Source organism: Peromyscus eremicus, chromosome 1 (assembly GCF_949786415.1).
Source record: "Peromyscus eremicus chromosome 1, PerEre_H2_v1, whole genome shotgun sequence".
NCBI lineage: Eukaryota > Metazoa > Chordata > Mammalia > Rodentia > Cricetidae > Peromyscus > Peromyscus eremicus.
In genome coordinates, this window is record NC_081416.1 from 199,799,532 (window position 1) to 199,871,620 (window position 72,089).

The 72,089-nt window shown below is 44.2% G+C and overlaps 1 long non-coding RNA gene across 2 annotated transcripts; it reads right to left on the reverse strand.

The window, feature by feature from the left end:
- Window positions 1–8,631: 8,631 nt before the first annotated feature.
- On the reverse strand, window positions 8,632–55,087 carry LOC131902767 (uncharacterized). 2 transcript variants are annotated; one of them, XR_009377104.1, is made up of 5 exons: window positions 55,034–55,069; window positions 45,601–45,721; window positions 45,305–45,384; window positions 42,122–42,174; window positions 8,632–8,790 (listed from the first exon to the last, which is right to left on the reverse strand). It is a non-coding gene; the product is annotated as an uncharacterized LOC131902767 (long non-coding RNA). The 2 variants fall into 2 exon arrangements; XR_009377105.1 differs by lacking the exon at window positions 45,601–45,721 and having other exon boundaries at window positions 55,034–55,087.
- Between the last annotated feature and the right edge of the window lie 17,002 nt (window positions 55,088–72,089).

Consider the following 72,089-nt stretch of genomic DNA (forward strand, 5'->3'; position numbering starts at 1 on the left):
AAAAAAATGATGGGGCCCCAGAACAATGATTCCATTAGGATGATGATAATACCACTAAGCTGACAAACACCACCCAAAGACCAGCTTTGGACTATAAACTGCTCAGAACAATTTTCAGATGGCTAGCTGAGATGATTCAGCCTCACAGACTACTCAAGCAAGGACTTGAGACAAGCCCTGAATTTTCCCATTATGCAGAGACTGGACAACAAATAATACAGCTAACTCTCCCAGAACTTGACAATTAACCCCAAAATTTTCTTTTCAGGATCCCCTAAAGATGCCTTTGCCCCCAGACAACAGGAAATAATTTTAAGAACATGACACCCACATTCTCAAGAGGTGGGGTAGGTGGTTTTTGGTCTTTCAATGGGTTTATGAATAATTGTGATTGTTTAGGATGGTTGGGTACAATTGTTATTTTAATGTTATTACTAGTGGTTAGGAAAAAGACTAAACAAAAGAGATTAGATTTGGGGTTCTTGTTTAAAAAAAGAAGATATAGATATAAGATAAAAGGTAGATTATTGAATCTACTCTGAAAAAAAGACATAGAAATGATGGATAAAGGCTAGATTATTGAATCTACTCTGAAAAGAAAAAAAGCAAGAATATGGATATGATAAGATAAAAAGGTAGATTATTGAATGTACTTTTAAAAGACAACTACTAATTTTAAATATTTTACATTGGATTGGATTTTTCTATTATGTATATTGATACAAATTTGAGATTGATTTTGTTAGAAAATACTATACATATATTTCTAATCTTGTTCAAGGTATTGTACCTATACAGTTTATTTAACAATGTAATGTAATTTTCTAGTCCTTGAGAGTTATTACCAACTATTTAGGATAATAAAGAAATGCAGGTTAGTAGTTAGTCATTACAATCGAACTTGTAGTAATATTAGGTGTATTTTCAAGGTCAAACAGATATATTTCAGATAGACAGGTCATCTTCAAAACACTTCAGAGATCTACAGAATATGGCATTTAAGATGTTTCAATAACATAATTTTTTTCTTTTTTTATGACAATGAGGCATGTCTGCTCCTGGCAGCACCAATCTACTTCAGAGAAGATGATGAGCACTGAAGAAACTCCTTATGGAGTTTACTTTCTTTGTGGCAAAAGTTAGCCATTGGGCAAGAAAGTGCCCTTACATTGACTGCTGACAGTATGCTGTCCAAAATGGACAAGCAGGACACAAAAGAAAGGACTGCTGATCCTTGCCAAGACAAGGCAGGAAAGCTCTTTAGAAAATCCTGCTTCACAGATGAATCTGTCAGATATGCTAAGCCTGTAAGCCAAAGATGGATGCCCCAATGTTGCAGAGAAACCTCAGGTGATTCTCCAGGCAGGCAGCTGTTTCTGTCATTCCTTACATTTTTTGGAAGTCACTTGTTTGCACTTCCTGTTTAACTAGTTAATATTATTTCCTTCTCAGGTCTCTGAGGGCGTTGAAGTTTATATAGTTATAGTTTTCCTTGTTAATAAATTCAGAAAAGAAACTTACTAAAGAGGTGTAAAGTGTATAAGTTTGAAAGACATCAAAAGGTAGTTTTTGGTTTGTAATATAAGTTAGGATAGAAAGTGAATTAGGTACATTTTGGACTCACCAAAATAGGATAGATAATGGAATATTTTTGCTGAACTTGTCAAATGCAAATGGACTAGACATTGTTGATGTATTTATTGCCTGTATATGTTGTATATAGTTATTATATTTATTGTATATTGTTTTTCTTATATTAGTTATATTTTCTTTTTTATTTTAGACAAAAAAAGGGGAAATGTGATATTTTATTTGTGCTCTAACAAACAAAATCTTGCCTGGGGATCAGGGGATCAGAGGAAAAAGCCAGCCACTACATTAAATATAGAGGTCAGGCAGTAGTAGCACACTTCTTTAATCCTATTACTTGGGAGGCAGAGATCGGTCTGGATCTCTGTGAGTTCAAGGCCACACTGGGCACAGAGCCAGGTGTGGTAGCACACACTTTTAATCAGCACTTGAGATCTCATGTCTTTACTTGGGAAGAACACAGACCTTTAATCCCAGGAAGTGATGGCAGGAAGCACAAAGGTATATAAGGCATGAGGACCAAGAACTAGAGGCCTTTTACGCAGTTCAGCTGAGATCCCTTCTGGGTGAGGACTCAGAGGCTTTCAGTCTGAGGAAACAGGATCAGCTGAGAAGTTGGGGAGGTAAGGTTGGCTGTGGCTTGTTCTGTCTCTCTGATCTCTCAGTTTTCACCCCAATATCTAGCACCAGTTTTTTTTTAATTATTAAGACCTTTTGAGATTCATATTACACCCAGCCACCTACTGCTTGCTGCCATGCTGGACTCTAACTCTCTGAACTGGTATGCCCAAACAACCCTTTCTTCTCTAAGTTGTCTTGCTCATGGTGTTTTATCACAACAATAAGAAAAGTAGTAACTAATACTATATATATATATATATATATATATATATATATATATATATATATGCATGTATGTATGTATATGTGTGTGTATATTTTTATTTTTCTTTTCTTTCAAATCTCCAAATTGAGGAGAATGTGGAACATCCTCTCTTGCTGTCAGGTCCAGGTGAATAATGCTCTCTGCAGAAAATGAGAGCACTAGGGATATCAACTTTTCTTCTAAACACATGGTAGGATTTCAAGAACCTTTATCTATGCATCTTATTTAGAGAAATCAGATATGAAGGTGTCACTCCAGAGCAGAAAGCTGAGACTCAGTGTGTGATTTAACATATTGCCATTTAATGGTCCCTGCACTGTAGTAGCCATAGTTGCTTCAGATGTTGGTGGGAGAATTGTCATTCTGGGTCTACGAGGACATACAGAGCAGGGTCCACAGAATCCACAATTACAGGAAGCATTAACAGAAAATAACCCTTTGTTATTTTAAAGCAGGAAGATTCACAGTTCCCCTAGCATCTAGCTTATCCTGATTGACAGAAAATCTATTTGGAAACATCTATTTGGAATTTAAAACAGGAATACCTGCAGCTCTATGATTTTCTTTCTCTGAAATTTTTGCAATTTCTTTCACACATCTTCACTTTTGTATATGCAAGTGGAAAGCATGTGAGAAAGCACAGATTATATAAGAGCAATGAAATCAGCATGAGAACACACCAACACAAGAACACATCAAAGGTGTCTTCATGTGTTTCTACTTTAATGATTGACAACTCATGGAAGGTCCACACTGTAGAAGAACAGAATGCCTAAAAAGAGAATAAAGCATATTTTATTGGCTAAAGAGAATAATCCCTCAAATACATTATAAAAAAGAGAAAGGCAACATGAAGAATAAAAACTATACCCCAACTTATTTGTGACATGTTCAGTTTCTTTAATCAATGTTTTGTGGCTTTAGTATTATAGATCTCTGGTCTCCTTGGCTAAATTTATTTTATTTTATTGTAATTTTAAACAATATGGGATTTTTAAAAATTGTGTGTGCGTATATGTGTGTGTGTGTGTGTGTGTGTGTGTGTGTGTACATGCCACAGCACACGTGCACAAGTCAGACAACAACCTGTGGGAGTCTGTTCTCTCCTCCTATTACCTGAGTGTTCAGGGAACTAAACTATCATCAGACTTGACAGCAAGGTCCTCTACCTACTGAGCCATCTCACCAACATAAACTCATCGTACTTTTAACAGTGATGATGCATAAGTTTATTTTCTTGTGGTATTGTGTGGACGCTTCATTCTTAGTGTGAGAAAACACTACTGATTTCAGTATGTTGATTTTGTATTATGTCACTTTACTGAATTTGTTACCTGTTCTAACAGTGTTTTTCTGGAGTCTTTAGGATTGTTATCAGCAAGCACACACTTTCACATCTCACAGGTTGCATTACTAGTTCTTGCTAGTTGCTCTAGCGAGGATTTCTAACATCGGAAAGGGTGAGAGAGGCCAGGCTTCCTTGTTCCTCATCACAGAGAATACATTTTCTACTAGCCACTGTGGAACATGATGTTGGCTGTGGGTTTATCAATATTTGGTCTCCATTGTATCTAAAGATACCCCTTCCATTCCAAACTGGTTAAGTTTGCTGTTGTTGGGGGAGGGGTATGCATTTATATTATAGAAAATTTCACAGATTTAATAATATTTTATATTGATTTTTTGAGAATTTTATACAATATACAATGTATTTTTATTATATTCACCTACACTCTCCCCTCCTCCTATCCCAGAAAAGCATTCCCACATGTGTTCTCCCCAATGTTGTGCTTATTTACTTTCAATTTATAGTTAGTGCTATCTGTGTATGTACGAGTGTAGGACTACCCACTGGAGCACAGGTAACCTACCAGTGACCGTAACACCAAAGAAAAAATGACTCTTCTCCCTCCTCAGCAGCCATAAATTGCCCATAGCTTTTCAGATGGGGGTGGGTCCTCATGTTCTCCTCCTCTAACCATGCTAGAGTGTTGAGTGTCTTGAGCCTATGCAATGCAACAGCCATGTCATGTCCAGAAAATAGCATTCCACAGTACTCCTCTCCAGCCTCTGGCTCTTTGCTGGGGACTGCTGTAGATGTTCTGTTTAGGACTGAGCACTCACAGTCACTTATTCTCAGTACTTTGACCAGGCATGAGTTTCTGCATTAACCACTGCCTGCTAAAAAAATAAACTTCTCTGCTCAAGGTTGAAAGCGGACCAGATTTATAACTATAAACATTTCAGTGGCAGTGAATGGCCCCTGTGATAGGTATAATTGTTTGTCCACTTAATTACAGTTAGAATTAACCAAAACCCAAGCTGCTGGGTATAATCGTGAGGTATTTTTTTTGATTGGATCAGTTGAAGTGGGCCACACCTTCTGGTGGCAGCCTATATAAAAGACATGGAAGAAGGAAGTGTTTGCTCCTTGCCTGCTTGCATTTGCTCTCACCAGCAAGTCCATTCCTTCACTGTATTAGAACCCACTCTTCAGGATTCTGATGTATACTGAAGACCAGTCGAGATATTCAACCTCCTGGACTGAACAACTATTGAATACACTGACATCCCATTAGCAGATAGCATTGTTGGAATAGTTGGCCATAGCCTATAAGCCACTGTAATAAATCCCATTTATCTGTAGAGAGATCATTCTATAAGTTCTGTGTCTCTAGAGGACCCTCACACATAGAAAGGCTGGATTCAGTGGTTTATAAAAACATTCTTTGCATTTGAAAACAAGAAGAAGACATGAAGTTGAGGAGGGGACATGACCACGTAGAAACAGGATTATGGCCTATGACCTCCCCACTAACTCCTAAAACTTCTAAGAGTAGATTTTAACATAAGACCCTTTCTCAAAAAACAAAACACCGAAAAATGTATAAAATGTATAAAAAGGATACATTTTAAATGTTCTGAACATACAAGAAACTGAGTAGATGATGGAAGGATATGTGACCTATCTTGTTTTAATCTTTACAATGTGGCCATATATCAATACATTGCATTGCACCCTGTAAATATAATTATTTAACAAAGATAAAACAAAATAACAATTTTAAGAGGAAACAAAGGAAAATTAGAAGTCAAGCTTCCTTCTCTGCTTAAGAATCCACTTGCCCATCCATCTGTTCTTTCATTTATTCCTCCCTATTTCCAGTTATCCATGCCTCCATCTCTTCATTCATCCACCATAGTGAGATAAAAGTTAGACTAGAAAACAAATGAATCCTTTGCTTGGAAGGTTAGCTGAGAGATTTCACCCAGAGGCCAAGAAACTGACAGTATATGATGTAAAGGGGGATTGCACCTGGGATACAGCCATGGTTCATTTACAAAAAAATTATGGTACATCTCATCTTTAACAAGGCTTAATAGGGCTCCTGCTGAGGGCCATATCTGGGTCCTACCACAGCCAGGGACTGTGTTGATGTCTGTGGCTCCTGATACCATGTCAGGGGTCTGGGCCACCACCTGGGGACACTCTGCAATGGGGACCATGCTGATCTCAGTGGCTTGCACTATCACCATGGGCCATGTCTGGGTCTGTGGCCCAGCAGCATCTAGGGTCTGAGTTGATGACCATGGCTCCTGTTGTCACAGGGGGCTGTGCAGATGCCCAGGGTCTGGACAGCCACCTAAGACTATGTTGGTGCCTGAGGGAGGGCCTTGCTACCACTGGAGCCATACTGATCTGGGTGGCCTGTGCTGCCACAGGGGCCATAGTGATGTCCAGTCCCAAGCTGATGCCGAGAGTCATGTCTGGGTCCATGTTCCTGCTGTAACTGGGGTCTGTGATAACATCCATGGCTCGTGTTACCACAAGAGGGTCATAGGAACCATGCCTGTTGAAAATCCAAGGGCCATGCTGAACCCACCCTGCCCCTCAATGGCCTTGGAATAGCTGGACCTGGCCCTCAATAGACACTGCAGCAGGAAAGCTGGTGCTACCCCCATGGGAGGACTGGCCCCGACAGACCAGCTCAGCTATTATCCAGACCCACATCCTGGGCCTTGGGTTGGCCCACTCTAAGATCTGCCCCATCTATGACCTGCTGGAGTGCATGAAAGGACTGGTCCTGCTGCATGATAGCCACAGAATCTCCATGACTCAGGGCAACTTGGAGAGGAGTTTCAGTGAGGGTCTAGAGCCAGAAGCCTTGAATGAGACCATTGCAAATGAATATTTTGGGGGTGGGGCTGATTGGACAAAAGGGTGTACTTCGTGACACACAGCAGCTCCTGATGCCACTAGGGTAAATGAAGAGGTGTTGCAAAGACAGAGGACTGAGGTGTTTGTTTGTTTTGTTTTAAATTAATTTGGGGGGCATGCCTTGAGGGTGTATATGGAGAGGCTGGGAGGTGGGCAGAATTGGGGTGCATGATGTGCAATTCCCAAAGAATCAATAAAGAATTACGTTAAAAAAATTTTTAAAAGGGGAGCAACTACATAGCCCAAGATGGAAGCCAATTCTCACTTTGAAGAAGTGCAATCCCAGTGGAAATGGGAAACTTTGTCTCCACTCTTACCAAGCATTGCAAGGGATAAGTCCACACAACAGGAGACTGAAGATGTGAAGGCAATACAGACTCCATCTTATGGAAGGGCCACCATCTTAGACCACCTGCTTTGCTCAGTTCCAGGAAGGACCTCAGGAATGTGCCACGACAACTCAAACAGATACAGGGCAGTATGCTCCTGCAGACATTCTGTCTGTGGTTTATGACCCTTGAAGGTATCCAGATAATCCTGCTGAGCAGCCCAGATAATCCTGCTCAGCAAGTTGTTGTTCCCCACCAAAAGTACAATCCAATAGTTTCAAATGTGGTTTCATGCCAAAATTCTATACCAATAGTTTCAAAAATTATCTTGCCCCATATCCCTTCTACCCAATCCCAAGTTGCCAAAGCATGTAATTTCCCAGCTTGTGGTTTTTCCCTATAGAAACTCTCTACACCTGGGCCCGCCACCACTGCAGCAGTTTCCTCCATCTGCAGTATGGTGTCTCAGGTTTGAAACTGACAATAAAAGGATCCTTATGTGTGTGCATCAGAAACCGGCTCCTTGGTGGTCTCTGGGGGTTTCTCAAAATGGGTACAACAAGGGAGCCCACCATAGTGTTAGAGCAGCTGTGATGAAAGGACCAGGATCAGCACAAAATATACCAAGACCAGGTTCTCAGCACAAAAGAGATTTATTTGCCCCAGAGGGACAAAGGACAACTTCTGGATAGAGAGGAGACAGATGTGACCCACAGACAAATGGCAGTTTATAAAGGGAAAGGGGGAAACCCTGTGTTAGGATGAGTTGATTAACTTTGATTGGGCATGTTAATTAGGTGAGCCAAAACAGGGTTTTTGATTGCTAGACTTCAATACTTTGATAGCTGGACCTTGGTAGTGAGCCTCAGGCAGAGGAAGTGGCCAAATAAGGGGATAGAACTTGGGGGCTAGCTTTAGGAATGCAATCTAACGGTTTAGGTAGAGGGTCAAAGGCAAACCCTGTTGGTGACATATTTGTCATGCTCAGGCCTGTGTTTGCCATATTTGAGTCTGCTAGAACACTTCAGATGAGTCTCAGCTCTTCCGAGATTCCCTCCCAAACTCTAGCCTCCCTGCTTCTTCTCTAGCCATGGAGGCAGGGACCATGGAGCCCCTGCTCCTGCAGTTTCTCTGGATCCTGCCTATGTCATGTGGGTAGACCCCACACAAACCTCTTCAGATCTGCTGATGGGTCACTGCAGTGTCTTCAGCTGAGTCTTCATCAACAGGACTCTCACATACCTGGCCGACAGCTGGGACCTGGGGCTGAGAAGGTGAGCAATAAACAGACTCCCATTTCTCCCTGTTCCAAGTTCCCTGTCTGATGGGGAAATGGAAATGAGGCAGAAGTCTCCTGCACAGGCTCCCAGGTCACATCTGCAAACACACAGAGCTTCAGCCACAGGGAAGGAAGAGGCTCTGCTGTGAACTAAGCTGCCGGGTCAGAGGATCGTTGTCTCAGGGGAGAGGCTTCTCTGTCTTAGAAAGCTGAAACAAATGTCCTCTGAGGACAAAGGAGGGTCAGGAGGAAGCCTCCGAGAGACACAATGCATCAAAGCAGCAAAGGCAGCTGCTCACAGCCGGGGGACTCACACTGGACACCATGACAAGTTACTCACTTTTTTACTCTGCTGATTACAAACAGTGCTTCACGTTGCCCTTGATCATACTGGATTTTCATTGCCATTGCAAACACACGAGAAACTTCTGGTTTGAGTGTCACCATCCAAGGTAATTGGGGTCCATGGTGCAAAGCTGCTCATCTCCTAGTGGCCGGGAAGCAGAGAGATAGAGAGGGGCTATGATGAGCCCATAGGACAACCTGCCCCCATCAGTCTTTCTCCTCCAACCAACACCTACTCTGAAAGTTTCCATCATTTCCCAGTAACACCATCAAATTACGAATCCATCAGTAGATTCTGCCCTCCTGAATTATCCCTGGGAATACCACAGACACTCTTTTAATCCAAGTAAGTTGATAGTTGAGATTAATCATGGCATACCTAGCAAACAGTCTTCAATTAACATTACAGCTACTTTAGGTGTGCACATGTGTGCATGTGTAAACTATTATGACAAGCAGCAAATTGGTAATTGCAGCCATCTAAGAACATACACAGGGCAGATTTACAAGATTAAGGACCGAAAAAGTTAAATTTAGGTAATGCCTAAATTTTTGTTTTGTTTTCTTCATTTGCAAATCACTACCTTACCCAGCCCTCAATATTAGGGCTCTCCAGCTTGAGGCCCTATTCCAAACTCTGCCCTCAGCATGCCAAGCAGAGGTCCCTCCCCCTAGAGCGGCTCTCTCTAGACCTCGCTGCTCATAAAGCCCAACAAGAGTTTGTCTGCCCCAGGGCTGCTCAAGACTATGCCAACAGGGTTTTTAAGACCTGGTCACCAGACCTGCTGTGTGATTTTCTCTCCTGTCTTTCTGAGAGTCACCTGGGAGTTGCTTTGCTCTGTTTATTAAACCTGAACTTATTAATTCAGCTTGATTGGCTTATTATATCAGTGGAGGATACCCAATAATCAGAGATCCAATACTTATCACTCATATCCTACCCACAGGGTATGTGTGTTGGTGCCTGTGGACACCATAAGAGGGTGTTGCATTCTCTGGGTCTGGCATTGCAGATGGTTGTGAGCTGCCATGTGGGTGCTGGGACTTGAACTTGGGTCCTCTGTAAAAGCAGCCAGTGCTCTTAACCACTGAGCCATTTTTCCAGGTCCCAACCTTGGTATTCTTTAGACTATGTCTCAGATTTAAAAATTAAAAGCACCAACAAAGAATTCAGTTCTGATAGGCAGTTAACTGAACTCAGCCCCTGAGCAGCCCCAGGCTGGGGAAGTGCTTGTGCTCCATGTACACTTGGTCCTAATGCCCTGAGAGAAAGCATTACAGTTTCCAGATTATTTTTCCCATAAGTCATTTAATAATATTTTCTGCTCCTAATGACTATTATGACAAGCAGCAAATTGGTAATTGCAGCCATCTAAGAACATGCACAGGGCAGATTTGCAGGATTAATGACCGAAAAAGTTAAATTTAGGTAATGCCTCCCAGTTGGCAGTCAGTCCTGCACTTAGGTCTAGTTGAATATGCCTCCAGGGAGAGAAAAAAGGCAAGTAAAGCTACTAATGTGGAGGGTCTGAGTAAATTTCTCTGTAGCTCTCTGACTCATTCTCTTTCCTCTCTCTCTCTCTCTCTCTCTCTCTCTCTCTCTCTCTCTCTCTCTCTCTCTCAATTCTCTCCTTCCTTTCTTCCTCCTCTCTCCATCTCTTATTTCTCCCTCTTCCCATTCTCTTCCTCTCCCTCTCTTCCTCTCCTCTCTCCATCTCTCTTCTTCTCCTCTCCTCCTCTCCCTCTCTCCATCCCTCTCCCTCCTTCTCTTCTCCCTCTTCCACTATTCCATGTATGGTGACTATTCTTATACAGTCTGCATAGATAAAAAGAGACAGTTGTTGAGGTCAAGGCTGAGTCAAGCAGCTTACACAGAGCAGTATCTTCCATGGCAGCCAGATGCTAAAAATCCTCATGGGAGGTGGTAGTTGCTATGAAAATGGCCTTTGAAAATGTCCAGCGGATGCTGGAATAGCTTCTGGTTCTCCAGCAAAGCACCAGCATTTTAGTTTGTATTTAGAAGCAACTTTGCAAGTTAAACAAAAAGATTCCAATGCAAAGTCACCCTCTGCTCAGCCAAGGGCTGGCACACAGCAAGGGGGCTGTTGCAGATTATCCTAGAAGAAGGAATTTGAGGGTTTCTTTCCAGACCCCTGGGTCTTCCCAAACTGACAGGAGTCACTGGTGGAACAGCTCACTGTGTTTACACTTCTTTCCTTCTTCCTCTCTCTCCCTCCTCCCCTCCAGCCCCCAGTCTGCTCCAACTCTAAGTTAACAATATATAGAAAAGCATCATCAGTCAGTTCAGTGTCAAAGACCAGGGAGTTATCTCCTTGGCAGCATCTTCTGCTGAGAGGGTGGCTTTGAATGGAGAAGCAGTTATCTGATACAGTTCCAGAAAGAAGGACTATACTGCTTCAACAAAGATAAGAAGAAAAAGAAGAAGGAGAGGAGAGGACTTGCTGCCTACATCTGGACACCTAGCTGTTGGGTGTACAGGGCAACATCGCTGCCTTCCCACCTATCCAGACTGCAACTGCAAAGCCCTGGGTAAGTTGAATCTGTCACCCTTGAGAACTGAATCCTGTGACATGGCTGTATGTTAGAAAGTTACCACAAACACTGGACTGCTTACAGCTTTGGCTTTAACTTTTCTTGAAACAAAATGGTTTTTAAAGACTATTCTAATAGGACAAAAAGGGAGAGCCCACATGGTTTTGACTGTCAACAATTAGACTGAGAGACAATTAAGGCAGTCAGGCTCAGCTCTTGTGAGTCTGCAGGGATGCTTCACAGAGATGACTGAGGTGTGGAACAGCACCTGAGTGGGAAAGACCCACCCCAGTGTGAGCAGCACCATCCAGCAGGCAGGGTCCAGCAGAAGCAGGAAGGTAATATGCATAGGCGTGCCCTCTCTCTCATTCTTTCTGTGTCTAGTTTACCATGAGCTGAGCCACCTAGCTCCACCACACTCCTTACTACCCTGCCTTGCCTCTCCATAGGTCCAACGGCAAAGGAGCCAAGCAGCCACAGATGAAAATTCCTGAAACTGTGGCTAAAATAGATTCCCTCTTCTAAAGTTGTTTTTCTCAGGAATTTTGTCATTGCAAAGAAAAACTGACTCATGAAGGGCACATCTCTGAGCCACAGACTTAAACTTAAGTCCAAATTTTATCTTGATCTACTACATGTGCTTTTTCCAAGCCAGTCTTGTTGAGCCACAGTGCTGTGCTGCTGTATATTATGGACATTTTTCGAGTTCTACCCAGCTCTGACCATTGTGAACTCTTTCAGAGGCTTAGTATTAACTAAGCATAATGCCAAAATATGCAAAGAATATACACAAATTTAAGTAGAAAAGTAGTTTACACATTTCACTACTAAAAGTCTAGTAACCAATGAAGAGGACGGTAAGGAGTGAGGACAAAGCTAGAAGGCACTTAGGACAACAGCAAAATGACAGAAGTCATTTGAACTGTCATCAGTGTAAGTATTAAACTCTCCTGTCAAAACGTACAGCTGGAACTGCACACAAGTTACAGTGGCCGAGAGATATGCCACTATACTGGCTAGTTTTATGTCCACAAGCTAGAGTCACTGGAAAGGAGCAAGTCTCAACTGCGAAAATGCCTCAATAACACCAAGCTACAACCAGACTTGTAGGGTATTTTCTTAATTAGTGATTGATAGGGGAGGACCCAGCCCATTGTGGGTGGGGCCACCCCTGGGCTGGTTGTCCTGGGTTCTAAAATAAAATAGACTGAGCAAGCCATGGAGAGAAAGCCAGTAAGAAGTATCTCCTTAGGGCTTCTGCATCAGCTCCTGCCTCCAGGTCTCTGACCTGCATGAGTTCCTGCCCTCACTGTTTTAATGATGAACTGTCATATGAAGCAGTGAGCAGAATAAATCCTTGCTTCCCCAAGTTGCTTTTGGTCACAGTATTTCATCACAGCAGTAGTAACCCCAACTAAGACAGATACCTACAAAGGCTCCTGCTAGATCCAAAGACACAAGAGGGCTGATGGTGAAACGAAGTGAAAAGATGTTTCTTAGGAACCAAAGGGAGCAGAGCCATACTTCAAACAAAGCCAATCCTAAGTCAAAAAGTTTATGAGACAGAGAAGAACACAGCATACTAATAAAAGGTTACATGTACCAAGAAACATTGCAATTAAAATGTACATACACTAATATTACCAGGAAAACATAGGAAGCCAAGGTTGACAGGACTGAAGGAATGTAAAAGAAATGTAACACAATAGCTGGAGTTTTCAATATTTTATTCTTCTTTTAACATTAATTTTTTTAATTTAAAGTTTTTAAAACTGTTTTGATAATTTCTTACAGGCAGGACTACTATATTTACATCATGTCTACCTACCCTTCCCTCTCCCACTTTCAACTCTTCCCACTTCCCTCCTCAAATTCATTACTTCTTATCTGATTATTATTGTGACAGATGTATGCACATATGATTTTTATATGCGTTGTCTTAGTCATTGTTCTGCTGCTGTAAAAGGATACCATGATCAAAGCAACTTTTATAAAATAAAGCATTTAATTAGGGGTTTGTTTACAGTTTCAGAGGGTTCATTATTACATTATCATACAGGAAGCAGACAGATATGGCAGTAGAGCAGTAGCTGAGAGCTACAACCTGATCCACAGGCAGAGAAAAAAGACACTGATCCTGATGTGGGCTTTTGAAACCTTAAAGCCCTCCCCTGAGTGACACTCCTCCTCCAACAAGGCCACACCTCCTAACCCTTCCCCAAACAGTTCCAATTTGGGATTAAACATGCAAATATATGAGCCTATGGGGCCCTTTTCATTCAACTCCTCATATGTATTTAGTGTTGCTCTTAAGTATATATGTCCCAGGAGACCACTTGGTATTGGATAACCTGTCAGAAGGATGGTTCCTAGAGAAAACTGATTCTCTCAGCAGCCAATGATTGCCTTTTCTTCACATAGGAGTAGGCCTTGTGAGATTTCCTCATTCACATTGACATGTCAATTGGCGTTGTCATTATGCAGATCTTAAGATTTCATAGGCACAGCTTCCCTATCATATCTAGAAGATAACATCATGCGGCAGATATCCTAGTCCTCTGGATCTTACAATCTTTCTGCCCCTTCTTCTACATTTTCCCCTGAACCTTGGGTATGTGGGTTGCACTGCAGATTTAACACCTAACTCTTCATAGTGGGCAGAACAAACATAAGATAGGTGAGGAAATTTAGGTCTCAAGCCACAGTGACCAATAGAACATTTCTCCAGCAGCCCAGTATACATTTTTCTCAAGTGTATATAGAAGATTTTTAAGGAAGCACCATAAGTTTGGCCACAAATTCTCAATAAATTTTGAGAGATAGAATTCACAGAAAATATTGTCTCTAACCACAGCAGTAAGAAGCCAGAAATCAATAATAGGAGGGAAAGCAGTAGCTTTATGGCTATAAACATTCCCACAAAAACCAAGGAGGACATCAAATCATCAGCCTAATTTTACCACTTTAAGGAACAAGAAAAAGGGAAGAAAAATCCAAACCCAGAGCTGGCAAAAAGAAGGGAATGATAAATATCAGGGCAGAATTAATGCACACACTAAAAGATCACACACTGTGTCTAATTAGGGCTTATTCCTAGATATAGGAATGATACAGGAGATGAATGTCTGTCAGTGTAATATGCCACATTACAAGAGTGAAGGGAATGCTTCATGGCAATCTAAATGATATGTGAAGGTACTTAGAAATTCCTATAGTTTGCATGATTAAGACATTAATAAAGGGCTGGAGAAGTGGTTCAATGGTTAAATGTACATCATGTTCTGTAGAGAGGACCCTCATTTGTTTCCTAGAATCCATGATGAGCAGCTCACAACTACCTGTAACTCCTGCATTAGGGGGCTCCACAGGCACCTGAACTCATGTGCATATACCCGTAAATAGATACACATAAATAAAAATAAATCTTTTAAAAAGACACTAACAAAGTAAGATTGAAAGGACATAATGAAATCTACATATGGAAAAAACTCATAAAATATCATGTGAAATGCTAAGAGCTCTGCCTCTCACGACAAACACTATTTGACAGAAGCAAAAATGAGGTAGACAAAGCTAAAGAAATTTGTTCACCAAGAGACATTATCAAGGCCTGGGGCATAACTCTGTGGTCGAGTGCTTGGTTAATGTATAAAAGACACTGGGTTCCATCTCCAGCACCACAAGGAAGAGAGAGAGGAGGGGAGGAAGAAGAAAGAAAGAAAACAAGGAGGAAGAGATTATCAAGAAGTAAAAAGTCAATTCACAAAATCACAAAATGCAAAAATATTTTATGAGTAACATGTCTGAGAAGAGATAAATATTAAGGAAATATAGAGAACTTAAAAAGTCCACAATATTTTTAAGACTGGTTCAAAAATGTGCTAAGGACTTGAATGGACATTTTTTATCAGAAAATTATACTAAAGTAGACCAATAAACAATGAAAAGATGCTGAATATGGCTAACCATTAGGAATGTAAGTCACAGGATGTAGAGAAATCTGGACCTTTCTGCGACAGGAGAGACAACAACCATTCTGCTGACAGATGGTGGGTGCCATATCTGATCCAGCAACTGCAGTTCCATGGAAAAGAAAATAGCCTTAGTCACCAAAGTTAAAACAGGGCCAGGTGTGTTGAGATACACCTGGTATTCCAGCACTCCAGATCAGAAGTTCAAGGCTCAACTGTGGTGACATTGAGAGCTAAAAATGCCACTTTGGCTAAACAAGGCAGAGAGAGAGAGGCAAAATGTGCAGCCTATGTATGCTGACAGTGGGTAGATGAACATGCTACATATAGATGTTTGTCAGCTTTCTGTTACTATGCCAAATGCCAAAGTTAACTAGTTCATAGGAAGAGAGTGGGTTTTTTAACTTTCAGTCCTTGACTGCTTGGTTCCATCACTTTTGGGTCTGTGGTAAGGTGGCCTTTGTGACAGTGGTACATGGCAAAACCATTCATTCGCCTACAGTTATGTACAAAAGAGATGAAGAGGAAGAGGGTGGAGTCCCAGTATGCTCTTCAAGGGCCTGCTCTCAGTAGACAGAAAATCTTCAACTTCATTCCTCACACTACTGTCCAAATGGAAATTATTAAGCCTTTGGGTGGCATACCAAATCCAAACTGGAGCAAGAGTGTAATGTCACTCAGCCTTAAAAAGGAAGACGATTCTAACATACACAATAGCATTGATGAAACCTGGGTGTAGGAGGCACAGCTCAAAGAAAGCATTTGAAGGAACCAGGCTTGTTAAACACATGGACCTATTTTCTTCAAGGGAAGGAAATTTCTGATGCCTGGTCACCTGAAAGGTGGGAGTGGATTTTTTCTAACAACCTGGTGATCTGTTTGCTATGATAAGGTGCTAGTCTTCCTGAATCTCCCCATATCCTGAGCATTGTCTAAGCACTTATCCTGAGCTTAGTTTCTCAGTGAAGGGAACCCATCCTTATGGAAGATATCCCATGTACTTTGCATTCTCCATCAATAGAATTTATCCTTATGCTTATTACAAGTACTTCCTCTTTAGGCCCTTACTCTGAACACTGTTTATAGAATTCATTCTTATTGTAAAGGCCACAGGTGCTTAGCTAATTTGCAAGGGAGTTCCTCTGCAGCCATGCCTAAAGCTTTGTTGTGAAATTTGCCGTGTGGACACCTCTTTTTAAAGTTTTACTGTGCTTAAATGTGAGGTCGGACTATAGAAGTTTTGACCCAGCATCTGCAAAAGTGGTGCTGAACCAAATTTCATTCGTCACCTATTGTGGATCATTTCCTTGCTAGCCATTATGCTTGCAGGATCCCCAACACCTGAGGATATTGTGCAAAGTAAAATAAGGCATTTATTTATAAAGAGATGATCTGATTCCACTTACATGCAAAGTCAAAGTCTCAGAGACAGTGAGATAATAGTTGCTAAGGGTGAGTTAGATTCAGAAAGCAATATACAAAGCTAAAAGTTTGAAAAAAATACAAACAATGAAACACAAAAATCTGAGGAGCAAAAATACAATGATTGAGTTGAAAAATTTAATAGATAGAACCTATAGCAACAGGCAGTGTCTGTCTATAGCATCAGGTACCTTCTATAGCAACAGACACCTTCTATAGCAATGGATAACATTAATAGACTCAGAAAAGAATCAACAAGCATAGAGACAGAACATCTGAAGTCACAGTTAGAAGAAAAACTAATTTTAGTATGGGGGCAGATTCCAGAATTCAAACAGGAAACGAAGGGCTTTCCAACAAAACCAATAAAAAGGAGCTCACCAGAACACACAATAATTAAGTTATTTTTTTTAAAGCAAAGATCTGGAGGGGTGGCTTAGCTGCTAAGTAGTCCTGCTGTTCTTGCAGGGGACCTGGCTTTAGTTCCCAGCACATGGTACCCACATGGCAGCCCTCAACCACCTCAAACTCCAGTTCCAGAGGATCTGATGCTCTCTTCTTGTTTCCTTGGATACTGCACATACATGGTGTACAAACACACAAAACAAAGCAAATAAAATCTTCAAAAAATAAAAAAAAACCAAGTAAAAAAATAAATCTGAGCACAACAGAGGATAGAAGCAGATCACAAACTAGCAAGTACTAATACAACCTACATGGGTTTCTCAGCAGAATGACTCCCAGGCCAAGAGGAAGTAGGAATAAATATTCAACATGCTGAAGAGAAAAGCTGGCAAATGAGAATGCTTTATCTAGCAAGCCTACCTTTCAAAATGGAGGAAGACTAAGAGAGGTCTTCGTGACTAGATTTACCTTACAGGAAGTGCTACAGGGAAATCTTTAAGCTGAAAACAAAGATTACTCATTAATAACAAAAACATAAAGGCATAAAGCTGAGCAGTGTAAGTAAAGCAGTTGTACTCAGACTGCCCAGGACCATGATGTGTGCAGCAACTTTATCCCCAGTACAGTGGTACAGACAAGAATGTCAGTATCAACTGCAGCCAAAATAAACTGACAAGGAATATACAGAAGAGCATGTAAATCCTGACAGCCAAACTGTAAGATATATGAGACTATAAGTGTAGAGTTGCTGTCTGAAAACCAGGTTTAAATTATTATGGGTTTGAAATAGACTAAGTATAGGATGTTCCATGGAAATATCACAAGGGAAAAATCTTTAGCAAAGCATAAAGTAAAAACGGAAATGATTCAAAGCATACCATTACAGAAAACCATCAAACCACAGAGGAAGATAACAATAAAAGACCCACAAGCAACCACTTAACAAAGCAGTAGCAGCAGTAAGTGCTTACCTTTAAATAACTACCTTAAATGTAAATTGATTAAATTCTCTTCTTAAAAAGACATAGAGTGGCAAAATACAATGATGAATAGACCAACTCATCAAGAATATATAGCAATTATAAATGCACACACACACAAAAATAAATATGGAAAGATTTAAAGAGACATAGGTAGTAATAAAGAAAGAGTGAGGAATTTTAACACCCCACTTTCAGTGCGGGAAAGGTAGGATTTGGACAATTTAAACTAAGTGGGTATAAGAGACACACACAGAACATTCCCATGCAAGAGCAGCAGAATGCATGCTCTTCTCCAGCCCTCATGGAATATCCTTCTGGACAGATTCCATATGAGTATGCAAAGCAAGTCCTGTAAAATTTAAGAAGACTGAGATTATATCAAATATCTTTTCTGCTTACAATGATATGAAATTAGGAACTGATATCAAGAACTTTCAGAAAATTCATAAATGGGTGAAATTTTAAAAAATTACTCCTGAACATTTAACAAATGAAAAGGAAACTTAAAAGACATCTTGAGATGGCCATCAAAGAAAGTCCCGGGACCTGAATATTTCATGACTCAATTTTACCAAACATATAAAGAACTGATAGCCTCAAAGCTTCCAGAAACATGAAAAGGATGGAATAATCCAAAAAATGTGTTGGCTACAGCAAAAGCAACAGTTTAAAAAAAAGATTTATTTTATCTTAAGTGCATGAGTACATTTATGTGTCTGTGTGTATATAAATAAGTGCACAATGTGCATGCAAAAGTCAAAGAGGCCAGAAGAGGGCATCAGATCCCCTGGAACTGGAATTACAGATGGTTGTGAGCTGTCATGTGGAACTAGGAACCTAACCCATGTCTTCTCCAAGAGCAACAAGTGCTCATAACTATTGAATCATCTCTACAGCCCATAGAGGTAGAAGAGGGAAAATTCTAATAATGTGATAGTAATAAATGCCCACACAAGCCAAGAATTAAGAATGCCAAATAAACATGAATATTCAAAATATTAGAAAAAGAATAAAATAAGCCCAAAATTAGTGGAAAGAAAAGAAGAGTGGAATTAAATGAAATCAAGACCAGGAAAATCATCTAAAATGAAGAAGAAAAAATTAAATATTGGCTTTCTGAAAACATAAACAATAATGAAAACTTTGACTAAGAAAAATAGAGGACTGGAACAAGTAAAAGCACAAATGATACCATAGCACCAGCAGAGATCGACACATTGAATAATCTAGAACAACCAGGTAAGTTTCTAGACACATACAATCTGACTGCACTGCACCCTAAAGAAAGAAATCTGGGAAGAACAAATGAGGAGATTGCATCGGCAGCAAAGGCACTCCACAAAGAAAAGCCTAAGATCTGATAACTTCATGACTCAATTTTAACAAACACAAAGAACTAAAAGCCTAGAAGTTTGTCAATATTTGAATAGGGAGACATACTCCTAAACTCTAAAAGAGGCCAGAATGACCCCAACACCAAAACCAGGTCAGGATTTTACAAGAAAAGAAAATCACAGACAGTAATATTAATAAACATAGATGTGAAAGTCCTCAAGGAGAAACTAGTAAGTCAGATTCAGTAGCACACTGGAGAGAGAGAGAGAGAGAGAGAGAGAGAGAGAGAGAGAGAGAGAGAGAGAGAGAGAGAGAGAGAGAGACACAGAGACACAGAGACACAGAGACACAGAGACAGACACACAGATTCTGTCAGAATTTTTTAATTTCTTAGAAGCAAACTCTTACTCATATTTCTAAAAAACTTAAACCATATAATATAGTAGTATTGAGATATAATTTGTATACACTGAGATGCCACTATTTAAGTACACAATTTCATGAATTTTAAGAAATACTCACATGGAGCAATGTCTGCTTTTACAGAGGACTGGGGTTTGATTCTCAGCACCCACAAGGCAGCTCACAACCATCTGTAACTCCAGTTTCAGGGTATCTGACACCCTTTTCTGGCTTCCATGGGCACCAAGCATGCACCTGGTTCACAGACATGCATGCAGGAAAAACACTCATACACCTAAAATAAATTAACCAGTTAATTAATCTTTAAAAGGCAACCCCTATGTAAGCACAGCTACCATATAGACACAGAAAACTCCTTTGCAGCCCTTGCAGTCCGTATGCTCATGCTTCACCTTAGACTTCCACTCTTCAGACATCTCAGCTTCCTGTGGCCACAGTCAGATTTCATATGAATGGGCTGAGGCAGAGAACTCCCTCACATCATCTGCACACACTGGTGTGCCTGCAATACACGATCTATGAAGTTCATCCCTGCAGCTGGATTTGTTATGAATTCAGTTTCTCTCCCTTTCCACCACAGTGACTACTGCATTAAATAGACTCACTTCTTAAGACAGCCCTCAAACTCAGGCATGTAGCTTAAGCCATTATAATGTTAGCACCCAGGAGGCTGAGGCAGGATTGTGAGTTTGAGGCCATCTTGAGCTACATAGTGAAACTCTCAATAAAAATGATTAGTACAGAGCTGCAGAGATGGCTCCACAGTTCAAAGCATTGGCTGCACTTGCACAGAACTGGGGTTTAATTACAGCATTTACACAGCAGCCCACAACCATCTGTATTTCCAGTTCCAGGGGAATCCGACACCCTCTTCTCACCTTGGAAGGCACTGCAGGCTCATGATGCGCACATGCAGGAAAACACCTGTACACATGAAATACAAATAAATCAATCTTAAAAAAATTAAAAATTAGTACCAAATTCTGCATTCTGTAAGGTGCAGGAAGAAAGAAATGCCAGCATCCGATAGGTTGTGCCTCCCCACAGCATTTTAGGAAGAAAAGGTGTAAAAGTGACTTCAAGCGAATGCACAAACAGCCAGAGTCCCTCGGTTCATTTTATTTCAAGTTCTTAGGTTAATTAAAGCTTAATTTACAGTGTAGACTGTTTTTTATATTTCCTTGTAATTACAGAAATTATGCAACTGCAATACTCAGAGGAACTAGATGGGGACTTAACGTTTTTTCTATTTAAGTCTTTGACAAATACAATGGAGCCATGGTACTATGTCCTTTCCCATGTAGTTGTTGGGTTTTGTTTTGCTTTGTTGTAGCTTCTGAAGGCTGTTTGTATGTAGCTTTGAAAGCAACACAGATTATCCAGAGTGTTCCATATCTTCTTAATCCTTCTTTCCCCCAAGAATAAACCCAATCACGTTGGCCAGAATCTTTCTCCACCACCTCTTCCTCTTCCTCACTCTTACAAATCTGTCATCTCAGTACACACTAGGCTGAGGCAGGAGGATCATGATTTGTATGACAGTCTGTGCTATAGTGAGATCCTACCTTAAAAAAAAAATCTAAGAAGAGCTGACAAGATGACTCAGAGGTTATGGGTGCTGGCTGCCCTTCCAGAAAGAACCCTGGTTCAATTCCCAGCACCCATGTGGTAGCTCACAACCATCTATAACTCCAGTTTCTGGGAGTCTAATGTCCTCTTCTGGCCTCTAGAGACACTGCCTGCAGATAGTGTACATTCACACACAGAGAATAAAAATTGAAAAATAATAAATAAATCAATAACAGGCAATGTAGGATTTTACGTGTCCAGTTCCTGTATGTTAGCTTCATTTAGACTTCATCCATGTCTTGGGCCTTAACACAATCTAAACCCCTAACTCATTTTGCAAGTAAGAGTTTTCAAGGACCCTGTCTGCATCTAAATGTCACATTTCAAAATATGTCATGAACTAAAAGGACACATGCTTCAAAGCTAGGACTTCTAATATGGATTCTGATTGACCTCCTCTTAATTAAGGTCTTAAATTGTGCACACTGGTTCGCTAGGCCAGGCTTTCAGAAGAAAATGCTCACTTAGCTGTTTGAAACAGCAGGGTGTTGTTCCTAAATGGCTTTGAAGAAGCTTCAAGAACAGATTTGATGTTTTGCAGATGCTACCAAAACAAGGAGATGCGCCAGCAAGGATGAGAAAAAAAAAAATGTCTGCTCCAAACTAACCTACAGTTGACCTGCTAGTGCTATGATTTAAAAGGAATGTGAATGAGCAGAGGAACTGCAGGTTTGGGAGTGACAGTAAAGAGGGCATCAAGCTAGTGACAGTTGACGTAAAACAAGGTAACCAGAAACAGGACAATCCCACATCCACAGGGAGCCCGCTTTCGGTGCTGACAGAGACCATGGGAAATGTGGCTGCCCCTTATGCTTCCTTTGGGCTGTGACAAGGCCACCCTCACCTCCCTCCAGCAGGGATTGCCACATCTCAGACACAGGTCACTATCTCAGCTCCCGAGGCAGACTAGCATTTGTTGTGCCATGATTGTCAGTGGCGGCCTGGGACTTCATGTCTTTATCCCCACCATGAGTTCTGTCAACAAGAATCACAAATGGGTGTTTCTGATACCGTGTCCAGCTTGATGAGAGTGAACCCGAGGCACAGTTTAGTGGCAAATAGGGTGGAAATCTTAAAGACAAAGCAACCATATATGGGGCTGGATTTTTAAAGACTGACATTGCCAATGGTTAGTTGTGTAGTTTTGACCTGGAGTTTGGATCATCCTGTAGATATAGAGTATCCAGGCCCATGTGAATTTTATATAAGCAACAAATGAGTTCTTGCATGGAGGATATGCTTAAACTAACAAATGGCCTATTGTTCACCTGAAGTGCAAATTTAACTGGGCTTCCTATGTGTTATCCACCCTAACTGGCAGAAAGCTCCCCAACTCAGTTTCATTTCTAATTTGTTTCCAAGTGGTCACCAGAACTGCCTCTGGACACTTGAGGAGCACCTGACTGGTGTGGGCTCAGGACATTGTTTCAGGTGCAGCTGATAGTTGGAAGCTTTAAGAGTGAGCTTGAAAAAAAAAAAAAGAGTGAGCTTGAGGGAACTCTTTGTGACTCTTCTCCATTCTCACACTCTGCCTTTTAGCTACTTCTAAATAGAACTTTGCGTGCAGGCTATTTTATGCTCCCTGTCCACAAAGCACTATTTTTTTCCACCTGAACAGACATAAAGAGCTCAGTGTCCCATGTAGAAAAGGTGATATTTAAAAATGGCCTCCTGTCTTTCCCCATCTCCAGTCTCGCTGATTCTTCTTTCCTTCCCTGAACCCTGTGCCCTTTGTTGGTTGTATAATAGCACCCCTTATTTCTCAACTGGAAGACACAAGAAGAGAAGGCGTAGTGTGCCTTTCATCTAACATTTCCGCTTTGAATGGGCTAGGGGAGGAAATATTATTGATCTGAGAGATCTGTCCCAAAGTAGAAACATGCTTGCCCTTACCCCTTTGGGTATGGGAGTCCCCTTAACTACTGCTGGCACTTGTACTGTCACACAGATCCTACCATGCCCATCCTATTCCAACGTCCTGCCTAACTGTGTGCATGCACTGATAATCTTTTATTATGTCATCATGCATTTTAGTATGTGATGGCTATTATGTTTTAGAGGCCCCTGTTTAGATTTATGGAGCGAATGAGAAAAGCACTTTTTTTTTGAAATGCAATCTAATTAACCTGAGTGCATTTGTATGCCTATTAAAATTCACCTGTCTGGGTTTTTCCATTTATCATGATTACACTGAGAAAGGGGCTGCCTCTGTGTTTAATACCAGATGATCTATCATCAGGATGCTTTTAGTAATGATGCATGTCCAATGGACAGTTCTGTGTGACCAACACTCCAGGCTCATATCCCAAGGATGCCTCAGAGCTCTCCTTGTGTACAATAGACATAAGAACAACCTCATGGAGTTCCAGACTGGGGAAAGAGGATGGTCCTTTAAGTGGCAGCATGAGGACAAGCCATCTGATTACAGATGATAACGCCCTTGATTCTTCAGGCTGTAGTCTAGGCCTAGGAAGGGGCTCCCTTGGAGTCAGCAGCCATTAGTATACAGCATTAGGCACAGGGCAATGAGCATGAGGCTTAGGCAGCCTCCCATACTGAAGCTGCAACAATTTCCCTAATCATCTCACACCGGAGGACAGCTCTGCCCATCTGTGAGTTTGCACCCCTGCAATTAGGAAACACTAACCCAATACCAGATGAAGCTAAACTACAGCCATAATCCCAGGAAAGGAGACACTGTACTCAAGGGGAGACCCTGGGATAAGAAGGCTGACTCCACAGAAACTCAGTCTCTAGCTGACCACTTACAAAGAACTAGAGTGCTGAGCCCACTTGAAAAACACAGTGAAGCTGGGTGCTCAGGGGAATTAACCCAAGTTTGCATCTGGCCAATTCCTGTGGCAAACTAGAGATGCATCATGGGTGGGCAGCCTCACCACCTGTCTACTTCCCTTCTCCCCTACAGGGCGCAGGTCTGTGTTTTCAGCAGCTGCAACTTCAGAAGTCTGCAAAAGGCTCCTTACACACCCTCACCCCACTGGACCCACTACGGGCTGCCTCCAGTGAAAATCTCAGGCTTCTCTGAACTGGAGATGCATTAACCAAAAGAGCCAGATACCCCAACTTCAACTGTGACCCCCTGCCTATTATGACCCCAGAAGACAAAATACACAACTCTTGAAGCAGGTTCATGACAATTTTCACAGGCACCATGAGCCCCTTTAGGACAATCAAGTTTACTAGGAGATGCAGGAAGTGTGCAAGCTCCTGTTGTACTTGAGATAAAGGAGGTTCAGGTGAAGACGATGTAGGCAAGAAAAGGCCTTTGAGTAATGTGGTCATCAGAAGTCTATGTATTTGCATCAAGAAGAAAGTTACCTGGGTGCTAATGGGTCTTTAGCAGCCTTTAGCACTTGCTGGTGTGTGTGTGTGTGTGTGTGTGTGTGTGTGTGTGTGTGTGTGTGTGTGTGTGTGTTAACCTAATCACAATAAATAAATAGATAGATAGATAGATAGATAAATAAATAAATAAATAAATAAATAAATCATTTGCTAGGGTTGCATACACAACCTGGAAAGCTCTGAAAGTGGACTGTGGTGATTAAAGTTTGAGAAATTACAATCTGATGAAAAAAAATCACTTTTTGTGACCTTGAATCTATCCTTGGGCTATCTGCCCAGAGTTGGCAAGGGCTGGTGGGGGTAGGAAGAGCAAGAAGTGATGAAGTGCCCCATCTGAGCCCCAGAACTGAAAGACAGCCTCTCAAATCACTAATAGGCAGACCTCCAAAGTCTCCATGTGATGAGGGATGGCAACAATGGCACGTGAAGCTGGTTGGTGAGAGGGGTGGGCCTAAGTGGGCATGTAGATGGGTATAAGGGAAGGGGTACCAGTCTCACAGCTGCTACTTTTATAAAATTATTTCTTTGAAAAAATGCTTAAAGATCAGGTGCTAGAGAGATGGCTCAGTGGTTAAGGACATTTGCTACTCTTTCAGAAGACCAGAATTCAATTCTCAGCATCCAAATGGAACCTCACAACTATTTGTTAACTCCAGTTCCCGGGGATCTGATGCCCTCTTCTGGTCCCTGCAGGTACTGCACTCACCTGGTATACACACATACAGGCAGGCATGCAGACAAAACACCTCCCCACACACACATACACACAGAAAGAAAGGAAGGAAGGAAGGAAGGAAGGAAGGAAGGAAGGAAGGAAGGAAGGAAGGAAGGAAGGAAGAAAAGAAATGTGGTGATATTGTGTCCCCCAATATATTGTGCACCCTAATAAACTTATCTGGGGTCAGAGAAACAGAACCAGCCACAGCTAACCTCACCTTGCCAGCTTCTCACCCAATCCTGTTTCCTCAAACTGGAAGCCTCTGAGTCCTCACCCGAATGGATCTCAGCTGAACTGCTGCTAAAAGCCTAAAAGCTTAAAGGGCTGATTTAAAGTTCCTGGTTTTCATACCTTATATACCTTTCTGCTTCCTGCCATCACTTCCTGGGATTAAAGGTGTGTGCCACCATGCCTGGCTCAGTTTCCAGTGTGGCCTTGAGATCACAGAGATCTCGATGGATCTCTGCCTCCGGAATGCTAGGATTAAAGGTGTGTGTGCCACCATTTTCTGGCCTCTATGTCTATCTTGTGGCTGCTCTGTTCTCTGACCCCAGATAAATTTATTAGGGTGCACAATATATTGGGGGATACAATATCACCACAAAGAAAAGAAAAGGAAAGGAGAAAAGGAAAGAAAAATGGTTAAAAGTCAAACAAGAAGTAGGTGTAATGACTCATACTGTTAATCTCAGCATTCAGGGAGGAGAGACAGGTGGATTTCTGTGAGTACTAGCCTGGTATACATAGTGAATTCCAGACCAATAAAGGCTGTATATATTTTTTTAAAAAGTCAAACAAATTCTTTGCAATGTAAAGATCAAATAAAAATAGATTGCGTTCAACTTTTTAAAAACCGTATTTCTTAAAATCAGTATTGTGGCAATCAGTAGTATAATAACATAGAAAGCAAAATTTTCTTGAATTTAAAACAAGTTTCTTCACATTTACAAGTTCACCAACAGTCTGTCAGTTAACACTTGGGCTCTGTGTCTTTGAACACTGACTAACCCTGGATATGGGTTATCAAATCCAAGCATTGTAGTTGAGTACTTCAGACAGACAGAGCCAGCCTGAAGCAGGAAGCACAGCTGCTCATGTATAAGGATTACAGTGACTATTTGAGACCGTTACATTTTGATCAATTATTCTTCTTACCCTTTAGCGTGGTGCCTGGGACCCAAAAGTAAATATTCATGGCCTTGAATTGAGATATAGTCTCCTGACCCTCCAAATGCTTACTTTATCTTTTTTTTATTTTTGAGACAGGGTCTTCCTACAGAGTCAAGCCTCACCTCGCACTTGTCATCCTCTTGTTTTACCCTCAGCAATAACACCCTTGCTCCCTCAAACTCTTTCCCAACTCTCACCAGAGTCAACCAGATCTTCAGTTCCTTTACCCATTACCCCCTCTAACTCCTGGTAGGTGGCAGCCTGGGTTGGCAACAAAGTCTCTACCTTCTTCATCCTGCCCCCTGGCCCCAGAAAGACACCAGAAGGATGGCTGGGAGATCTACCACTAGAAGAGCTTGAGAAAATCAAGTGCCATCGTTATGAATTCCCTGCTGTTTGGCTGGACTGAAAGCCACAAGTGCACCAATGGGAACACAAATAAATACATAATCATGTGTCCCTTGGGCAGATGTCAGGCCAGCTCCAGCTGTTAAGTGATGCCCTCACCACAAAGGCAGACACAGTACAGGAAGGTGAAGTGATGCCTGCAGCCCTGCATCCTCTGCTCCATCACAGCCAGCAGTCTGGAACCTTGGCTGTATTTGGAAATCCATCTCCCTGAACCGACGCAGACAGCTTAATGAAGCAATATTTATGGAGCTGATACCATGGGGGATGGCCGCTCCTTTTCTCCATCTTCTATTTTTAATATTTGATCTGGCAAACGTATTATTAAAGGAATATTTCAAGTCTGATTACTCTTCTATTTGACTGTGTGTGTTATTCATGCACGCTGAGTGTCAGGGGAAATTATGCCTGGTTTGAGAGTTTTATTATGTCACTCTTTCAAACAGCCCTTTGCCCTGGTATAATAACCATTGTCATGCAAGGCTGTGGGTCCATGGTCCATCTGAGGCACCTTGTTGTGGCCTCCTCCTATTCTTCTGCTCCCTATGACTCTCAGCAGGACTCTCGTCCTGTGGATCTGGAATTTTACTCAGGAGTGGTCTCCCTGGCTGTGTGAAAAGTCACCTTGCTTTGCTGGTTGCTGTTTATTGAGTTGTGCCCCCTCCGCACTAAGCCCAACAGAGAGAAGAAAATCACACTGGTATGGCCTCTCCTTGGCTGGAAGCCTTGGTCCAGCCTGGGGTTCACTGTCCTAGGAGTCTCAACTCTTTGCTTTTCCTTTCCCGAGACTCTAGATGAACCTTGAACCACCTGGAAAATCACCTCCTTTGAACAACAAGTCCTACTTCTAACTTGGCTTTTAAAGGCTAGAGGAACCCATGAGCAGAGATTCTGTCTCAACAAGGGACAGACACCAAGGTCATGCCACTGACTCACCTCCCACTGGCCCACTGAAGGATGTGGTCTAGCTCATCACCAACTCAGCATACAAACGGCACTAGTTGTATTGTTTGTTGTTGTTGTTTGTTTGTCTGGATAAATTATTTGTTGTTTGCTTTTCATATGAGAACCAGATGGAAAAACACTTTCATCTGTGCGGGCAACGTGGTCCCTGCTATATAAGTACTCAGCTGTGCCACTGAGGTACTGAGGAAGCCACAGCAGACACAAAGAGCATAAAACATTGTATGAGAAGTCAGGCAATGTGTTAGATTCCTACTTCAGACTTTTTTTTTTTTTAAATTAGGCACATATTCTAAAAGAAAAAAAATGGGAAAACAGTTTTTGTAAAGATTCCTCTATGCATGGTATGACACAGTGATCAGCATTCAGGAAGTTGAGGCATAAGAATCTCCAGCTCAAGGACATCTTTAGCTACATTAAAAGGCTTGGTTGAAATAAGAAGGGGCAAGAATGGGAAGGGTAGGAAAAGGAGAAAGTCTCAAACATCTTACCTTGATAAAGAGACTTAGCTGAAGTTAATATGTTTTCCCTAATACATTAAAAATATTCAGTTGGCATTAAAAAAGTTTTCTTATGTTTCTTCTCTGTCTCTCTGGGAAATGCTAGGTCAGATGACTACAGAATCAATGTGAGACCACCCAGCAGCTTAAGCATTTAATTCCTCTTGAGTTTTATCAGAAAAAATCAGAGAGAAGGAAGTGAATCAAAGCCAAAGGCTGGCCCCAAGTTTCCCCTGCTTCTGGGGAGCCTAGCATAGTTTCTAGGCAGTAATAAAAACTTTCATTCACTCTCCTTGCCCAGATGCTCACTGGCAGGGTTGCCATGTTAGAACCCACATCTTAGCAGAACCAACACATGATTAATAAATAAAAGATAATAGACATGATGCTGTAGAAAAGAAAAATGCAATGGAGAAAAATAGGCAGAGAGAGAGAGAGAGGACAGAGAAGCCTGGGCTCCTTAGACAATGTGGTGAAGAAAGGCCTCTCTAAGGAAGAGTCCCCAAGGTAGGATTAGGATTAGGAGCACAAGCAAGAGTGAGCTGTATAAAAGGCAGGGAAGAGTGGGCTCAGGGTGGGCAACTGTGGGTGCAGGTAAGGACTGTCTAACCATGGGCAAGATGCCACCAGTAGCCAGGAGAGCATGCAAGAGAGCATGGGTCAGGAGGAAGAGGGCTGGAAGGGAAGCAGCAGGTCTATAATGCTAGTAGTGCCCAGATGAGGGGGCTTGGCCAACTCAGAATTCTCATCACTACCCACTCACTCCACCACCTCCTTTGGAAGCTGACATCAAAACACACATTCTTTGTCCTGAGGATTGTGGATCCATTGCCTCTTTCCCTGACTTATTATACATTTGCTTCAATCATATTTCCCAACCCTTGAAGTACATATGAAGTTGTATGAACTCTCAGAACATTAAGCATATGGCCGTAGATGGATAGCTGATGAAATCCCCCAGCTGACCAGCAGCAGGCAGGACCTGTCTAATGAAATCTTCGGCAAGGATTAGATCATCTCCTTTGGCAGGCAGTCCAACTTAACATCCAGTCGCCACCCGAGTGTAATTTCCACTGACTTGAAGCCCCACAGATATTTTTGATTTCCCAACAGCTGCCATTATACAAATTTAAATGCAAAACGGACAATACGCCAAAACAGATGTTCTAGGAAATCTGATTAATTCCAAAGAGTTGGGGAAGGCTGGAAGGCTGCCTTCCTCAGCACATTCTTGAGCAGAGCTGCTCACAGGTTCCCTTGGTATGTTTGGATGCGGCTTTATTACATTTCACAACATCCTCTCGGCTCTGATGCCAGAAAACCAAATGTTGCAGAAATGGACATTGACGCATTACATCCTTAAAAGCACCATGAGCTTTTTTGTGGAGCCGAGGTGCTCTATAAATATTCCTCATTTATCTATCATACCATAGCACCTGTCAAGTACACAGTCATTTACCCAGCCCTAGACTCTGGTGGAGCCTCTGAGGTCCAAAAGGAGAAAGTTGTGACAGTAGCTTCCTAGATGAGTGTACTCATCCCTGTGTGACTTAATTCTCACCTGTAAGAGGGACATGCCACCAAGGCCATACAGAGATCCAGGAAGATAATGGGAATCCTATTGACAATGGAGAGTATCTTGACAAGGATGGTTGTTGTCATCATGGTCTCCTTAGTGGCCACATCCCATCCTCATCTGGTGTTTCCTATATGAGCTTCTCCCATTCTCCATAAAAGTTGCCCTCTCTAGGATTTCCCCTCAATGAGATGGGAAAAAGGAGGCACAAGTCATAAACTTTACCCTCAAATGCATCAGAAGGAAAAGGTCATATGTATGTTAGTGAGATTTACATTGCTGTGATAAAAATATCCAAGAAAAGAAAAATGAAAGATGAAATATTCATTTTGGTTTGTAGTTTTGGCTCCAGAGACCTGTAGTGAGACAGGACATCATGGCAAATGGCATAGTGGAGTACAGCTGCCCATTTTGTGACAGTCAGACACCAGAAAGACAAGCAAGGCTGAGGCCTGGGACAAGAGCTGTTCTTCAAAGGCATACTCCAGCCACCTGCTGCCTTCATCTTGTCCCTGCCATCACTGCATCTCAGGAAAGAAAGACCTGGTTCTTAGGCACCCTGCCCATGTAGTTCTAGGCTTCCCCCTCACACAAGGACTCTGGAAACACCTGGAGGTAACCTGCAAAGGTGAGTACTACAGGAATGGCATGATGGGATTACCAGTTTATGCCATTCACAGGTGCTGTATAGCCAAGGCCTTCTACCCTCAAAACCCTAGGTTGACCACCGGTAACAGTGTCACTCTTGGTATCACTGACACGAATCCTGGTTACTTTGGGTCTCAGTTTTCTTTTTCATATGGTAAGTTCAAAGACAATGCCACACACTATGGCTTTGTGTGCACGCACACGCATGCACACACACACACACACACACACACACACACACACACACAGAGAGAGAGAGAGAGAGAGAGAGAGAGAGAGAGAGAGAGAGAGAGAGAGAGAGAGAAAGGGGCAGTGCTTGGCAAAGGAGCCAATATAGTCTCAGGAGATTGGGTCTGATTATTGTGTCCCTGAGAGCTACAACCTCTGTTCTCTGTTCATTGCTATATCCTGGCACCTGCAGTGGGTCCAATGCCTACTTACTGACTCGACAGTGGCACAGCACAACACAATTCACATTAACAATAGTGACCTTGACTCCTAGCATGCCTTTCCTTTTGGCTGGCCCCAGCTCACTGCCCCCAACCCAGAGACCTACACAGGACATGGATCTGCAGCAGCCCTCCCCACCCAAGTCTCTCTCTAGCCTATCACCTAGTTTTATAGTCTTAATAACAGCACTTCTCACTAATGACTCCTTGTTCAGTTTCTTGTTTCTGGTTGGCACTGAACTCCAGAGGAGAAGTAAGCCCATGACACTCAGGACCATAGGCGATATCACCCCCATAATTCCTCCATGAGGTTGCAATCCCTGTAAATATGCTTGGGAAACTATAGGCTACTCAATGAGAAGTGCAGTTAGCTTGCTGAACTTCATCCCAAGAATACTTCACTGTTTGAGGAGGCTAAGTTCAGAGCCAGGGTCCTCCAATTCCAGGCTGGCAACTGTAGTAACTGAGAAGTTGTCTGAAAGCTCCTTAAGAATGGAGTTTGTGGAACTGAAGAGTAGAGAGACTGCATCTGGACAATAACTAACTGCATGTGTGCAAGAGACCCATGGAATCGCTCTCTGCCTATAGCTTAACTTCCTGCACCAGTCTGCATGAAATGAGTTGAACTGCAGTAACAGACATCCCAACATCTTCAGGATCTATCTCACTACAAAAAAAAAAAAAAAAAAAAAAGAAAAAAGAAAAAAAAAAAAGAAACCCAACAATGAAAGGGTTTTTGTTGTTGTTGCTGCTTTTTTGTTTCTTCCCTGCATGTCCCATGAGGTTCATCTGGAGGACTCTGGTCCTTGCTGCACTCTGGAGTTCAGGCTAATTGAGGCTGTCTTGACACTAGACAAGGCTCAGCAAAGCATGCACTGGTTTTGGAGCAACCCTTGAAAGTGATTCACATCTCTTTTCCCTGCAACTCATGGGCCAGAACCTGTCACAGGGACTTGTCTGCCCTGCCAAGTGCTCAAGGAGTAGGAAATTGGTCATACTTGGTTGTGTCACAGACAACCACCACCCTTCTATGTCACTACACTGGAGAATCTGGGAAGATGGACACAAGGGCTAATGTCATTAAAAGCACATGCTGTGCCAGAGTGTCCCACACACTTTGCAGACAATAACTCTATTGTTGTCAATCCACATGTACTGCAGGCACTGCAGGCTGAGGCATAGGGAGTCTCCTTCTCTCCCTCTCTTTTTTTTTTTTGGTTTTTCGAGACAGGGTTTCTCTGTGTAGCTTTGCGCCTTTCCTGGAACTCACTTGGTAGTCCAAGCTGGCCTCGAACTCACAGAGATCCGCCTGCCTCTGCCTCCCGAGTGCTGGGATTAAAGGTATGTGCCACTACCGCCCGGCTCTCTCCCTCTCTTAACCCATAATGGACTCCAGCCCTGAGGCTTAGCTTCTCTGAGCTCCCCTCCCCCATTTTTAAGATATAATTCCTACACTGTTTCCTCTCTCACAGTCAGAAATGGATCCCAGCTGGAGGGTCTTCAGGGAACCTTCCCCACCACAAGGCAGGGGGACTGAGAGAAACACCCTGAATTTCATTCTACATTGAGAGAAGGAGATCTGGGGACACCATGCCTGATGAATAGGGAATGGCATCTTACCAACAGTATGTACAGATGTCAGAATTTCAGAAGGTTAGGGGATGGACAGGCCATTGAAAGCTTTGTATTTTGTCACATCAACAATTATTGATAATCACCATCATTTCACAACAGAGAGGGCAACGTAAGGCCAAAAGCATGGGGAAGGTGTAATTTCCGAATAACGGAAAAAGTACCCTCTAAATTAAATAACTATAACTATACAAAATATCAGTCATATCTGTTTTCCTCACTTCACTGAAAATCAGAGCAAAAGTCAGCACAGGGCAGCACCATCTCCCAAGAGCTGGCAGTCTCACCCTGAATGGCAGGCAGAAGCTTTGAGCTAATGAGCTCCCCTTTGGTAAATAGGCAGCTGGTGTCAGCCATGAGCGACTGATGAACTACAGGTGGAAGATCAGAGGCAAGTTCCCCATTAATCACTCATGAGCCCCCTCACCCATACTCTGCCACCCTCCCAGAGTTGCTTTAGCTTCAGGATGCTTCATCATCTCCTGTGTCACTCAGACACCGGCAAAAAACCTGAAAGGAACATACGAGGAAAGATAGTAGTTTGGCTCATGGTTTCGGAGGTTTGCATCCAATATTGGCTGGCTGCATTGCTTTGAGGCCTATGGTGAAGCAGAGCATTGTGGTAGAATGGCAGGACTGCTTCTCATGTAGAAGACAGGAAGCAGAGGCAGGAAGGAAGAGGAGAGATAAATGTTTCAGAGTCTTGCTGATAGGGACCAACTTCCTCCAACTAAATTTCTACTTCCACAGTCCCACCTCGCTCAATAGTCTACTTAGATGTTGGATCTGTCAGTTCATTAACTTACTGATTAGGTCAGATCCCTCAGGACCTATCTATAGAAATGCCATCACAAACACAGCACACCCAGAGATGGGCTTCAGTACTCTCCTAGGCTACTCTCAGTCCAGTCAAGCTGACTCTCATGCTTAGCTATCACAACCTCTTCACACATCTCTTCTCTGCCTACTCTGAGATCCCAGGCTCTGGGATCTCCTGGAATCCTTGGGCTGGAGTTTTGCATAGCATTCTCAGTATGGACAGTAGGTGACACTTTCTTTACAAAACTTGCCCTAAGTCCCTTGTCCTTGATCATGTGCTCTTGATTAAAAGGCCATGGAGAATTGATTTACCAAAACTTTAATAGTCAGATGCAGCAGACATGTATGTAATTTAATGACAGTTCCCGACCCATCTCTCATAGTAATAGTTGTCCCAGGGCTGCCACTTTGATCACAGAGTGGAAGCAGATGAGTCCTGCTCTCACTGTGCTAATGGTCTCAAGGTCAGCCTTCTGATTTCTGCTTCTTTCAGGCTTGCACTAGATCTGCACGGTTAGTATGCATGATGCTAGAGTCTGAAAGAGGAGCCATTGAACTTAAAGCTTCTTGCTAAGAACTGGGGAGGAAGGCAGAGCTGGGCATGTTGTGATATCAGCTGTATTTCCATCCTTGCATTAGTCAGCATATTTTGATAGTAAGTCCAGACTCTCCACTCTAATCGGCCCAAGCATTGATGGGACTCTACTGGCTTCTGAAAATGAAGAGGCCAGTGTGAGCAAACTCAGCTGCACAGAAAGCTTCTTTCTACTTATAGCTACAGAAATGCTGGCTTGACTTGGTCTGGGCACCATTTCTGGTATACTCGATAGTTACTGGTTGCAGACACCATGGTGGGATCAAAACAAATATAAATAAAACGTGTTATCTTTTCTCAGAGAGTGCACAATCTTGCTGGAAAAAAAAACTTCAGCAGGTAACTGAGAATGTTGTGAGTGACCTGTGCACAATGCTGCTCTCTCAAAAACACAGCACAGGCTTACAATCAACTCATTTTTGCTTCTGGCTATAGCTTCCTCAAGTCTCTGGCCCATATGTGCTTACGCCAGAAGCATGGTTAAGAGCCCAGCATCCTGCCCATGAGCAAGATTTGCATTTGAACCCTGGTTCTGCCATTCATGAGGTCTGAGATCTTCCACAAGTGTGATGATTAATCTTGACTGACAACTTGATTGTAATGAGAAATGCCTAGGGGATTGGTAAAGTGCATCCCTGAGTGTGTCTGTGAGGGAATTTAAAGAGATAATTAGATCATGAGGGCTCTGACCTATGAATGAATTCATCTCTTGATGGACTTATAATAGGATGGCATTATTGGGAGGTGGTGAAAGGTAGGAGGCAAGACTTTAGGAGGAAGTGGGTCACTGGCGGGGAGGTTCCTTGGTTCTACATCTGTCTTTAGTCTTTCCCTGCATTCCCCTCTCTCTGCCTTCTGACTTCCCAGGATATCTTCCTCCACACTTTAAGCATTTGAAGCAAGGTCACCAGTAGACTGAACCCTCTGAAGCCATGAGCCAAAGAAATCCTGGTTTAAGTTCTTTCTGTTGCATATTTAGTCACAGTGATGGTTCTAATTTCTTTCTGTTGCTGTGATAAAATGCTAACCAAAAACAACTTGGGAGGGGGAGAGTTTATTTTAACTTACAAGTTACAGTACATTATGGAGGGAAGCCAAGGCAGGAACTCAAGGCAGGAGCTTGAAACAGAAACCACAGAGGAACATTATTTATTGGCTCACTCCAGGCTCACAGTCAGCTACCTTTTTTTTTGTTTGTTTGTTTTGTTTTGTTTTGTTTTTCGAGACAGGGTTTCTCTGCGTAGCTTTGCGCCTTTCCTGGAACTCACTTGATAGTCCAGGCTGGCCTTGAACTCACAGAGATCCACCTGGCTCTGCCTCCCAAGTGCTGGGATTAAAGGCGTGCGCCACCACCGCCTGGCCAGCTACCTTTCTTACACAGACTGCCCAGGTCCACCTGCCTGAGGTTAGTACCACACACAGTGGGATGAGCCCTTCTACATCAATTAGTAAACAAGAAAATGCCACCAAAGATGCACCCATAGGCAAACCCAATTGAGGCAGTTCCTTAATTGAAGTTCTTTCTTGCCAGTGTGTCAAGTTGGTGATAAAATTAACATGGACCGTAAGAAAAAGACAGTAAATGCAAAAATTGGTCAGCTTCTCTACATCTTTGCTAGCTGCTGGATGGTTGGTGGGGTTTGCAGCCCCTCTCCCTTGGGGCTTGGGACTGCTAACACTGCACAAGTACATGCAAAATGAAGACAGTATGCCACCAAGCAGGGGTCCCAGGCAGGAGCTTCACTCAAGATAGAAAGGAACCTGGTGTTTCTTAGCGACAGAGACCAGCAGTCTCATTGCTGGGGAAGACTCTCAATGAGCACAAGAATCGGGGAGAGGGCTGAAAGGGGTCTCAAAACCAGGTTCAGAAACAAAATGTGGAGTCCTGAGCCAAGGAATGGCAAGAGATGGGTGAAGTTTTGGGGGAGGAGCATCTTTAGAACAAGATTTCACAGCCAAGCCAAGGAACCTTGTGCAAAATCCACTAGCACTGGGTCTGGAGAGATGGTGAAAAGCACTTCTTCCTCTTCCAGAAGACCAGAGTTCAGTGCCCAGTACCCATGTTGGGCAGCTCACAAACTCTTGTCACTCCATCTCCAGGGGACTGAATACTCTTCTGTCCTCTGCAGGCACCCCCATATGTGCATGCATGCACATACACAGTCACACAAATAAAATAAATATATAAAAACTTTAAAGACCACTAAAGCAGAATATAGCTTGCCCGTGGGATGTTATTCATCAGGGACCATAATTCTATAGGAGGGGGTAAAATGACCAATCCCACCCACCATGGACCTCAAGGAGCACCACAGACATTGAATTTATGTACCTACAGGGAGCCACATCACAGTGCTTGAAAATCAAATCAGACCCTGGAGAAAACATGTTAGAATCTAGTTTCTTCTGGATTCAAGCTTCTAAAATACCATTTTCTTCCTGTACCTGACCAATAGGACAAAAGCCATTTTTCTAGACTGGCATTCAAGGCCCTCTACTGCTTGTGAATAAAGCTTTCATAGTGAATATGGCTCAGTTATGCTTCTTCAGTCACCTTTCTCTGAGGGGACAAGGACATGGTCCAACTTCTTCTAAGATCACCCATGCTAATATTATGAAATATTCTGTAATGCTTTGACTGAAAAAGCAATCATATGGTATGTCTGTAAGTCTCAGGAGTCTAAGGCACAGGAGGATCATGAGTTTGAGTCCAGCCTGGGCTACTGTGGTGTTCTGAAGGATAAATGCCTCCCAGGGAGTGGTGCTGTTTGGCAAAGTTATGAAATTTTTTAGGATGAGGAGCCTTGTTGTAGGGAGTATGTAACTAGGTGCTTTGGCATACTTTGAGTTTATAACCACTTTCCCCTTCCAGTTCATTCTGCTTCCTATGTGTGGATAAAGATAGGATGCTTCAGCTTCCTGCTCCTGTCTTCATGCCTGTCTGCTGCCATTGTGGATTTTCTTTCTGGAACTATAAACTCAAATAAACTCTTTCTTCTGTTAGTTGCTTTTGCTCATGATATTTGTATTAGTTGGGATTGTCACAGCAACAGAAAGTGATTAATGAGACCTTATCTCTAAGAGACTAAGAAGGAGGAGGAAGAAGAGCAGGTAAAACAAGGAGAGGTAGAGAGAGGCAAGACAGAGAGAGATAGAAATAAGAAGACAGTTGCTTTGTTGAGTCTCTAGTGAGGTCAAGCATGTGGCCAGCTCAACTGGGACCCCTGGGTCCCATCAGTACCATTTTCCTAATTAAACCAACTTGGGCATTTTCTGTTCTCTGCCCTTAATTACCCCAAAGATGAATTCCAGTCATTTCTGAGGCACTCTGAGTCTGGAGAATAGAAACTGAGTATCTACAAACTTGCAGCCATTCTGAAATGCTTTCTTCATTTGTGTCCTCCCAGGAGACCCCCAAGTTATCCCCCCACAACTTGGGGTAGCACTGTTGACAGAAAGAGATGCAGTCCGTGGCCAGCCCATAGTGTCAGACATCCAAGAAAAGGTGCAGAGGGCACATCATTGGCCTTGATTAAAACCAGACTTAGCATATCTCACTGCCATTTACAAAGCACATCTGTGTGTGCTCTAGTCCAGTAAACAGGCAGTTTATTCCTTGGGTCAGTATTTCTTTTGTTTACTGTTTTGGCTTCGGGTTTGTTTCCTGTGTGAGTCTCAGCTATCAGTTTGCCTTGTGTTGCTATCCTTATGTGGATAAGGATAAGACTCGTCCACCAGTCTCTACTCCTTCATGTTCATTTGTCATAAGTCCTCTAACTTGAAGGAATAACTGTCCCTGACAATCCAGGCCAGATTTTCATGTGACAGAGCCATCTTGGAGGTGTGTTTTACAGCCTTAATTCTTGAGAGACCTTGATCCAGAACCATGCAGCCAAGTGACCCTGAACTCTTGATCTAGAAGCTCTTGCCTCGGAAACTCTAAGGATAATAAATGTTGACAAGTTGTTTTAAGCCATTAGCTTTGGTGTCATGTGTTCTGCATCAAGAGATAATTAATACATAGGAGATCTTCCACTGCAGCTAAGTTCCTCTCACACACTTTCTTTGCACATTAAAACAAAATCCTTCTGTTATATACAGTTGACTTTAGTAGGACACCGATCCCGAGATTTAACTGTACCCTAACCCAGTGACCAACCACATGGTCTGTCAATGCAGTGACTCAGCTTTGGTTCAGGTGACCCAGATGTATTCACATGTTCACAGCTTTTAGTAGAACAATGTCTGGTTGGGCACTCATACTACCACTATACTGCTCACTTTAGCAAGAACATGACTGAACCAAGACATGTCCCTGTCTGTCACCAGTTCCACAAATAATACTAAAGCAGCCCCAAGTATCTTGTCAAAGAGATTTTCCTCATATGTAGGATCAGGGTCCAGGCTGTGGTCAGAAACATAGTAAGAGTATTGTGCTGGCAGCTGAGGCTGCTACCAGTGCCACCTGCTAGCTTCCCTGAGGCATGCCTGGGCCAAAGTGCATAAGGTTGCATCATTCCCTACTGACTCAGGCTCTTGATGCCAAGAACTAGGGGAGTGAGAGGGCTCACATTTGTCCAGAGCACAAGCTTCCAGCCAACAGTGCTGGAGGCAGCCCAGCCTCTCATCCTCATGGGCAATGACAGATCTATCTTGTAAGCACTAAGCATGGAGTTCACACTGCAGGGCTGCCAGCCAGCACTTGATAGGCCCTAATGGAACTCCCATTTTAAGGGGGAAAGACAGTCAGGTCAATACAACTTAGCAAACATTCATGAACAGGAAATTAACATGGGCCTGCTTTCCAAAGCTCACCTCTAGCAAATAGAGAAATGCAGCACCACCAGCGAAAAATTGACAAGATTCAAACAGAAATTCCTAGAACCCCTGCCTCTTCTAAGCACTAGCAACTGAGAGTAGAAACATGGAAAAAGCAACCCGTTAAATGTCTTACCTATGGCCTGGCTCTGAAGAGGATATAAAGAGACGCTTTTAGTGAGTGGCCATGGCAGATGCTGTCATGGAGATACAGAAGAGCAGCATATACTGAAAGTCTATGTCCATAATGTTGTATGGCATTAGTTATATAAGTCAGCTAGTGCATATAGTACACATAATGCTGTGTAAAAAACAACTCTAAGACATTGTCAACTATACCAGCAAGTATCTGCTTCTTATTCACAAGTTTAATGGTTGACTGAGGCACTGCTGGTCTAGATTGTTGTTCAAGGGTAAATGTGTTCTCATGGTTCTCCTTAGCAGCCACCTGGAGAACTCTTCTCAACATACAAACTGCAAGACAGGAGTGCAAGAGGCCATACCACCTCAGAGTCCTCAGGAGTGTGTGATGGACCTTATGACTGCTCATGATGCATTGGTTACAGAAATTATGTGGCTCAGGTCAAATTCAGAGGGGTGGGAAGGTATGCTCCATCCACAAGGGAGATATAAAGGAAGGTCTACAGAAAGAGGCTGTGACTACAAAGGCTCAATGATTCCACTCATTGTGGAGAATTGGAATGTTGCAGGTCCAGACCCAGACTACATTGGGTTATCTTTAGCCCTCTCAATAGCCATTCATTGCCCACCACTGCATGTGACCCAACACCCTGTGACTCCCAGGAAAATCTTTTAGAAATATGAATGGACCTTCCACCAACCCAAAAGCTAAGAACGTCATTGAACAGCATCTTAATCCAATCAGAAAGTTCCTTGCTTTTCTATGACCCTCCTGATATTTCTGAAATATTCACACCAATATATCTAAAAAGTATCTTGCTTTGTGATTTTCTTTTTTTTTTCTGTTACTATGAAACCTTTATCTTGTTGGAATATGGAACTTGTGAAAACTCATATCTGTGTTTCCAGGCTGTGGTCACTTACATTTGGTTTCAAAATAAATGCATACCCACTTTTAGATAACTACTGTATTTTTGAAGTAACAGAAAAAATTGAAAACACATACTGGAGATTGATATGAAAGAGACTATCTGATTCTTTACCAAACTACTTCTCTTACCCTCCTGGACACAAAGCCACATGGTAGTTCCCAGCTTCCTTTACAGTTAGTGTCTGAATCTGGCTAATAGAGTCCTCAAGTGATGTTCTGTTCTTACAGGCCTAAGCCACTAAGACTATCCACTCTACCCTTGTCTTCTGGGTAAACACACAGAATCCATCAGGCAAGACTAAATCCCAAAATGATTGCAGAGCCACAATGTAGAAGGAACCTGGGTCCCCGAGATATCACTTCATTGAGGACATTTGCACTCAGGAAAACTTAATTAGTAGTACACACATTAATCTGTTCCAGGGCTTGTAGAGAAATATACTTTGTGATTATTTGTCAGAGATAGTAATAGCAATAGTAAGCTATCTTACTATTACCCCATGTCACAGAAGCCTTTGATGTGTGGTTAAGTGGAATACAAATAGAATGAAGTTAGGACCTAGCCTCCACTCTGTTTAACATGGTTGAGGCAAATTAAAAGGCATGGGATAAAAAACAGAGACACACTATACAGTGGTTCAAAACTGATGCAACCAAAGAGCTGTGTTATAGCAGGACATCAAGTGACTCAAGTAGCAAAGACACAAGACTATGACTCCAAACCATCTGTGAGCAAATGGGGATACCATTAACTGTCCTATGGTCTCTCCCTATTATTAACCTTCCCAAATTGTATAACTGACACCACAGCATCCCATCAAACTCCACATGAGGACAGAAAGGGGGAAATGCTTTCTGGGAGAATCCCAGCTCATTCCTGGAATTCTCCACCTGTGTTGGTTGGTTTTCTTTATCAAATTTATACTAGCTAAAGTCATATGGAAAGAGAGAACCTCAATTGAGAAAATGCCTCCATCACATGGCCTGTAGACAAATCTGTCAGATATTTTCTTAATTAAAGATTGATATGTGAAATCTCAGACCACTGTGGGTCCTGGGCAGTATAAGAAAGCAGGCTGAGCAATGTTTGGAGAGCAGGCCCATAAGCAGCATTCCTCCATGGCCTCTGCTTCAGTTCCTGCCTTCAGGTTCCTGCCCTCACTACCCTTAATGATGTACTGTGACCTGGTCATGGTGTTTATCACAGCAATAGAAATCAAACTAGGACACCACCTTTCCCTGCTCTAACTCATGAGCAATCCTCCCACTCATTAGAAGTTATCCAAAAAGAGTTATCCAAAACACCCCCTTTAAGATTCATCTCTTCATCCTTCATTTGTTTCAGATAAGAACCTGGAAACCCTGAATGGAGGCCCCAGATTGCTCTCCCCATCTTTGAGACCATTCCAGCCTCCACCTACTAGTAACAAAAGAATCCAGAAGCTTAAATAAATAAGATGAAAACTGACTTCCTATAAGCGGAATGCTTTTTTGCCTTCACTCCCACACCTCTGGCCTTTTGGTCCTATTCCCAACAAACAAGCCTTGCTTTTCCAGGTAGTTGGAATAGTTGGCAGAAGAGGCAGAAAAAGGGGAAGGAAGAAAGCAACTCCCCTGTAGAGACCACAACTACAGTGTATGTTCAGGGGTATGAGTTCAGGGGTATGAGTCCAGAAAGACTCATAGACGCACAAGGACACAGAACACCACACTGGCATACAACCATGAACAGTCATGGGAGGAAACAAAACCAAAGATGAATATGTCTGCATTAGACACTGACAGATGAATATGCACACACACATGGAGGTGATGGTGGGGAGATGGAGACACAACAGGTTCTCTAGACCCTCTGAACAGCTAGCTCCCTGGGTCTCCATGCAGCTCTGTAATTGGCACTGAAGATTCCATGCAGCATGTGAACTTGTGGCTTTGCTCTTGACTATTGCCATTTTACCTGACCACTGTTGCAAAGCCCCCCCTACCCAGGTTGGCGCTCTGCTCCATGCCCACTCACTTACCATGTGTGACCTATTCTGGGGAGCTCCAGCAATCTTCTGGTCCAGACAATCTCCTGGTAGTAAAGAAAAAGGTATTAAAACTGCTGGGATATTGAAATGTATGTATACCATGTCAAGGGTACCTCCACTTCCACATGATCCTTCCCCAGCTCAGAGCTGTCAGGGCTGAAAGCTGGGCTCTTCCTGTCAGAAGGAAAATGGCAAAAGGAGGACATTTGCTATCAGCACTCTCCTTCCTCTCAACCTGAGAATGAAGTCACACCTGCCTAGAGTGCCAATCATTCATTCACTCAACAAACATAGTCAGGTAGCCGGGCCCTGGGCACTTGGTGTAGAGATGAAAGGCCAGTGTCAGGCCTGGAGACACATTCTGGAGGGAGTGATAAGATACCACGTGACACTTTACATACACCCTGAAAGATCTAAATTTCAAGAGAAACCTGAACAAGCACTTGCTTAACCCCAGGGTTGAATCTTAAATGTGGAACTGGAAGCTGCAGTGAGGGGGATATTCATGAGTTTAAAACAGTTTACACTTCTGCCCCACCAGCCAGCTGTGCTAATAGCTTCCTTAATGCAAGGCCTCTTCCCACCATGCCCCTTACACCTTACTGCCCAATTTTGGTCATCCAATTGCCCAGGGGCCAGCCACTCACTCAAGATGGCAGAGTTCCCTTCTTTTCACCCTCTAGGGTTCTAGGAAGCCTTGTACTGCCTAGGAAGTTGATGTCTGGTGGACCCAGACTTCTGCCTTGGTTTGAGAGACCATAGCAAACCTGCAAAGCTCAGATCCTGCTGCAGCCACTCAGCCCTATATCCAAGCACCCATAGAATTGGAGCCCTTTCTTCCCTAGTAAGAGGCACCCAGTCTATCAGGCAGAAGAGGAACACTAGATCCCCAGCACCCATCTCATAACACAAGGTTTCTCCCCCTAGTAACTTCTCTGCTTGCCAAGCCTCAGAAATGACTCAAACTCAGCTGGCACTTGTACTAATGAACTTGGACGTTTCTGAGTCCATTTAATGACATTTAATTATGTACTGCTTCCCCTGACAGGTTCAGGAAGATCTACACTGACTACTGACCTATCGGGCTGCATCATATATATGACTATGCAGACCTCAGGCTGCTCCCTGGAAATTGCACCTTTGCCTGGGGCGAGGATGGAAGTCCTACAGAAACAGCATTTAACATCTCTCAGAGGATCTTAGGTGGAGTTTACCTGCCAGGTCTCCTAATTCAACAATATTCATTGGACATCTATATAGGGCAGAAAGCTGGAACTAGGCACATGTACACTAAAACCTCCAGCCCCAAGGTATCCAGCAATGCCCGTGAAAGACAGGAGGAGTTTGGGAGAGGAGAAATAGAAGCAGGGTACAAAGACTTCAGTCTAAGGGAGCCCTGCCCAAATCCTGCAACCCTAACTATTCACACTCACTTGAGTGCCTCTGGTCCTAGTGCTGTATGGCTGAAGCTTGGTTCTTTCTCCAAAGCAGCTTCTCAAGTCCAGTGTCCAAGAGCTAGTGGGGTGTGATCCCCACACATTTTCATCTCTACAGCCCACAGAACCATGTACATTCCAGTGAAGCCATTGATAAAAGCATGGCCCATGGACTTGTCAGTAGGAAGACTCAAGCCCACCATTCAGACTGAATCCCACCATACCACACCAAAATCCCAATGCGTGTAAGACCTACCATTCCCATCTTTTTATTCTGTATTCCAAAAAAAGGTATGGATGAGAGAAGAAATATAAAAGGGAAAAAAGAGGCAGAAAAAAACAGATGAAGGAAAGGAGAAGGAGGAAAGGAAACTAAAAGTACCTAGACCAGACTTCTCTGGGCTTTGATACCCTTTGAGGATGACAAGGAAGCCCATGTTTGGCTTCATACAGTTCTCTAGAGCTGTGGCTCTTTTCCAGGATGGTCCAGGGACCTAAGACAGTGTACTGTTTCCAACAGAAGATCTCTTGCTGAGTAACACCTGATAGCACCATGTTGTCCCCTGCCATCTGCTTAGTCATTGGTATTGAAGGAGCACATGCATTTGCTATTTTGTTTTTAAGAACCACTTTTCCTTCACTGTTGATCTCTAAGCCTGAGGTCCCACTTCCTCATTACGTAGGAACAATGGAACGCCCAGTATGACACCTACCAAGAGCAATGCAGCTCACCCCCCTTAGAACCCTCTCTGTGTAGGCAGCACAGAGGGATCCTTGATGTGGTAACTCTTTGGGAAGGGCTATTTTGGATTGAAAGGTTTTGAGTTCTTCCTCCAGAACACACCAAGGTTCTACAACCCCAGGAAGCAAGGGCACAATTAAGAAGATGGTTGAAGGCAAATGCTGCAGCTGCGGAGAATGGTTCAGAAGGCTTGCTGAGTCTTAAGATGGTGTATGGTCAGTCCACGTCTCATTTAGGGGAGGGATCTCAAGCCAAGGAGGACCAGGAACAGAAAGCAGAAACTGCCTTTGATGTCCCACTGAGTCCTCATCCACTGCCCCAGCTCAGGCCATGGGAAGAACTTAGATTCAAGCATGTAGTATGGAAGGCAGTCAGGATGCAGACACACAAAAGGAAATGAGCAGGAAAGGGACTGCAGCCAGCACAAGGCACAACAGAGAGCAGGATACTGCTGAGGACATCTCAGTGAAACCAGTGGACAGGCCTTAGCTGTCCCATGGGAGAGCACACTGGAAGTAACGTGCACATATTTCATCTTGTCCTGGGTCCTAGGTCAATACCCCAGCCAGCTCACCTTACACCTGTACTAGTGAAGATCCTTGCGAGAAAGGACCACAGTGGGCAAAGGGAAGGTGGATGCCAATCAGAGTCTGAGTGGCCAGTCCTGGGCATGACATGTCATGCTATCTTTGTACTCAAGGAGCTCCCAGGGATACAAGGGCGGGGAGACAAGAAACACACCCCATTAGAGTATCCATGGCTTGTTTATGATGACATTATCCTTCAGCCCATGTCCTGACAGACAGACAACCTCTGGACACAGGAGTGGGCAGAAAGCTATGTTGGCTGGGCTGGGCTGCTGTCACCAGTAGGATACAATAACAACAAACCATCCCGCTACTGGAGTCCATGGAGTCCACATGCTTGCACCTCCCACACACCAAACCTGTCTCCAAGGATGACAGAACAGAGTAGGCAGGAAAATGTGCTGCTCACATCGGGAGGCAGAAGCAAGAGGCAGGTCGCTGCTCATTCTGAGAACCTTTGGATGATTCACATTCATCACACACAGAGCCCTGTGGGGAGGAGGAAGCAGCTTTCAGTCTCTTTAAGCAGGGACATCAACTCTACCTTTGGTCTCAGCAGGCTGTGTGACCTAGTACTACTCATCCACTTCTCTAGGTGCCAGATTTCCCCAGGAGAAGTACCATTGAGGTTAAACAACCATGTCACCAAGACTGGGAGGGAGCAAGGTCCCCAGCTCAAGTTCTGCCCTGGCCACATGTACTTACCTTGCCACTCCTTGTACTATCTCATCGTTATGAATGTTGTCACTATGTGTCCAGTGCACAGAAGTCGAAGCAACCTTCTTCAGGGCCAGTATTAGATGTTCCGTCTACCAGCCCTCTCATCCTACATGATAAAGTAGATTGAACCAAAAGTTTTAAGAGCAGGTGTCTGAGGGTGGCCTGGCCAGAGCATAGAGCCTTAGTGACTGGGCACTGGTCCACATATCCTGGCTTAGCACTCATGAATCCCCAAAGACATTCTCTCAAGAGATTCCAGCTCATTAACTTGCCTCTACCTTCTCTTCTTGGTCCTGGTAGAGAAAAGTGCAAGGTGTCAACCATTCACAAGTTCTGTTAGTGTCTGAAGTGTGTAGACACCAGGGCTGGGCCAATGCTTGCCTTTTTCAAACTTCTTCCAGCGCCAGGTGGAGGAGTTCCAGGATATTCTGGCCCAGAATTTGAGTCAGCATCCCCACTAGGGAAGATAGGTGCTTAGGGTCGGGACAGGAGAGACCTTAGTCATCTTGTCCTTCTTAGATTGCAAAGACCTCCAAATGGCCTTTTCAGAAGCCAACCATCCATCAGGAGATCCTTTACATATCTCATCTGTCTATTGAGTTGTATCGTGGCCTTTGTCTTTCCTTCTCACAGCAAAGGGCTAGGGGCAGAGCACCAGTCTCCTAGTGAGAGCTGCTGTCATCCCAGTCACAGATGCCTGTGCCAGGGGGATCCTTCAATGACAACATGAATAAGAGGAATCGTGGCTTTTAGTGAGGCTTCCTGTACTAAGTGAAAGCTTTCACTTAGGATGTCATTAGCAGTTTCTCTCAGCCAGGAAGAAGCTGTGCAGTGAGTAACTTAGCCATAGCCGGGAGGGTAGGGAGTGAGAAGTAGGTGGCATGCAGAGTGGTTGCTGCCTACAATGATAGATTACAGATCACTCCTTCCGCTGGGTCCTCAGGATGGACCAACTATACTTTTACCTACCCTCTGTCTAACCCTGCACCCCTCCTTCCTCTACCGAGGCACTGTTCCCTCTAGCAGACACCTGAAAAATCTTCACGCCATTGGTGCTAATACTGGGTCACAGTGCTACACTAAGTAGATGAATTCCTGCATGCTGATTCTCAGAACTTCCAACCCCATTCTGGCCAAAAGAGCACCAATTTTATCCCACCCAATCTCTTCTTGCTCTCTTGGGGCCTCAGTCATTCTGTTGCTGTGCAGGCCAGAGGCCTTGCAGCTCCTCCCTGACTGGCTCTTCACAGCCTTCAGGAACAGATAGAGACCAAACACCCCACCTGCACCACAAACTCTGTGTAGCACTAGGCAGCAGCAGGCCCCACTGGACCTACAGGATGTGAATTGCCATGGAGGACACAACCTGGAAACACTTAGCTGTACCTCTACCCTGAGCTGCAGCCTCCTGGGAAGGCTTTTCCCTGACTGTTTTCCTTCATAGGAATGTGCATATCCCAGGGGGCTCAGACTTGCTCATAGCAGCAAGTCACCAGCACTTAGCATTGTGAGCATCCACGTGAGTGAAAGGTCTGTTCCTGTGTCACTGTGCTACATGACAGATCTTATTAGATCAGAGAGTGGGGATGTGATGCTCTCACTGAAGCCACAAATGTACATTCTGTGCTGTTCACGCTACCCTGTGGGAGGCCCCTGAAGGCACCCCAGAGACAGACAGGTATCTTGTTTCAAGCAACTAAAACTAAATGTCACACCATTCCTATAAAAACATCAAGCATGAGAGCCAAATGTAGTGGTATATTCATTCCTGTAATCCCAGCACTCAAGAGGCTGAGGCAGGAGGATTACAAATTCAAGTTGAGTTGGTCTACATTGCAACTTTGAAGCAAGCTAGGGTTACACAGTGAAATCTTGTCCCAAAACAAATAAGCAAACAACTGTGAAGAGAAAACCAAGCAGGTTCAGTTGTAAACCCCAGGGAAAGAGCTGGGGGTGGAGTGGGATAGGAGGTAGCTTCTGGCTACCTCTCCCAGCACACAGCTCTAGGAGACCAGAGTACAACTTTAGCCATGCAGTTGATTCCTTTATGCAAGTGAGAAATGAGGGCATCCAAGAAACTACATCTGAGGAAATGGGGTTCACCCCTTAATGCATTCCCAATTCAGTAGAAGCAGGAGGGTGGACCTCAAGGATGCCTTAGGAGTGACTCCATCTGTAGTTTTTGGTCCCAGCCTCGTGGAATCTGTTGGAACTTGTGTGCACGAGGAAGGGATATAGTTTCAGAAGTGAGTCAATGCCTTATGGGTTGTAAAATTGTCTTTGTGCAGGATATGACAGGAATTCTGTGTACCAAAGGGGAGGCAGGTATGGTGAGGGGTGCTAAAGGCCCACCTTAATCACATTCCCTGATAGACACATGCCAAGATGCAAACATGGTATGTCTTGGTTAATTTTTGTCAATTTGACACAACCTAGACCAACCTAGAGTCACCTAGGAAGTGGGAACCTCAATTGAAGAATTGCCTCCACCAGACTGCCCTGTGGCTATATCTTTGAGAGTTTGTCTTGATTGATGATTGATGTGGGAGGGTACAGCCCACTATGGGCAGCACGATCCCTAGGCAGATCATTCTGGGCTGTAGAAGAAAGCTAGGTGAGCTTGAGTCAGTGAGTGAACCAGGAAGCAACATCCTGCATGGTTTTTGCTTGAGTTCCTGTCTTGACACACACCTGATTGGTGTGGCTAGGGAGTTTCAAGATGAAATAAACCCTTTTCCCAGGGAGTTTCAAGATGAAATAAACCCTTTTCTTCCACTCAAAGTTGCTTTTGGTCAGGGTATTTTATTACAGCAGGAGAAAAGAAACTAGAACAGGAATTAGTACCAGAAGAAAGTGTAATGTTTCTGTGATGGAACCTGACCGTGTTGTTTTAGGGAAGGATCATGTAAGACTGGGAGTCTCAGGCTGGAAAAGTCATTGAGTTCTAGCAGAACAATGGTCTGTCATAGAGGGATCTTGGAAGATAAGAATGCAGATAGAAATGCAGACAATGGAAGCCTTGCTTGTGAAGTTTCAGAGGGACTCAAAGACTCTATCCACCAGGACCACTTGTGTGATGTATTTGAATTAAGAATTATGATTTCTGGTCAGCTGGGGCTATAGCATCAGCTGTGGTTAACAATGGCCAGCACAACTAATGTGAAACCTTTTGTGCTTCATCTGGGACAATGGATGCTGGTCAGCTAGGGCTGAAAAATCACCTGTGATTTGTAAGAGTCTACTATCATTGGGATAAAAACTTTTGTGCTTCATTGAGACAGTAGGGGAGTATTTTTTCAGGGTCAGTGCGCAAAAGCTGTGGTCTCAGGTGGGCCACAGCTATACATCAAGCTGTCAGAAGAACTCAGCAAATAATGTGTAAGGGTCTCCCACACAGTACTGGTTTTGATGGCATAAGAGACACACGACTGAGTAAGTCATGGAGAGATGCTGGGGCTTGGCCCTGTGTGGCAAGGTTAGAAGAGAAAACAGGAGAGGCCATTGGTGAAAGGGCAGCCTAGGCTATTGGAGAGACCAGGACTGTGGAACATCTACTCAAGAAAGAAGCATGTGTGAAGTGGAGCTTGCCTGAGTTTATGGGACAAGCTGTATATGCTGTATGTGGCAGAGCTGGAGACATAGGACTGCCCAAGCCCTTTGGAGCCCAGAGTGAGAATATCCACAATATTAGACATTGAGCTACACTCTTGGGCTTTGGTTTTACTTGATTGTGATTACTTTCCTTTTGGAAAAAGAGAATGTATGTAACTTGTATATGATTTCACTAGACCCCACAGTTGAGAGACTTTGGACATTTTAAGATACACTGACCTTTTAAAGTTTGGGAATTTTTAAAGACTGGGATTTTCAAAGTTGCACTGTACTTTATGTCATGATGCCCATGGTATAAAAGGCTCACTATTGCTGGGTGTGGTGCTTCATGCCTTTAATTTCAGCACTGAGGAAGCAGAGACAGGCAGATCTCTGTAAATTCAAATTCATCCTGGTCTACGTAGTGAACTTCAAGAGAACCAGAGCTACATAGCGAGACCCTGCCTCAAAACAAAACCACCACCACCACCACAACAACAAAAAGGTTGGTTGCTGAGTGACCACGAATTGAAACACCAGTTACACAGAGAAACGGGGCCTTTCTGCCTGACGTTCTAGGACATCTGGAAGGGTATGAGGCCTGAACCATCTCCCTGCCCTTTTGTCCATGGAAAATAGATACAAGTGGGTGCTGTACAGAGTAAGGCCTCCTAGTGATGTGCCTGTGAGCCCAACCAGGACCCAATGAATGTACCACTGATCTCACTTGGGAGCAGGCAGGGAAAGGTTAATTCTAACATGGGTCCATCTGCTTTATCTCTTTCCAGCTTTCTGAATATTTCCATCAATGAGCTTCAATAGCATTCCTGGGTCACGTGCCAAAAGAGAGAAAACTTTGGACTCACAACCACAGGCTTAAATGCCTAATTAAGCTCATTCTTTGAACCAAACCATATTCGAGTGCATCTGTCAGCCCTCCTTCAACTCAGCCACCGCCGCAGGGAGGTGTGATAGCAGTGATGGGGAGAGGATGTGAGGGAGCGAGGAAGCTGAGCCTGGCAGACAAACCCTCGTGCCTCTCCAGCTACTTGTGGCCTCTGGGCTGTCTGGCTAGGCTCACAGGTCTACAGATCTCCAATCGTTCCATCTCACAGTCACCAAACTTATCTATAGTACCTTCCTCCTGGAACAGGCCCACCCACCTCATTCTTGGAAGACCCAATGGCACCTGCCTCCTCAGCTGCAGCATGTGCTGCTGCCAGGCCTGCTTTATTGGGAAGGGTCCCATAGCTGAGGCCACGTCTGCCCTTCTCACCTAAACCAGATGAAGGTGATGTTCATCACAGCTGGTTACAGCAGCCACACCTCACCCAAGAATGCTGGTCACTGTCCACTTTCCAGAAGCGGGTATACTTAATGAACTAGCAGACTATGTATAACTAATTATTCCATCTCTCTCTCCTCTCGATCCTTGGCTTCACAGTCTGTGCCAGAGAGGTAGACAGCAGCTTAGTCTTCAGGGCTGATGTCACGCCCCAGAGCATCTACAATATCTTACCAGTTTGATCCACATTAATGCCACAAGAGCATTTGGAGTACACCCTAGACTGAAACTGTTGCACCCTGACTAGGAGCCCGGGGTGAGCACACAGACAGCTAACCTGAAAAGTTCTCTGGAAAGAGCATAGAGCTCTGGACAGAAGCAGGTGTCCCATCACCTCCCTGTGTAGCACTTCTTTGCCATTCCTCCATACTCATAGGCCCAGACCTCCCCACAACTTTCCAGCCCCACTTACATCTTTTCTTGTGTACTCATCTCTGGATGTGACAGATCTCCTATGCTCCACAAGCTATACCATTCCTGCACTGTGCTTCTTCCTGCCAGCCACTCTCTTCTAGAAATGCTTTCTTCTACTGCCTGGTGGCCTTCATCCCTTTGGGTCAATGCTTGAACTTCAGCTCCCTTGACACTCATCTGGCCTTCTGCTGTCCCCTGTACATCTTTTCTCATCTAGAACATGTCACAGGTTGCTGCAATTCCTTAGTGGCTTGCCTATCACTCTGGCTAGCCTGAGAGCTCTAGAAAACATGAACCTCAGCTGACCTTCTGACTCAACCCTAGTTCTGGATCAAACATAGGCTGAGTATTCCAGTGATACCCACACAGTAAATTAATGAATGAATATATAAACAAATGAATGAATGAATGAACATTAGAACCAGCCCTCACCTTTGACACCATGGACCAGGCATCCAGGTCCTATGCTCGGCCCTGTTGCCTTGGCTATGCCCATGGCATTGAGGCCAGGAAGGATCCTCAGGAATACTTCTGAGGAGGGACCAGCCACTTCTCACTACCCACTGCTCCCTTCACTTTGCTTCCCTCTTGCAAGCACATCCAAATGTCTAAATTGTTTGGGGAACAATTAGCCTAACATATGGTCTAATCACATTTTGCCTCCCAATTGGGGGAAGTGCATAGAAAACTTGGAAATTGATGACTGACAGGGCTTTCTTGAGATTCTTTTTTTTTTCTTTTTTAAATGATGTTCTTTATGAACATAAGCTGTCACCAATGGAAAAGCTCTCAGCAACATCAGACCTAACTCTCTCATCTGCCTAAGGAGGAAACTGGGGCTCAGGGAGGAGGAAAGGCCAAGCCAAGGTCCCTAGGCTTTAACCCAGACTTCTTGCCATTTGCCTCCTGCATAAGTCAGATGAGGCTTTCTTGGGGTCCTAAGAGCCAGCATGCTAGAGTTCTGCTATCTTTGGATTCTGGCACTACGAGCCTTTGTATCCTGGGGGCATGGAATGGTAGCAGAGTAGGGAACAGAGTCAGACCTTCCCAGAGACCATCTACCCACATTCCACTGAGGCATTGGCCTGGAAGACCAAGTCTCCATCACACTACCTAGTAATGTCCACAAACTACCATCCATCCTTTGACTTAAGCACACAGATGACATCCACCAGCCAGATGCTAAAAACTGCTTAGATTCAGGAGAACTCAACGTTTTGTGTCTAGAGAAGACTTCTCCTTGCTCTCTGGTCCGAAGATCTTTGCTCCTTGGTCTTGGTTTCATGTGCTTACCATTCAGCACTTTCCCAGCTCTAAAGCCCCACCTGAATATAGACTGATTTGATTACATGTCTGGACTTATTTGTGAGTATTTGTCCTTTCCCCAAATACCAAATACCAAATCCCATCCACAGGCACATCTGGCATTCTGTCTCTGTTGGAGATGCAGTGGTGGTTCATTGTTGGTGATCCATGCAGATGCTTCATGGGGCCACTGACCTTGGGCAGCCAGGACAGTGCCCTTCACTCTAGACAGCCATTCTAAATATGGAGATATGGTTTGTTTCCCACAAGAACTTAAGTATCATCATTCTTGTTTTGCATGTAACAAAAGTAAGATTCAGAAAGAAAAGACTGCAAATCCAACTGAAGGCCAGGCTAGGCCAGCCCCCTTAGCACCCCCACACCCACCCACACACATTTGCTCTGAAGATGATAGTTTCCTGCAGACTCAGAGATTGGTATCTGACTTTGAAGTGATTGAAGACAATTCTTCATTCTGTAAGTGTGGAGTCCTCCTAGAAAACAACTCTATCTGTTTCTGTGGCTCATAAAGGATAGGCACATTGCTAAAAAAAAAAAAAAATGGCATCAGACCACTATCACCGTTCCAATGTGCCAAGGATCTTATGAAGAGACCATAAAGTTCACACATGAGTCTTCATTACAAAGCCATGCTATATATAAAAATAGAAGAAGAAGGTTCCAGTAAGGACCACCCAGCCTTTGCTTTTCTGAGGGAGGACCTCGCAGAGAAAGCAAATTGCAGCTCAGTTCACTCACAGTGGGTGGCTCTGTTTGGGAGTGGGCAAGGGGCCTTTGTGGGCAGCAGAGGCTAAATGGGCATCTAGTAGGCATGCTTATCTCCCCAGAAGCCCTGCCACAAACAGCCACAACTGTCTGCTGACCAGCTGGAGAAACCACAACTCATTGGTTTCTAATTACAAGGAAATGTACAGCCTAGCCTTCCTACTCAAACCTCAAACTGTGCCCTCTGCAAGCCAGGCTGTATTGTCTTGTCACACTTAGGTGCTCCAAAATCATTGTTCAGGAGGGCCTCCTGGCTGGAGGGGTTTCAGCTTGCTTCAGTGCTAAGGGTAAAGGGAAAGGGTGCTGGTCCCTGAGCTCTAGAAAGGGGACCAATCTCTGTAGGCAAGCTAGGGGGGTGCTTATGGACACATGGGATGGTTAGGTCATTTGTCTAGAGCTCATTACTACTAACTTGGTGAGTGTTGGCTCCTTGAGGTGCAAATTACAGCTTCTGAGCTCAGGGTACATAGGCAGGATAAGCCAGCTGCCAAGGCCACGGCAATCAGTGCACAGGGACCACAAAGTACACAAGATGGAACACCCTGGGAATTAGATGGCCTCTTATAAGAGGTTACACCTGATATCTGGGTCTTGACAAATGCTTAGAAGTTTGCCTCCAAGGGTAGGATGGGAGGAAAAGTTTTAGATAGTAAGCATCAGCCTGGGTCATGGAGCTAGGAAGCCTTCAATCTCAAATGGTATCCTCAACACTGTTCTATGCAGTGTATGGAGTCACTGTTCTATGGAGTGTTTGGAACCTGAATAGAATGCCACACCACGGTTCAGCAAAGGATCTGGGGAATGGCACACAATGTTATGGTCCATTCTAGATGTTTAAACAAGATAAACCCAGAGACTTAAAAACAACAGAAAAGTATTCTTAATAGTTCTGGAGGATTCAGAAATACAAGGTCAAGAGACGCCAGTAGATTTAGTGTTAGGTGAAGTTCCCTTCATCACAGACATCTGTCTTCTCACTAGAACCACAATATCAGTGGAAAGGATGAGAGATAGCCTTAAGCCCTTCTTATGAGGTATTAGGTCAGTAGTAAAGCTCCTTGCAAAGCCTCTACCTGTACAAAATATTACCCCAGGGCTAAGATGTCAATGCATTGGCAAGGTCCTACGGTATAAATGCCTGTAATCCCAACTACTCAGTAGGTTAAGGCAAGAGGATATTAAATTCAAAGCCAACTTGGTCAGTTTAGTAAGATTGTGTGTCAAAATAAAAAGTTAAAAGGGGGCTTTAGATGGAGCTCAATGGTCAAGTGCCTGCCTAACATGTGCACAGCCATGAGTTCCATTCCTAGTACCACAAGAATTGGGAAGGGATGGGGATGTAGCCTAGCAGGACCATACTTTCCTAGCATATGTGAAGCCCTGGGCCTCATGCCAAGTACTGAAGAAAGAGAAGGGAAGGGAAGGAGTGAGGGAGCATGGGATTTGGAGTAATGTACAAGTACTCAGACAGAAGGGCAAGGGGATTGAAACTTGCCAAGAAGAAAATCAGAGAAAGGAAGGTCTCTTGATCCTTGATCCTTGATCCTTGATCCCGAGGTCCTTGAAATTTTCTGTGCCCTCTGGATAGTTATAATGTTGACATTCCACCATCATTTCTGCTTTCTTTGATTTTAATCCCCAATTGAGAAAATAACCCAGAGAACAAATGTGGGCCATATAGAGTAAGCAGGTGCTAGACCCTAGGCAAAACTCTGTAGACTGTGGCATCTAACCTTCCCATATTCCCAGGGCACATTCTCTGTGTAAATCCCCACCTACTAAGCAAGATGAGCCCTCTAAACCACATGCACATTGGACTATACTCTAGGCTCCCTCCAAAAGCCATAAGCATTGATCACCCAGACTACAAGAGAAATACACATGAGGAAGAGTAAGAGAGGGCCACATGTCACCTTAAAGAGTAGTATAGCATTAGCTGTTATTAGACAATGATAAGCATAGTGGAAGGAAACATACCATGAAAAAGTATGTGACCCAGACTCAGATTTTGTGATCAGAACTCAAATCATTGTGATCTCATCATTCAGAAGGGTGAGCTAATAGGACCACAAGTTCTAGGCCTGAGTTATATTTGAAGACTCTGTCACAAACAAACAAGCTAGGACATGTCAGTCCAATCACAGGGACTGAAGGTTGACTGTCTATGAATGTAACGGTGATGATGGATATTACCTGTAGGAGGTCTGTGAGCAAGAAGTCATCTAACAAGAACAAATAACAGGAGAAATTAACCTAATCATGGCACAATCAGAAAACTAGCAGCAATTCATAAATGGGGTGGGAGAAAGCAAGTTCTAAGTTCAGTTCAGTTCTAAATATGACTTTTTTCCTGGATCCCAAGCTAAATATGATTAAAATCACTCCAGGGGTGTTGGAACTCTAAGACTCTGGTAGTTGCAAACCCAGAGTCTCTGCTTTTTCTCTGCAAGCTCAATCTTCTCCAGGTGCCAGATTGTGTGACTGTGGATTCACCAGCTCTAAAGGTAACAGGCAAAAAGAAGCACTTTCAAAGTTGTGAGGAGTGGTCTCACACACATTCACACATATATGTGTACACATACACACATACACACATACTCAGTGATGCACATCATCTGCTCTTAGTTGAGACAACAAAGAGCCAGCATGAAATGCAGCCAGCAGATGGGAGCCCACTGAAATGCCAGCCAGAAGAAATAGCCTTATGGCTCAAAAACAAAATTTTAGTTTATCAAAAATCCCTCCTTCTTCTCCTTCCTCAGAGAAAATTCCTGTGGAGGCCCCTAGCACCTTGGCAATCTGAGCTGAGCTATTTATTCTGGACCACCACCCCATTGTGCATGTTAAGTACAAAATGAAAAAAATGCCTCAAATTGGGAAATGGGGCTGCGGTCCCAGATGGTGCCTGAACATGCATAAATTTGGTTGCTGGGCGAACAGATGGAAACTTGAAGGGAAATTAAAAAAAAAAAAAAAAAAGATCACGTTCATCCACCAGACCACTCCCAGGCTGCAGAAGCAGGGTTGCCACTTAGCTGACAGGGGGCATGATCTTCAATCCTGTGGGATGGATAGTGTTCAATGGTGAGACCAGCCTGAGTTTCAGTCCTGTTTTAGCCACTTAGCAACTGGAAGGAGCTATCCTGGTACTTCACCTGTTTCCTCCTTTTGAGCAAGGAGATAATGAGGGCCTTGAAGGACTGGCATGGGAGTTAATGAAGTAGCCTGCACATTGCAGAACGCAACACAGCACAGAGGTGTAATGCATGGTCATCTTCTAGAAGATCCTAATGTGCCCAGTAAAACTCAGAGGAGCCTGGATCGGATGCTGGGGTACCACAGAAACTTCCAGTAACTGGTCCCACAAAAAAGAGACTGGAGAGAAAGAAATATAACTTTCTTCCCAGAAGATTCTTGGAGTATAGTATAGACAAGGCTTGCAAGGGAATGATGGCTAATCCTGCTTTTTGGATTGATTGGATTGAGAAGTGCCTAGGAGGCCAGTAAGGAACATTTCTAGGTATGTCTGTTGAAGTATATCCAGAGACAATAAATGAAGAATGTGTTTTAGTTGCTTTTCTATTGCTGTGATAAAACATCATGACCAAGGCAACTTTAAAAAGAGCGTTTAATTTTGCTTACAGTTTCCAAGGGTTAGGGTCCATGATGGCTGGACAGAGAAAGTAGTTTAGAGCTTACAGCTTGATAAGAAAGCAAGAGACCAAGACAACAAGTCACACTGAGAATCACTTGAGTCTTTTGAAACCTCAAATCCCACCTCCAGTGACACACTTCCTTCAACAAGGACACAGCCCCTAACCCCTTCCACAATAGTTCCACCAACTGGGGACCAAGTATTCAAACATATGAGCTTATAGGAGCTGTGTTAGTTAAGATTACTATGGATGTGATGAAACATCAAGACCAAAGAAACTTGGAGAGGAAAGGTTTTATTTCAGCTTATACTTCTAGGTAACAGTCCATCATGAAGGGAAGTCAGGGCAGAAACTCAGAGGAGGAACCTGAAGGCAAGAGCTGATGCAGAGGCCATGGAGGAGTGTTGCTTCCTGGCTTGCTTCACATGGCTTGCTCAGCCTTCTTTCTTATACAACCCATGCCCAGCAGCCCAGAGATGACACTATCCACAATGGGCTGGGTCCTTCTCCATCAATCACTAAGAAAATGCCTAACAGCCAGATCTTATGGGGCCATTTTCTCAGTTGAGGTTCCTTCCTTTTGTATCACTTTTGTTTGTGTCCAGTTGACATAAAACTGGCCAGGACAAAAGGCATTCTCATTCAAACCACCACAGAGTGAAATATCTCCACCCTCACTGCAAATATGGGTGACACCATCTCAGAGTTTGGAGGTCCAGATGAAATGAGAAAAAAAAAGAAATAAGCTTGAAGTTGAGTCATTCTCTTTCTGCTTCCTGTCTAAACGTCTCTGCCCCATCATGCCTTCTCAACCATGGTTGTCAACCTCCTTAAAACCATGAGCCAAATTAAGTTTCTTGGCTCTTACATTTTTCCTCAAGCATTTTGTCAAAGTGACAAGTCCAACACAGCCATGATGCTCACAGGAAGCCAGCAGAAAATCAGGCCTGCAAGACTGCATCATGAAAGGATCTATAGACAGTTCTCATAGGACAGCTCACAGGGAAGACCCTGCCCACAGTACCTAGTGATTCTCATGAAGAAGCCAGCGGGAGGCTCTGTCCATGGTACCAATGGTACCAATGAGTCTCATGATCACACAGGACAGAGGTTTCAGTGCATAGTAAGAAACCAGAAGAAAATGAAGTTGGGGTCAGGGGTGAGGAGATGGTTCACTTAGGGATAGCACTAACTGTGCAAGTAAGAAGACCTGAGTTCCAATCCTCTTCTCCCACATAAAAGCCAGGCATGGCTACCTATCCCTGTAATCCCATCATTGTAGTATGGAGATATCCAGATCCCTGAAGATCATTGCCAGCAAACCTAGCCAAAATGGCAAGCTTATGGTGGTTTCTGTGGTAGCTTCAAAAACCTATCTTGAAAAATAAAAATAACAGAGAACATCTGATGACATCCTCTGGCCTTTGTGTGCAGACACATGGACACAAGCACACATACCCACCTTCTTCTCTTGCTCCTCGTCTTCCTCCTCCTCCTCCTCCTTCTTCTGCCCCCTCCCTTCTCTTGGGAACAATGATACCATAATGGACATTACCCCTTGTCAATTTTATCCTTTGTCTCTAGCCATCCAGAAGATACCAGCAGCAGGTGGGACTTGCTGGTATTGACCCCCACTTCTTCAGCCCCCATGTCAATTGCTCAATGCTCTGAAACTCAATACTACTGTCTGGGAAAGCCTCCTAGCCATTCTGGCTTATGTCCATTGTGAAATTGCAAGAATGTTAAAATTACCAGTGAGCACCACCAAAACAATGCTCTCCCCCTTTGCCTCAAGTGATCAATGTTGACACAAGCATTACACAAGGCTTCAAAGGATATTCTAGAGAAAAGAACCTAGATTCTCACAGCACATTCCCTCCTATTCCTTACTCCCTTCTGGGTGCCACCCTTACATCTCCAAACCCAGTCACCTGCACACATGGCACTGCTTAGATTGCAAAAGACCCTATTCCCAAAAGTGTTAGGGGGCACAATTTAATTGTAATAGAGCTGATTTCCCCAGGATTGACATGATATCATCATTATGGAACAGAGCAGCTCTGATGACCTACAGGAGAACCTGGCCTGTAGTCATGGCAACAAAATAAACAGAACTATACAGTAGATAGCTGGGCCTATGATGATAGCACTATTCAACAATCCATGTTGGAAAGGAAGAGAGTCATGATACCCTCACAAGACTTTGAGATTCACTCACCTCCTCACAAATGTGTGTGGCTTATGAAAGAGGTAGAATTGACTGGCATGGGAATTTGTGGTGGTGCAACTGCCCATGGGCCACCCATGTGTCTGCAAGTAACCCCATCAAACCTACTTACTCACAAAGCTGAACTTGACTCTTCCTTTGGTCTTTCAGTCCCTTCCCTGTTTGAAATAAATAGATGTTTCTTTGTGTTTTCCCCCAGGAACATCATAAAACAGGTATACAACATATGATAAGCAGCTTTCCTTAATCTTCCTGGCTTATAAAGCCTTCTTTGTTCTCACAGAGTGCCATTCAGGAGGATGAAAGCCACAAATGTGCTGGTCAGGGCTGCACCCAGGGCAGGTGTACGCCTAGCCTGGAACCTGAGCCAGAAAGTGGTCTGAGAGCAAGAAGGAGCCAGGAGAGGAGCCACCAGCACAGGCTGAGACATGCTACAGGCCCATTGTAATTACTTGCGAATGCACAGGCCACTCAGGTGGAACTGCAGAGACTGGGTGACAAGGGGTGAGCCAGAGTTGCCATTCTTAGGCCTGGGCACACAGTTCCTCCTACCACAGCTGGCTGGCTGGCTTGTATCCTTCATATTTAAAGGGATGCCTAGCTAGTCCTGACTGAGATTTGTAAAATGGACCATACCAAGCCCCTCACTCCACTTCCTATCCACATGGGGAAAAAGACATGCCAGGTGATCTGCAGCATCTGTTTCAGACAAGGTTGAGGGACTGGCAGTGTCCCCTCAGAAGGATGTAGGACTGTGGCCTTAGAGTCATGTCAGACATTACTCTGTGGAATAAAACTGCCTGTTTGGCCAAGGGAAGAAGCCCTGTCTACTGCCTGCTCTCCTGGTCCCCAGAGATCATCAGTCATGCACCCAAGCCTTCAAGAAAGGTGTCAACATTGTCCCTCAAAGCTTTTAGTAAATGGGAGGCTCTAACTCTTGTTTAAACCATGGGGTAGGGAGACCTTTTAGCATCATCTTCCACAGAGTCCCCCTCTACTTGGCCAGGTTTCACTTGGAGAAACCAATTGGTCAGGTAGTCATGAAACTGCCTGTGAAGTCTTTTCAGGGTGGTGAAACACTGAGCTACAAGAGTCAGGCCTGAACTTGGGAGTTTGGGAGCTTGAGAGCTTGGGAGCTCAGGGCTGGGCCAGGCTTTTTCTGTGGCACACAGGAGAAGGAACAGGTGATTTCCATGCAGACCAGTTTCCCCCAGGGCCAGTTCTGAGAGAGCTATCTCTAGCATCCCTTCTCCTCATCAGATCCTGACAGAAAGGAAAGGGACCCAAGTGTCCCCATTACAATGGCATACAAGATGTAGACAGCAGTAACCAGAGGTTCTGTGAGCCTCCTTGAGAAGCTGTGAGGTGCTGAGGTGATCAAGTGGACTGTCTTCTCGTCCATGGTATCTCCACCAGCCAGTGTGATGGGCTCACTGCCTCGCTGCCGGACACATGGCAGGAGGTCAGAATAGGTTGATTTGGTGGTCAGTGTGTGCCTGTTGGGAAGTTTTCCTATTTGCCACCACAGAAAGCTGCCACAGATAGACCTGTCAGCCATCCTTGCTGGAAGAGAAACCAGGATATAAGAAACCTACTGTGGTGTTGGATTGAGTACTCACTCCAAGCCAGCTGGTAAACAGCAAACATCAAATATCTTTCCTTCCAATCATACTAAAAGGCAGCTAGAGTCCTCCATGCTTACTTTTGACATTTCATTTTCTAATCCAACAAATCACCCATTGTCCTCTCCTATCCATTCCTCTCTTCTGTGCTCCTCTTCTACCTTCTTCTCCTCTCTCTCTCTCTCTCTCTCTCTCTCTCTCTCTCTCTCTCTCTCTCTCTCTCTCTCTCTCTCTCTCTCTCTGCCAGATAGAGGACCTGGCCTGCATCTAGTCTCTCTCAGGGCATTGCAGCTGTGAATCTTGGAGGTCCCATGTGTGGCAGGACAGTAGGCTGCCTGCCTATGTTCCTGGCCAAAGCTCCACTCAGACCCTGATTCTTAGAGCCTGTTCACACTCCTCAGCTCTCCAAAGATGACAGTTAATGAATGGTTCCCCCTATAATGCTTTGATCAGTAAAAGTCCCAGACAACATGCACCAAAATAGCAGACAAAAACAGAATCTTACTATTGTAAGGGCCAGTGGCAGCCCATAGTGACATTCTTGACCTGTCCTGGCCAGGACCAGAGCAGGTGCTGGGCACAACCTTGGGTCTATGATCAAAACTGGCCTTAGGGTGATTTCTAAGCACCATGGAAGGCAGGTGCACTGGTGAGGGTTACTATGTTCTTTCTGAACACACCTGTGTTTTCTCCCTGCCTGGGCCTCCCCACTTCCTCTGGGATACAAACAAAACAGAAACTTATCTGTGGCCTGTCCAGTCACTTCCCTTTCAGCAGTAGCCCATTTCTTGAGAAACACGCCCACACTCATACCTTCTCATATATGTGTATACACACATGTTCTCTCTTGAGATGTATACAGAAATGAATACGCATGTACTCAGGGATACCGTGACATCACAAGCACACATGCACACACACACACACACACACACACACACACACACATTCACTCACACACATACCCCAGATCTTGTCTTCTCAGTCTTTTAAGTTCCCAGATAAAAGGAAGATGGAATGGTCAGGCTGAGGCCTCAGATGCCAAGTCCTAGCCCTGGATCCAGCTTTTATGACCAAGTTATAAACCTCTGGTCACAAGGTTGATGGTTGAAGTTCCTATACAATCTCAGTAGCAGCAGACATGCAGCCGACAGCAGGAGGGGCTAAGGCCAGGCACTGGGGCTCATCTGCCAACTCATCCCTCACAGGAGCCTGGCAGCAGGGGACAGTATTCACAGCCCTAGTGATTTTCTATCACTGTGGAAAACCTACCACATACTCTTCTAATATCTGCTCTTGGTTTCCTATCAAATTTATGAGTTTCCATCCATAATTTATGGATTTTGCTTTCTACCCAAGGTCTCCTAAATGGAGGAAGGATTAGCAGTGTCTGGCTTCCTTGTGGCTGGGGCCTCATGTGGCCCCCACCCTGCTTTTTATAAATCCTCAAGTTTCAGATTCTCCCAGAAGCAGAGATGCTAGATTTGCTAAGAAGGTGGTAGCAGAAAGCCTCTATCCCTCTTCTGAGAAAATTTGGGGTTCCCTAGTCCCCAGAAATACTGATGTGGAGCTGAGAATCATCTGTGAAGCAAGGGAAGCCTTGGCCAAGTGTAGTTGAGAAGCGTCTTCTCTGGTCTGGCCTCAGGAGAACCACTTATAGGCCTCCCTGTAGTGGTACAGGTGAGGCAGCTGCCTGAGCCTGGGTTGAGAGAGCCGAAAGACAAGTGGAGGGCAGAGCTGCAGGGTGAGGGTCTGACAAGGACCAGCTGGAGCTTGGTGTCATCGTGATGGGTAAGTCTTGCCCTTATAGCTACTCATTGTCAGGCACAGAGAGATGCAGAATATTCCAGCACTTTGCTGGGACTGAGCTGTGCACTCCCTGGTGCAGGTGTGGGGAGGGGTCTGTGGTGCATGTGGGAAAGCTACTTATGAGAGCTCCTTTGGCCCCAGTTCAGTTTGGGCCAAGGTGTATTCGCTCCAATCTCCCACTTGGAAGGAAGCCCATAAGCCTGGCCAGTTAAGGCCAGAGCTGACCACTTGCTTGAGGGGACCCACTGCCTCCAGGCCCTCCAGCCAGTGGCCTTGTCCCAGGGCACACTCCATCTACACAACTACCAACCATGAAGGAAACCTTTCAGACAGCCCACTAGCACTGCTGTCCTACAGCCCACCAACAACCTTGTGGCCTTGTGTCCCTTTAGAATAGGAGTCCCAGGCCAGTAGCAGGGAGTTAGATCCAGCTTGTTGTGTGGTCTTTATCCATTTTTATTTTTAATTATTTAAGTCTTCATTTGTATGAGAAAAGCCCACCTTCTGTGTTCTGAGGGCAGAACCATTATTATTCCACAGACAGGTCATGCCTAGGAAATAGCCTGCAGACAGAGGAGGTATGGCCTTCAGAGGTCTGCAGAGGAGCAACTTTAGCTAGCAGACTGCTTGACCTCCCATTCTGTCTCTACATCAGGCACTGCTGTGAAGCTTTGTTGCCTCCTGTTTCTCAACTAAGCACACTGGGATTTGGAAACCGGGTGCTGCTTCTGAGGGCAACTGGGATTGGGACACCAACTTCTGAACACGACACACACCTCAGTCTTGAGACAAGTCCAGTCTTTTGACCTTACTGGATAGAATATCGCTGTGGCTTGCTGGTTCATGAGGCTGGGAACCATATCTCTCTGTATGTCCCAGGGAAAAGGGTGCTGGGGAGAGATGGCCAGGCATGGCCACCTATGAATGAGAATTTCTTTGTCTGGGATTCAGGGCCTCACTCAAGGGCTAGATCTGAGGCTCTTTATAGAAACAGCTTGTCATCCTAAGAATACTTTGGAGAAGAATGATTCCTCAACTCTAACATTACATAAATCGCCATATTCTGGCATGAAAAAAGTAAGGCAAGGTTTAAGAGGCAAGGTCTACTTTGGTCAGGTTGGAAGAGGCAAGGCTGGGCTTAAACAAGGCTGCAGTGGGAGGGAGATGAGCCATCACAGCCCCAGGGGCTCCTAACTAACTCTACCTGACACTCATTGGTAAGGGAAATGACAGATGGCAAGGATTTGTCAGAGTCACCACCCATAGGTACACATAGTTCTGGGCAGGCTCACTCTCCTGGTTGTCTGGCCAGCACCTCCTCATGATCTTCCTGTACCCTAACGATTCTCCGGGTGACTCAATACACCAAAAACAAGTGAGCTTAAACAACAAGCAGAAATCTAAGGCCAAGGTGCCTTCAACAGCAGCTCGTGAAGGCTCCTTCCTGGGCTGCAGAGAGCCAGCTTTTCTCTGAATCCTTCCATGGAAGGAAAAGAGGGGGAGCTGAGTTCTCCTTGATAAAAGCACTAATCTTACTCATGGGGGCCCCACCACTGCAACCTAATCACCTCTCAAAGGCTCCACCTCCTACTACCATCATGTTGAGGGCTAGGATTTTGACATACAAATTTGGAAGGTACAAACATTCAACCAATAATATCATCTAAGAGGGACAAATGATGAATCAGAGATAATTTTAGAGTCCTTCTGTGAGTTGTGAGCCCCTAGACCCTGGTGTTCATAGATCTATGATTATCCCCCTGTCTATTACAGAGGCAAAGGTAGTTGGGCTCCCTAAAAAGTCACCAGGTCCTACATCCCTCATCCCTGCTATGCAATACCCAATGTCAAGTGCTAGGTACCTTAGTTCAGTCTGAGTAGCTGCTCCTCTACATTTACACTCTAATTACCAGACTGCTCTCCAAGGGAATGCCTTGGATCTTACAAAGGGCACTCCCATCATGATGTATTGTGGAGAACAGGAGGTCGGAGTGATTACAGATTACAGAGGTGTGGTTACACACACCTCTAACCCCAGCACTTGAGAGACAGAGGCAGCAGAATCTCTGTGAGCTGGAAGCCAAACTGGCATACATAGTGAATTTTAGGCCACCTAGGGCTACATAATGAGACCCAGTCTCAAAAAGCATAAAATAAGTAAGTCTTGGTAAATTGATTAGTTAGTGTATTTGAATGTTTTTCACATTCATAAAAAACTGACACCTCAGTAGGATTTTGACAGACTGAGTCCAGTTTGCCTGAGACTATCTAGGAGATGGGGCCAGTGTGGGTCAGGGCTTCCAGGTGGAAAACCCATCTGCATCTGCTCCTGAGGTGGAGACTGAAGTTGGCCTTTGATGAGAAGCCCAGTGTCTACTCCTGCATGGCATAGCAAGGTCCCAGAAACCTGATTGGGGCAAGTGAGGGAATGAAGAAAGGACAAACACATAGACACCTGTGCAGGAAAGCTGGAGTTGTGTAGGCTGTGTTCTCTCCGACAAAGGCCACCAACTAGGAAACAACCCAGAACCTCAACACAGTGTAAGGAGGAGGCGTTAGCTAGCCCAACCAGAAGTCTCCCTAGGGGAGCAGTCTCAGGTTACAGTCACCAGAGTGGAGAAGGCTGGAGTTGTGAGGTTTTGCACACATTGGCCAATCCTTCTCAAACCCTTGTGATTACATACACTCTCAACATTCACGCTCAGACAAGAGGAAGGCTTTGCCATCCCTGTGAGCCACTCCCATGGGTCTGAGACATTGCAGTCCTTAAAATGACCATGGCCATGTCAAACAATATTCACTCAAGACTTCATCCCGTCTTTACACACTGATCCAGATGGCCTGTCCTGCCAGAGCTACCAGCAATGGAGTTGTCTACAGTCCAGTCCCCATGGTACTCACTCTGTCCTCTCTGGGTTCACTGGTGCTCCTTGACACAGTAGTGACACTTGTTATCTTCAAGTGCTCTGCTGACTTTTCACTTACATCTAAGCTGGCTTTCCAGAAATCATGCCCCAGCTCACACAGCCAGGGAACGATTAGCCAGGCCTAGCAAGGAAGCCAGTTACAAGCATTCAGCATGTAAAGCAGCTTTTCCTGGAACACCTCAGAGTCTCCCTTCATCCTCCCTCCTGGACTTCTGTGATACCTCCACTTCTCCCAGGTCTCCTGATGCTGTACCCCCTCCTGCCAGAATGCAAAGCCAGCTACTGCTCACAAGCCTCTCATAGCCTTAATAGCTCTGCCTGCAGAAAGAAAGCAAACTGATGGCCCTGTGCATCACTTTTATGATGCCTATGAGAGAGCTATAATTAATTTCCCAAATGCACACAGGACTCAGGGGATGGCCTGGGTGCTATTCACAGATTGCTCGATCGAGTAGCAGCTTTAGGCAAATGAGTCTGAGTAGCATTGCTTTGCTAAGTACTGCCTGGTGCACATTGGTCCCGATGATGGCATCTCTAAAGCAATTTCAGAAGCAGATTAGAGAAGTAACATTTTTAATCTTTAACAAAAAACAATGCTGTGTACTGTTGATTTTTTTTTTCTTTTCGTTTTTGCCTCTGCTTCCTAGAGTCACGGCAAAATGTGGCTCAAAATAAAACAACAGTATGAATCATTGAGTAAATACCTTCAGTATCCCTAATTGCTTAGCTGCCTGTGTAGTCCCTGACACAAGGGGACAAAAAGGGGGTCACCTATTGACATGTTCCCAGGCATACTGAAGACTACCACTATCAGGACCTGAGATCAGTATCCTGGGTTCTTTGCTGGAGGTAAATCTCTCTTAGAATGCAAACACTCTGGGGTTAGTGGCTATTTTCACACAAAACACAGTAATTGAACTTCATAGAGAAGTCTCAAGACAGAGATCCAAAAGACACACTGACAATGAGAAAGGGGGAAAACAGGGAAGCAGCGCTGTTTGACAAGCCAGGTGGGGCAGGCACAGCAGGTGTGTCACAGTTAGCATCACTTATCCACTCAGCACAAGCCTAGAGTCACTTGGGAAGAAGGAACCTCAGCTGAAGAACTCTCTCAGTCAGACTGGCCTGTGGCTATGGCTGTGAGACATTATCTTAATGTCTACTTAATGCCACTGTGGGTGGCATCATCCCTAAACAGATAAGCCCGGGCTGCATAGGAAAGCTAGCTGAGCAAGCACTCCTCCATGGCTTCTACTTCAAGTTCTTGTCCTGCTGGAGCTCCTATCCTGCCTTGAGTTCCTGCCTTGGCTTCCCTTGACAATGGACTGTAAGCTGTAAGAGAAAATAAACCCCTTCCTTCCCTGATGCTTTTGGTCATGATGTTTATCATGGCAACAGAAAGCAAATCAGAACAAGATGCTTGGAGGACAGATATTGAGCCAACAGAGGGCAGAGCAGCAAGAGCAGGAAATGGGAAGCCCTGACACTGGCCTGCCCATCTTCCTCACTGGGCACTTGTGTTTGGCCAATGCCAGTACCAACATGTCGTTCTAAGAGCAGTGTCTCATCACAGGTGCTTAGTACGCTGGTGCAGAGAGCAAAACAGCACCGAGGGAGTCTGCATTTAACACAGCCAGCAGAAGCCATCATCTGAAAACGAGCAGGAGCTGCTGTGGCAATACTCAGCTTCCTGAACCTCCAGCCATTCAGGCATGTGCTAGAGTAACTCCCTCCCCAGGGTGCCTCATCAGGATACCCACAGCAGTAACCTGGAATCTCACTGGCTTTCTTCCCACCACTCTCTCACTTCTGCCTCTCCCTGCTTACTGACATCAACTCTGAAGCTAACTCCCTGAATGGAGAGTGTCTTCCCTGGGTCTTCTAACAGAACAGCTCTCCCTGGCCTGTCTTGAGTCACATGCTGTTACAGGGGTCAGAGAGTTAAAATATTAATTGGCTAGGTCTGGACCACATGCCTACACTCTGGACCCAAACAGAAATGCCAGACACAAGCCAGCTGAAGGAAAAGGAAGGATTTCCCAGAGGAATCAGTGCCGTTGCCTGGGGAGAAAGTGTTGGTGATCAGGTCAAGCAGATAGCAGTTGCACTGGGAGGGTAGGAATGAATTCGCAATGCCAAGTTCAGAGAGCATTCTAGCAGAAATGCATGTAAGCACAGAGCCTAGGAGCCTGCATAGAGTTGGGTGGCACAGGGTGTCTGAAGAAGTCATCATGGAGTAAGGCCACTTCTGTTACATGTGAGCTGAGGTATAAGATTCTGGGAATTTCAACCCATTATCCTAAAGTGCAGCTGGGCCTTCCCTAGAAGGCCAAAGTGGTTCCCCCATCTCACCAAAACCTTCTTTCTGGCTTAGAAGTCTATGAGGATCAGCATTTCTCCAAGGGTTCATGTCTTAATAGCCTGGTCCCCAGAAAAGTACTTTTGGCTGATGGTGAAACCTCTAAGTGGTAAGATCTCATGGGGATTTAGTGATCTCAGCCCCATCCTCACTCCCTTTTAACACCTGCCCACGAGATAGGCATTTAGTCTCACTATCTGTTTTCACTAGTATTGCTAGCCTAGACATAGGCTCAAAGGCAACATGGCTAAGCAGTAATGAACTGAAACCCCCAAAACTGTTAGCCAAGGTAGAGCTTGCCTTTCTAAGTCAGTCTCAGATATTTGTGATAGTAATGGCAAGCTGACCAATACGATCCCCAAATGTCTGGCTCCAGTGGTTCTGTATCCTAGAAATGAGGAACTTCATGGGGTGTGTGCTCCCTGCACACTGATGGCAGGGTCTTTCCTTATGTGTCCATATCATCAAGCATAGGACTGCATACAGGCCCTCCAAGATGCAGATGTTTACATAGCTAGGCTCTACTGTGTGTCAGGAATCCCAGGGAGCCGTGGCAGTGTAAGAACTTCTGTAGAATGTTCCCCTCCATGCCTGAAGTGAGCAGGAAGCAGCAGGATGTTTCTGTGAGCTGCCAAGTGAGGCAGGCACCTTTAGGTGCAAACTTCCATATCAATTCACCTTCGGAGTGTTGGAGCTGGAGTTTTCTCCAGTTCTGCCCCGGGCCCACAGCCACTCAGACCCAAGCAAACACATAGAGACTTATATTACGTATAAACTGTATGGCCATGGCAGGCTTCTTGCTATCTAGTTCTTAGATCTTAAATTAACCCACTTCTATAAATCTATACCTTGCCACATGACTCATGGCTTACCACCAGTATCTTTACATCTTGCTTCTCTTGGCGGCAGCTGGCAGCGTCTCCTGACTCAGCCTTCCTGTTCCCAGAATTCTCTTCTCTGCTTGTCCTGCCTATACTTCCTGCCTGGCTACTGGCCAGTCAGCATTTTATTTATTAACCAATCAGAGCAACACACTCAAAGCATACAGAGTGATATCCACAGCAAGAGTGTCCCTCCCTTTACATTCAGCTAAAACTCTATGATATCAGGGATGAAGCTGTATGTGCTCACAGGCATTCTACTTGGCACTTTAACCTTCAAACACATGCTCTTTGGCCTTTATCAAAGCTTGCTCCAAACTATATCAGCAATCTTCTTAAAATATGACCTTAAACTGAGTGTACTCAGAAACACGCCTACCCCTAATGTGTTTTCTCATATGACTGTGCACAGACTTCTGGAATCTAACCCACATGGCCCCCTTGTTCAAGAGAACATGGCTCTGGAAATAACTCCTGTGTTCCCCTCACCTGATCAGGCAATAGATGTTTTTCCATGCCTTCATGTTTTGCATGTCCATTTCTGTCTGGTATTTGCTTTCATCAGGATGTGAACCCACTGAATTTGGTTACCATCTGCATCAAGAAAACATGGGAGGGGCTGGGGAGATGGTTCTGTAGTTAAGAGCACTTCCAGCTCTTCCAGGTGTTGCAAGTTTGGTTCCCAGTACCCACATCAGGTGCTCCCCAACTGCCTGTAACTCCCATTTCTAAACCACAGGCACTGCACTCATAACACACACACACACACACACACACACACACACACACACACACACAGTACCTTAAAAAAAGAAAACATGGGGAAAGAGTGGGTTGAATCAAGTTGAGCTGGTTTCTAGTAAAGGCATCTTTGACCCTTCCCTGAAGGATGCTACCTCTCACCAGGGAGAAACACTCCATAGGATGTCCCCCAAATTTCTACAACCCAGGTACCCCTCTCTTTCTTAGAATAAGTCTCAGAACCAGTATCCAATGAGCCCCACTTTGGAAAACATTGAGTCAAGATCAGTTCTCATTCCCCAGGACAAGAAGCCTTAGAAACCCTCTCAGACACCCCACAAGGGCAGCTCACCCTGTGCTTCTCCTACCACCCACCACCCCAAATCAACATAACAGGAACACTAAGCTAAATCAGCCAAGTCAAATGCAGCTTTAAAAAGCCACTCCATGTGCAGAGACATAGCAAAGCCCTGGGTGGGTGTGTTGAGTGGGTCTCCAGACTCTCCAAGGTACAGTGTGCCAATGGATGAAGAGTCTGTATCAAACATCTCTGTCATTAGCTCAATAAGACAGCTCATGACCAAAACTTCAGCAGAATCTTAATTGCCTCCTTTCTCTTCCCACTATAATAAACGATCCTTTTAGGAGATTTTTTTTTTGTCTGTTATTGTTCATTCTTTTTACTTTTTGGTGAGCTACACTATTGAGCTATACATATAGCCTATCTCCTTTCTGAGTAGATATCTCCTTGTATGATCATTTCTCCAGGGCAAGCTGGGTTTGCATTGTCTAGAGTGCAGACCTTTTTTATAAATTAAGTGCAGGTGATTTATGACTATTTGTCTTGTGTTACCATAAACCACCCAGAACTGTTGCCTGACACACCCTGGGGACACTGCTAAACTAGCTGTGTGTTACCATGGCATGGTGACTTCGTGAGTGTTGGTCTGAATAGTCAGGTGTTTGCACACAGACACCTCCTCCATACAGCACTACACAGACACTCTTGGCAGGGGTTGAATTCCTCACTCAGGCTCCCACAGATGAAGTTTAGAACCAGACACTACTATGGCTCTTATGAATGGGCAAAAGAGGCCAAACATTTTCTCAGGATCAGATTGGTGCTGCCAGGAGCAATCGTGTCTCACATCATTCTGCACTATGAGATGGCCATGAGTCTTTGCAGATAAGGAGTGGAAGGTTATGGCTTAAAAGCTTACACAGGAGCTATTTAGTGCAGAGATAGCCTTTGAATGAGGAACTCACCTGGTTATAGGGACAAAGCAGAGGAGACCCTTAAGCCAGGACTTCAGGAAAGATCTCTCAGAAGAGGTGGCATTTAAGTTGAAACTAAAGGAAGACTTGTAGCCCACCGAGCAAAATGCAGAGCAGCAGGCAGCAAATGACAGTGCCTCGCAAGGGTGAGAGCTAAGTATACATGTTCAGACTCTAAAGTATTCTGGAGTAGATGGGCTGACAGAATGGTAACAAGAGAGAGTCATGACCCCAGGCAGAGCCTCAGGTCTAAGAAGTGGCCACCCAACACCACTTCAGCATGCTTTTCCTGTTATCTTGATAGTTGAGATCCTGTCCACATACTTGTCATGACTTTAAGCAAACATTTCTCATCCAGAGTGCTTGCTTTGGGATGGAGCAAGAGCCCTGCTGGGCTCCCTCACAGAAATGGTTAGATAGGCCTAGATCAAGGGATGGTTCTGGACAGTTCAGTACCTTTGAATCACTGTAGGGGTTCCCACCAGGGCCAGACATTCAGGAGTGAGCACCAGGCTCAAAATGTTCTTTGTCTTTTGTCTTAATCTTTGTTTTTTGAGACATGATTTCATGTATCCAGGGAAGATGTTAAAATGATATATAATTGAGAATGACTTGAACTCCTGCTCCTCCTGCCTCTACACAGTTCATGTGATGGAATTCAAACCTGTGGCTTCTGACATGCTAAGTAAGCACCTTAGACAGGGTTTTACTTTGTTAGCAGCGACCTTCAATTTGCCACAGTCTTTCCATCTCAGTCCCCAACCCCTCCTCCAGCCCGCTGCTGGGCTAAGACATGTACCACCCCACCTAGCTTCATTATACTAATTAGTAAACATGAACATAACCTGCCCATGACAACAAAGCATACACCTGGGAAGAAGACAAGAGTCTGAATCATTCTGGGGAGGATATGTGGTTTTAATGTACACCCAAGTGCACAGCTGTATTAGCTAGCTCCTTTTTCCCATTGCTGTGAGCAATTTAAAGTAAGAAGGATTTGTTTGAATTCACTGGTTCAGTCAGTCCATCGTGGCAGGGAAGGCATGGTAGCAAAATCGAGCAGAGCCCCTCAGGCTGTGCAGAACCAGGAAGCCAAGAATCAAGAGTGATGTCTTCGTCAGTGTTATATTACTGTGAAGAGATACAACCACCATGACAATTCTTACAAATGGTAATATTTAATTGGGGCTGGCTTATAGTTTCAGAGGTTTAGTCCATTGTCATAGCATGGTGCATGGTGACATGCTGGCAGACATGGTGCTAGAGAGTCCTACATCCTGATTTGCAGGCAACATGAAGAGAAGGGGAGATCCTGGGCCTGGCTTGAGATTTTGAAATTTCAATGTCCAGCCCCAGTGACACACCTCCTCCAACAAGGACACACCTCCTATTCCTTCTCAAGTAGCACCATTCCCTGATGACCAAGCATTCAAATATATGAGACTGTGGGGCCATTCTTATTCAAAGCACCACAAATGGGATTGCAAGTTAAGCTGGACTTAAACCCTCATAGGTCCACCCGTAATGACCCACTTC